Source organism: Ptychodera flava (genome assembly GCF_041260155.1).
Source record: "Ptychodera flava strain L36383 chromosome 23 unlocalized genomic scaffold, AS_Pfla_20210202 Scaffold_23__1_contigs__length_28996876_pilon, whole genome shotgun sequence".
NCBI lineage: Eukaryota > Metazoa > Hemichordata > Enteropneusta > Ptychoderidae > Ptychodera > Ptychodera flava.
Window position 1 is genome coordinate 4,294,161 of NW_027248277.1, and position 72,089 is coordinate 4,366,249.

At 37.2% G+C, this 72,089-nt stretch overlaps 3 protein-coding genes and 1 long non-coding RNA gene across 7 annotated transcripts; 1 reads left to right on the forward strand and 3 right to left on the reverse strand.

Annotated features, from left to right (window-relative positions):
* The first annotated feature begins 8,664 nt into the window (after positions 1 to 8,664).
* LOC139123989 (zinc finger protein 181-like) lies at positions 8,665 to 15,318 on the forward strand. Its single transcript, XM_070690124.1, has 2 exons — positions 8,665 to 8,807; positions 13,154 to 15,318. The coding sequence occupies exons 1-2, from the start codon at positions 8,739 to 8,741 to the stop codon at positions 15,056 to 15,058; spliced, it is 1,974 nt and encodes a 657-aa protein (XP_070546225.1). The 5' UTR covers positions 8,665 to 8,738; the 3' UTR covers positions 15,059 to 15,318.
* A 2,198-nt stretch (positions 15,319 to 17,516) lies between these two features.
* LOC139123990 (uncharacterized) lies at positions 17,517 to 18,712 on the reverse strand. The gene is made up of 2 exons (XR_011549818.1): positions 18,098 to 18,712; positions 17,517 to 17,703 (listed from the first exon to the last, which is right to left on the reverse strand). It is a non-coding gene; the product is annotated as an uncharacterized lncRNA (long non-coding RNA).
* Positions 18,713 to 23,683: 4,971 nt separating this feature from the next.
* LOC139124335 (zinc finger protein 493-like) lies at positions 23,684 to 38,928 on the reverse strand. The gene is made up of 5 exons (XM_070690474.1): positions 38,281 to 38,928; positions 34,534 to 34,750; positions 33,242 to 33,939; positions 24,642 to 25,610; positions 23,684 to 24,447 (listed from the first exon to the last, which is right to left on the reverse strand). Exons 1-5 carry the CDS (start codon positions 38,926 to 38,928, stop codon positions 23,836 to 23,838), a joined length of 3,144 nt encoding a protein of 1,047 aa, XP_070546575.1. The 3' UTR covers positions 23,684 to 23,835.
* Positions 38,929 to 43,822: 4,894 nt separating this feature from the next.
* Positions 43,823 to 63,789, reverse strand: LOC139123994 (zinc finger protein 25-like). 4 transcript variants are annotated; one of them, XR_011549820.1, is made up of 3 exons: positions 51,369 to 51,677; positions 46,468 to 48,745; positions 43,823 to 44,347 (listed from the first exon to the last, which is right to left on the reverse strand). XR_011549820.1 is itself a non-coding variant. In XM_070690129.1 (2 exons), exons 1-2 carry the CDS (start codon positions 63,699 to 63,701, stop codon positions 46,997 to 46,999), a joined length of 1,818 nt encoding a protein of 605 aa, XP_070546230.1. In that variant the 5' UTR covers positions 63,702 to 63,783; the 3' UTR covers positions 46,188 to 46,996. The 4 variants fall into 4 exon arrangements, 3 of the variants coding, with proteins under 3 accessions (XP_070546230.1, XP_070546229.1, XP_070546228.1); XM_070690129.1 differs by lacking the exons at positions 43,823 to 44,347; positions 51,369 to 51,677 and adding an exon at positions 63,633 to 63,783 and having other exon boundaries at positions 46,188 to 48,745; XM_070690128.1 differs by lacking the exon at positions 43,823 to 44,347 and having other exon boundaries at positions 46,188 to 48,745.
* Between the last annotated feature and the right edge of the window lie 8,300 nt (positions 63,790 to 72,089).

Below are 72,089 nucleotides of genomic sequence, written 5' to 3' on the forward strand. Positions count from 1 at the left end.
GTCAACAAATAAATTATCAATCGATCGATAAAAACAAAATGGAAACTAAAGATAAATGGAAACTAACTAAATATAAATCAGTGTTGTATCTTTCGTTTTTTTTCAAAATCAATCAGTTACACCTTCAAAGTTACATATATTTAGACTATACTGTTTGACACTGTGTCTTTATCGACATACTTTCTAAGTTGGGACTTGGAAAAAAGTTTTCTACATTACCGATTATAAAATTTCGTTACTTACAACGTCAGTATATCAAAATGACGATAAGCCTTTACAAAATAATCGCAATCATACCCATCTGTAATCCGATAACACCAGGTCAAAATTCGTAATACACTAGTTCTAAACAAAGACACAAAACAGCACAGAACAGACAGTAAAGCACCGGTACACACTCATGTAACTCTCATTATGGGACTGAATTACAGGTATACGTAAATCTGGACTCACAGTTCAATTGAATTCCTTACATTCAAATTTCATCAATTTTGCAAGTTACTCATGTAAACAAGCCAAGTCAAAGGAGTTGCTTTTTCTTTCCTTTTTATCATTTCTGTCGTGATTCACGTCAAGTCACATCTTATTTCAAGTAGGATTACTAAGACATCGCAAAATTATTCGGAGTAGTCGTACGTAGTATAGTACTGATATATAGAAAATACCGCTTATGCCAAGAAAATAAAAGTTTGTTTGTCCTCGCGCCGCGATTCAATTGAGACCCGCCGCGTCAACCTTTTTTCTGCTCATGAGGAAATGAAAGAAAACCAAAATATAATACGACGATAGTGCATAACACAGTGCTGTGTAAAACAGAACTGTAAACAAAATAACTGACACTATTATTTTTTTTTTTATCTTTTATTTAAAATTCGCCAGGAGTTTCACATCGAACATGCCTTACGGCAAATGTAATATACTTGAAAAGTACAAAGCAAACTACAATAATTAGCAAGATTTCATTATTTTTTCAAAAGCTTCTACAAATTTGCTATCATGTCGTAATTCTTTCTCAGTCTTATATCTTAAAACACACTCCTGTCTGAAAAGTACATCTATGGGTACTTTCCCATCCCCGAGCCAATATTTATGAATAGACCATTTTCCTAGCAAAATAAACAGTTTGATCACTTCTCCATTGAATTTGGTGCAAAGCCATTTTTCTGCATTACAATTGAAAATAATGTCAACATTCGTCAAAACTACATTTCTACTCAAAAAATTACAAATGATAATTGAAATTTTTACCCAAAGACGTTTTGCCACTCGGCATTCCAAAAATTTATGTTCAAAGAATCGGGAACCTGACATACATTACAATTCACAGAATCGATTTTTTTCCAATAATACAAATACTTATTACATGGTAATAACCTATGTAGCAATTTCCATTGAAATTCTCTTAATTTAATTTCTCTTGTACATAAATAAATATTCTTCCAAATCATCTGACTGTGAACAAGTGTTTTTAAGTTATTTACTCCTAGTGACGAATACCATTTATCGATTGCAAGTTTGTCAGTGCTAGAACATTGTTGCTTTAGGAGAATACAATAGATGGATTTACAAGTGATTTTGTCTATTGGAATAAATTGACTGCAAACTCTCTCCTGTAAGTGACTTGTAAAAAATATGATATTTCTTACTCCACCTTTGCGTTACATTTCGTTTTGCAATGACATTATCACATGCTATGTACCAGTCATTTAAAACTCTGACATAAAAATGAGGTATTAATGACGATACATTTCTTGGTAAGGAATTCCAACATCGGTTTTGTTGTAATAAATCACATGACTCATCGATAGTAAAGTAATGCCATGGTATTGCAGCCCAAATGCTGCCTTTACCAGAAACCAATCTTTTTACCCAAATGGCATTGACGGCACGAAGCTGTTTATCAACATTGATACTCTTGACACCACCCTTGTGGTAGTCTTTTTCCAGTGTCGTTTGTTTAATTGGACGTTTTCTTTTGATAAAAACATCAACAAGTTTTTGCACTTTAGCTTTCACTTCATCGGGTATACCGATTACTGAAGCTAAAAACAGAATTTGCGAAATACCTAATACTTTCACAATAACAACTCTCCCATAAAGTGTTAAATTTCTTCTGCCCCAAGTATTTAAAATATTTCCAGCTTTTTTATTTTATTTGACCAATTTAAATCTTTGCATTTTTCATCATCATACCCAAAATAAGCTCCAAGGTTTTCACAGGCTCATTTGTCCATTCAATCCCATCCACCTTATCAGTACAGTTTCTATTTTTACCCACCCACATTGCTTTCGACTTTCGACTACTCATTTTTAATCCACAGCACTTATGAAAGTCCCCCATAACATTTAAACAATCTTAATAGAACCCTTATCTTTCACAAAATTGTCGTATCATCAGCTAGTAAAGAGGTTTTCGCAGAGTTGTTATTTGGAATAGAAATACCAGAAATTTGCTTGTGTTGTCTAACTTTACATGCAAGGACTTCTATGACAAGTAAAAAACAGTAATGCAGAGAGAGGACAACCCTGACGTACTCCTCTCTGAAGCGAAAAGAAATCGGAATTCCAACCTTTATACGAAATGCTGCTAGAAATGTTGGTGTATAATACTTTCACCCATTGAATAAAATTGTGACCAAAATTAAACCGTTTCAATACGTTAACATGAAGTTCCAGTTCACACTGTCAAAAGCTTTTTACATAATCAATAAACAAAATTGCACCCTCTAAGTTGTTCTTTTTGTATAGTGCAGGTTATCAGTGATGAGACGTATATTTTCGCCAATATAACGTCCTTTCATGTAACCAGTTTGATCACGATCAATGACAAAAGGTAAAACACATTTCAGCCTGTTTGATAATACATTGGTAGCAATCTTGTAATCAATATTCAACAATGACACAGGCCTCCAATTATTTAAATCACTTTCCATGCCCTTTTTGAATAATAGAGATATCATACCTCGCTTTTGTAACGTTGAAAGTTCGCCAAAAATCAAAGCGTCATTCAAAGAAGAAATAACTAAATATTTATATCTTGCCAGAAGAAACGATAAAATTCTACTGACAATCCGTCGCAACCCGGAGAACTTGTTTCCTTGCATGGTCTTTAGCGCGTGGAGGCATTCCTCTTCTGTGAGAAGACCTTCGCATAGCTCCTGCTGTGAATCAGATAGCTGTGGTAAAACCGTGTCCGATAGAAAACTGTCCAACGTCATTCCACTTTCTCTGTGCTTATACAGCTCGCTGTAGAAGTTACGCTGTTCTCGGAGAATTCCATCTGTGTCTGTCACCTGTTTTCCATCACTTGTCACAAGCTCTTTCATTTCTTTTTTTGCAGCGTTATGTTTTCCATGTTTAAAAAGTACTTGGTGCTTCTTTCCCCCTTTTCAATCCATGTGGCGCGAGATCGTATTTGTGCCCTTCTGATAATAACGTGTATAGCTCTTCAAGCCGCTTCTTAGTTTCACCGTATCTTTGTATATTCTCATCCGATGGATTTGTGATCATTAATCTTTCATATTCTTGTAGCTTCTTTTCAAGGTTCGGTATTTTTTTGTTGTAGTTCTTTGTCGCGTTCCGCGTAAATTCTATAGCATATTCTCTAACTTCTCCTTTTAAAAGATCCCACTTCACTTGGTTGTATCAAAGCTTTTACGTTGACAGTTCTGTATAAGTTCTTTTACATTTGTAACGAATTCTTCCTTATCCAAAAGTTTATTGTTGAATTTCCACGTTCCTGGTCCCCTCTTGTCGACGCTTAACTGAATCTCCAGGGATACAGCCTATGGTCTGACAGTATGGCAGGTCTGATGTCTGTCTTCTTGACTTGACGAAGAAGATGCTTAGCAAGAAAATGTAGTCCAGGCGGCTGTGAACTGGCGATGGTGTGAGTCTGCGCCATGTGAAATGACGTTTTCCTGGGTGCAATTTTCGCCAAACGTCACATAGACTGAAACGCTGAATGAAATTCCGTAAAACGGCTGTAGAGCTGTCATTTGTACGGCGTGAATTTGCATTGGATACTCTGTCCATATTTTTGTCCAGTGCGCAGTTGAAATCACCTACCACTATTGTGTTCTCGTACAAACAATTTTCGTTGACGTAATCGTTGCATTTTTCGAAGAACTCTTTTCTTTGTTTCATACCATTTGGGCGTAAATACCACAGACTGACATTTTCAAACCATTGTGACTCCCATTTATTATGATAATTCGGCCATCATTGTCTTTCCACACAGTGTCAACGTCAAAGTGAAAATTTTGACGGACCAATATAGCTGTACCTCTGCTATAATTGTCACCTTTCGAATAGAAAATTCTGCCACACCATTCTTTTTCCCACAGATCAGTGTCTCTTCCGTCTCCGTGAAGTTCTTGTAAAATTGCCACATCTGTCTTTTGAAATTTAAGCCATCGAAAGATATGTTGTCGCTTGGTTTCTCGTTGAAACCCCTGACGTTCAGGGTAATAAATCTGATATTGTTCATCATTAGGATCGCAACTTCCGTCTTCTTTTACGATTCTTCTTGGTGTCTGTTTTCTTCACAGTTGTTGACGTTAATAATGGCGGTGATTCTGCAGATAACTCCGAGACGTCCTCTCGAGACGTATTATATCTCTCATCGTCACCGCTAACGTCAGTTACATTTTCATCGTCCACATCTGTCACGTTTTTATCATCTTGTAGACTCTCTGACGTTACAGCTATTTTCGACTTGTTTCCTTTACTTTCCCGTAAAAAAGCAATGATAGAACTTTGCTCTTTTCCGTCGGATGTGGTAGTCGCTTTACCCTTCTGAATGACAGTTGCAGTCTTTGGAGTACTTTCTCTTTGTATCGGTACTTCACGTTGTTTTGATGGAGGATCGTTGACCGTGTCTTTTCTGGTTGTTTTACAGTCTCTTGCCATGTGTCCATCTCCTGAACATTTCCTGCACTTTACCGGCTTTGCGCAAACGGAACTTGAATGTCCTTCCTCAAGACATTTACCACAGCGTTGTTGGAAATTTGCCATGGGTTGTTTGCAAATGATCTTAGCCGAAAATGTTCCGATTTTAATGAAGTCTGGTAACGGTGCTTTCGGCTGTTCAACATACACAGACCGATCTCCATTGAAGATGTTGGTCAGCTTGCCTCCGAACCTCCACTTTAGACGAGTTATGTCTGTTTTTAGCTGCAGCCCATGTTGTTAAGGGTGGTCATAATCGCACTATCATCAAGCGATAGAGGCAAGTCTTTTATGGTTACTCTGAGCCAGTTCTCATGCAGTTCTCTTCTAAAGGGGTTTCGTCCCCATAGTGGAACAGACTTACCCGTAATGCTAGCCCGTGCTGAAGTAAAATTGTTCTGTCAGCTTCATCACTTAGATAAATTCGCCACAATCCCCTTACTCGTTGTAATCCTTCAAGACTATCGATTGTAACGACTTCTGCTATTGCTGCTAAAACCTCCTCACCTCTTAGCCAGTGGCTGCTATCTCTTGGTTCCACGTCTGACTGTTTGAGAAAGAGCGGTAGAACTTGAGCGCTGTCTTGGCTGGCTGTAGCATTCCGGTTGTCGGCAACCACCTGTGCGTACAGTGCTTTGTCTTGACTCGCCGTGGCCATATTGGCTTGTTCGGTACCAAAACTAACAAAAATCCTTCTTACACGAACAAAATGTTCACTTTGTTACCTTAACACTGCTCACAAACAGTTTAAGTAACAGATGACTGAGACTTAGATGCAAAACACCACTGATTTCGCTAGAAATATACGATTTTTAGAGCGTTCCGAAAACCTGCTTCCGTAGATTGCAGAACAGAGCGCCCTAACTGACACTATTATTTTATTCAGAACTGTACACATATGTCACTGTTCTATATATAAAGCTGACAAAACTGTGCATTGCTGCATTAAAAGTCAAACCGCACAACTGTTGCTGTACAAAAATACTAAAGCAACACTGCTGTGCATTTATCTCTGCATGCATTCCTATGTCGTTTTCATGTTCTTTGCGCATTCTTGTTAGTTGACAGAGAAAAAAAATGAGGAGCAAAAAGCCCCGCATCACCACATCATTTTTGCAATATGTCTAGGATGAGAAACAATCTTATATTTGTGACAATTTATGCTAAACGGAAAAATAAATAGAATAAAAGAAAATTGAGCACGAGACAATGTGATAACAAATCGATCTTTAGATCTATTTATCAATTTATCGATCGACCAATTTATAGAATCGATCGATCGATCTATCGACTAATGATCTATCTTTTTATCGAATTGATAGATCTTTCGTTCTATCAATCGATCTGCCCATCAATTTATCTATCGATCGATCAGTCGATCGATCGACCGACCATCTATCAAACATCGACAGATAGATCGATCGACCAATCGATTGAGTGATCGATTTATCTCTCGATACATTGATCGACGTATTTATCTATCTATCTATCTATCTATCTATCTAATATTTATCGATCTATAATATAATCGATATTTCTCTCCCCATGAATCGCTTAATCGGATATTATCAGTTAATTGATACGTTATTGTTTGTTTTGATGCGGTATTGGTTGACTTTTCTATGTTATTAGTTGATTTAATCCGTTATTGGTGCATTGATTCGTTATCGGTAAATTTGTTGATATGTTATCGGCCAGGAAAAATTACTACGTTATCAGTTAGAAAAATTTGCTACATTATTGGTTCGTTACTACGTTATCGGTTGATTTACTTCGTTATCGGTAAATTTTTACTACGTTATAGGGTTTGATAAAGCCTAGATTCTATTCGTCCGCTTACCTCCGTACGTGGGTCGGAGGTACGGAGGCAAGCGGACGAATAGAATCTAGGCTAGGTTTGATACGTTAATCGGTTAGGGACGGACCATTAGATCTTGGGAGGGGGTAGTCAAAAACAGAAAAAAAAATTCAGAGCAGAAAGTTAGGGAAAAAAAAATCTTCAAACTAGTTTGCAAAATAAAAAAAAAATAAATAAGAAGACAAATGCGTAAAAAAAAATCTGCAAAAGTCTTTAAAATCTTGAATTTTTTCGATTTTACCGACAGGAAGCAACTTTCTGTATTTTTAGTACATCCTCCAGGCACATTTTTAATTTTAATTTATACATTTAGAGTGGCTGTATCCCTTATACTGGAAGATGTGATTATCTTATCTTTTCAGGACTTTTGTATTCTGATCACTTGAAAATTATAAAATTATAGAGCCTGTTTTCTACCTGTTTCCTGCGTACAAACCAAGCAGGTACACTAGGCAAAACATTGAAACTATGGTATGGTTGTCAAGACAGAAAGTTATATTTGCCTTTTAAGATCAAGGTAAACAGATGCAGGCCACATCAGATTCATTTTTTTCTCAGCATTTTATTGCAATGATGAATGCAAGAATGGGTGAACAAGAAGAAACACATCAATAATGATAAAACAACATATCAAGTCATTTTGTATTATTTTGCTTTTAAAAAGGCATTTTCAATTCTTTTTCTCAAAAAACAGCCTCAAAAAACAAGAGCAACACATTTCTTAACATTCAACAATACACTACGTAGAATGCCATCTATCCAACAAATCCCAACACAAAAACACATAAAAGGGTTGAACTTTGAAAGTTTCTCGATAGCAAATACTGAATAAATCTGCATGAATAATCGTTTGTGTGTAGCAAATGCTGAATGACAATTATCTGAAGAATTTTTCCACCACAAAAAAGAGCATGATTTTAACAAATCTTAAGGACTTATGTAGCAAATTTCAAAGAAATGGACAAGCCCTTTCAGAGAATACAGCTTTTTGACCATGAATGGCATAAATTGCCCTAAAAAGACAAATATTGAAATTTCACCACATCTATACATATCCAATCAATTTGGACATGCTGCTACAGAGAAATAGATGTTTTGATCAAAAAAGGGCAACAATTGCTCTAAAAACACAAATATGCAAATTTCACTATATTATTTAGCTTATTTTAGCTTCTCAGCTTGTCAAAATCAATTGTAAATCATGAGATATGCATGATGTTTGGTGGTGTGAATGTAGGCATTTCACCACACAGAAGAAAGGGAAGCCAGGAAACTAAAATAGTCAATTTTCAAAACTATAGGAAGCTACTGAGGAGCAAGAAGACCATGTTTCAGAGGAAGATGTGTAAGCTGAAAAAAATGCTCCCCAAGTACCACCAAATAACACCATCTCTATTTTTCAAAAGCTCGTACAGCAGGATTAGGGACACCCCCTTCCTGACCTCCCCCCGCAAAAATACTCCCCAAGTGCAACCAAATAACACTATTTTAATCTCTATATTTCAAAAGCTCCAACGGCAGGAGGAGGATATCCCCCTCCTGACCCCCCCCCCCCCCCGACCGCTTGCGCGGTCGCTTGTGGTGCTTCACACATCTTTGCCCTCTTTATCCTCAGACAGCAACGAACTAAAAAAAATTATAAATCTGAGAATTTACTCTGAAAAAAATTGCACAGCTTATCTCAATTGGAAAAAAAAATTTTTTAGAACTTTACAATAGTAAAAAAATTTTCACAATTTCATTGTGACCCCCCTCCCAAGATCTAATGGTCCATCCCTTAGTTACAGCACAGCGTTATCGGTTGTAACACGCCCCCAACGACTGCCGAAAGAGAAGTGATCCTGAGGGTTAAAGTTCACGCTGTTGGGTCTGTCACCTTGACGGTTTACCAGTCGCTCGAAGTCTTGCAGTCAACATTACGAAGACCACCATGGCAAGTAAAATCCTTGCGAATTCAAATTTGCAAAGGAAGATTATGGTAGACTCACTTTTTTATCAGGTAGGTACATGTAGACGTCCAAAGCAGTAAGGGATTTACAATTTCTCGCCGGAGTGAGCTGTAGCAGGTGGGCGGGATTCACATGGATATAAAGTGTGGGCCGGGCAGCTGCAGTACAGAAGCTCGAGGTTTTCCCAAGGACGGCAAAACCAGATCTGGTTTTACCGTTCGACCCAAATACCCAGGCAAAACCTCGAGCTACTGTACTGCAGCTTGGGGCCGGGGTAAACCTCGAGCTACTGTACTGCAACTGGGGGCAGGGGTGACTCGTTTACAGTGCTTATTATAATACTTCTAGCTAGCTGTCGAGCGGTTAGTTGTTGCATGGTTGTCGCCTGAGTGACACCACTAAACCAACCCACCCAGGCGCCCAACACCGTCGCAGCTCTGCTCTTTTGGTAGCCCATGGCTCCATGGCCTCCAGTCCGAGGGACTTCGGCCGACATTCGGCTGGAGCAGGACGACATGAATGGTAATTGATACCCACAAGACCATGGATTTTTAGAAAAGTTGTTTACATTGTATTAAAGGTTCACTTTTGGGGCTCGAAAAGGGTTTTACGAATCATGAAAGTCAGTAGATATTGTAACTGACAGGCCTTTCTCTTCCTCGAACTTGAATTTATAACAGACCATGGACTTATAGTATAATTTCCAAAATAAATATTTCAACTGTTTGCACAGTGAAAGGACCAAACTCTTTCTTCATCGATGCATATTAGATGAGCCATACGACAGATGACTCCAAAATAACCAACCAGCTTTTGTCCAGCCTTGCATCTCCAACTGGTAGATGGAACTTTACTGTGGGTCATACCGGGGGGGGGGGGGTGTCATATGATTATTATCACAATATCGCCAGTAGCTGGAGAAATAGTGGCATAGGTTTTGAAGTAACAGGTCAGGAACCAAAAACCACATCCTGTGTTGAAATGCTTTACAGCTGTCTTCAAAATTGACCATGAGACCATGAAATTGTATTATGCTTTCACTTAAATGGGAACATCTTTTGTTTGTGAGAGGAATTAGTGTTGACATATCAACTTTCAGTTGGTAGAGGGAACCCAGACTGAATCTGATCTAGACAAACTGTGCTCCAGTACAACAGTGCTCTGTTATGTTTTAACCAATTTCATTCAAAATTATAACCGTTTGCATTTTGGTGTATCAAAAAAATGATAAGAGCAAGAGTAAAATCGATGTGGTCAAGGGTTAAAATCGATGTAGTCAACAATTTTTTGAATTATATCTTATGAGGAAAGACTCCATCACATTAGGGGAGAACCATTTGATTTCTGGGGGGGGGAGGTATGGAGGATTTTGAGAAAAAAAAATTTGTCACCAGGTGAGAGAGAAGAAAAAAAAAATTGATCCTGTCATGGCCTGAGAAAAACAAAATTGTCATAACAGACAGAAGAGAAAAAAAAATTGTCACAATGCACCAGAAATAAGCAAAATTTGAAACCTTATTCTCATGTATTCTTTGCCGGCGCGCCGCCATAGGCGGCGCAAATGTTTTACCACAAGCAATTCTTATGTTTATTTCCCAGCCCTTATTATATAAGCATGCACTACATAGGTCTACTTTACACCTCAGTACACTCAATGTTTTCCTTCCATTTTCTGACCCAAGAAATCATTTTCACGATTTCTGTTGCAATATCTCAATGGCATAGGCACTATCTAAAGGGGACTATTTGCCTTCTGTAAATTGTGAAAATTTAAAACACAAGACAGGAGTCAATCAACTAGTGTTAAAGCCAATATATTATTTTCTCAATATAAATTTGTTAGAAAGATGTACCTTGACAAAGAAAAATTGAGGAAAAACAAAATATAATGAAATACAATGTGTGAGCCTTGTTTTCTGACCACAAACACCGGATCGCAAACATACCATATTCAGGCTTTTCATTAGAAGCTGGCAGCTGTAGAAATGACACAAGAAGGTCACAGATTTTCCGTTCCTGTATTTCATTTGTCTTCAGTCTCTGGCAAACAGAACTGTTTTCACAAATTGTATTGTCATTGTTTGGTTGTTGAATATTGTGACTCAAAAACTGATCATGCAAAAAATGTAAAAAATATCAGTGTTCAATGTCATTTTCAAACAGTTTTACCGAATGCAAAATAAACTGAAACTCCTCTCAGATTGCACCATTAAACACATCAATTTCTCAAAATTTCCAATACGAGAGGGGGGACCCCCTCTCGTGTCTCTCCCCTATGGGTATTCTAACAGTTTCACTTAGTAAACAAATTAAAAAACCTCTCAGATTGCACCAGACTGCACCATTGCACACATCAATATCTTAAAAATTTCCATGCAAGATAGGGGAAAGCCCCTGTGACACTTTCCCCCTAAGCCTCTCTCATGTTCTCCCCCTGTACTTTCAAATTCTGCCCGGTCAGATATCCTAGTGAAAACCCTGTCATAATATCCATCCAAATTAAACAATATACTATATGATTAGATACTGCGTGATCTTTTATATCTTTATTTTATTGTGACTTTGAATTTCATTTTGATATGTTCACCTTTTTTGAACCATCATGAGATAGCTGATGATAGTCTAGCAGGGTACATGAGGATTTGAAGAGTCTTTACTGTTGCTGTATTTTGTAAATTTTACAATTACATGTATTGGTATTTAACTTTTCTAAGTGGGGGATCGGTCAAAATTTCAGAGTTAGAGAGGAAGGTTACTCAAATTCATCATGGTTGGTGAAGGGGGGAGGGTCACTCGAAATTTCGGAGTTTCAGGCCGTCAATAATGACGGCTCCCTTATATACAACGCATTACAAACTTTATGACCGATAAAAAAAAATTTGCACTGCTACTCTATTTGGAAAAAAAAATTGATGCAGGTCTGACAGTAGAAAAAAAAAATTGCTGTCACTCTGACAGGAAAAAAAAATTTGCTCCCATACCCTCTTCCTCCATACCCCCCCCAGAAATCAAATGGTCTCCCATTACATTGTCAGGTGCAATTATCAGCTAGGTGGTAATATAAGTCAAGCATATAGGAACCAACTCTGCAAAAGTTGGAACATTGTCTGGCAGAAAGTCAGACAAAGTCAAAACAACACCACCCAATGATCCACACACACCCAGACTGGTGTCTGACCTCCTGGTGGACAATGTTTCAACTCTTGCAGACGGGAGTTGATTCCTCTATCACAGCCCAGCTGATAATTGCATGTGATAAACTCTTTCCTCATAAAATGTCATTAAGAAACAGTTGACCACATCGACATTACTGTTGTACCACATTTATAACTGTTGTTTTTATCAATTTTTCAATGTACTATAATGCAAATATAGTACAGGGAAGAGCTATAAAAGTCATTTTGGTTGTATGATATCATCAGTTGTTTTGTAAATTTGGACCCTCATGTATGTTGTAAATTCCAAATGATGTATACACACATGCCTGAACTGATTTCTTTCGAACCCAGCATTAACCCTTTCACCCCCAGTTCCCCATATACAGGTCCAACTTTACCATAAAAAACAATGGATTTGGGACAAACCACGGTGGTGAAAGGGTTAAGACAGCATATGATAGCAACATATGATATGCACATCAATTGTTATTAAAGTAACTGATCCAATGCATTTAATTGACAGTCATTAAATACAAAATCCTGTATGCTGTTACCCTGGCTCAGCGTGAATGAAGTTTACTCACATGATTGAAATGTGAACTAAAAGCTTACCATGTCAATAAACAGATCAGGAAAGAGACAACACATCAGTTTCTTTGGTACACACAGAATAAGTTCTTTAAAACCTTTTGAATGCAAATGTCAAGTTTTGTTGACTATATGAAATATAACACAGGTAATTTTCTTCTCAAATAGTATACTAACAATTTTAAAAATATTTTTCCAAAATTTTCTCCCAAAACAATATTCACTGATGGGTAATGTCAATTTAGTCAGAAAAAATAAAAATTAGGGAAACTTTTATTCTAGAATTTTAGTGGGAAAACAATATAGCACACTCGCAAAATGAATTACCCATAATTCAGTTTGATTTGCACACATGACTTTAGAATTTTTATAACATTTTAAGTTCTGCCTGAAAGCAATAATATGAAATACTTGGATACTTGGTTAATTATATCTATTAAAAGTATGTTTAGATATTTCAGTATAAATTTCAAAGAAACCATTAAATAACCGTAAAAGTCACATTCTGCAGGTACTACAAATGCCATACTTTTGGGAAGCATGTTATTACAAACTGAAGGGGTCGTTCTCTGTGAAAAGTCAGCACGTAAATTTGTTATTTCAATCAGACACAGATTCATATTAAAGTTTGTTGTTCTTACTCTTTCCAGGGTGAAGAATTAATGGAAAAGCTTGGATGTCAGGTGTTTATCCTTGTCTCAGAAGATGGAATCTGTTCCAGTTTTATGGGAAGTGAAGTCTTCCTGAAAGATGTCTGTTCCTCTGGATTGAGAGTAAAACCATACGATGTTCTCAGAATGAGGAAAATTATTCAGACACAACCAAACTTTTGGATTGCAGAAGACAATGGATGTAGTCAACAAATATTGTACAGAAGTAAACAACAAGAAACAGACAGCCATATTCAAAATAACCAATCTGTAAAATGTGAGATGGTAGAGACATCCCATTGCTTGTATGATACAATCTCCATGACAACTGTTAATGAGAGAGTTGAAATGGATGGTTACTTGGCAACCAATGACATGAACAGTGACTTGATAAATGATAGAAAAGGAGTCAACGATGATTATACAAAAGAAAAGCTGGTCTCTGAATCAGATGTTGCAACTTTGGATGAAGAGGAAAAGACAACTGGTGTTTCCATGGAAACTGATGCAAATAGGGAGAATTCTGACACAGAAACAATATCAGATGTGAATGATGAAACAATAAGTACTGTAAGTGGGCATAGCAGTGATATTGCTGCATCACCATGCAACCAAAGTGATGATGACCTAAACTGTGGGAATCCCTTAGACTATGGGGATGGAAAGGTGTCTGAAAAAGTTGACATAAAGACAAAGGAAGTAAACTTAAAAACAAAAGAGGGTGATGTTGATAAGCAAGACATGCCAAAGAAGAGCGATATGACGAGAAAGCAGAGAAAATTGACAACTAGAGAGTCGAAGAAGACTAGAAAAGAGAAAAAAGGTGATAGCAAAGAAAAAAGGAAGAAAAGCACTAGGGTGGTTTCTGGAAGAAGACATTATATCCGTCGGAAGATCAGTTCCGAAAAGGATGTTGAACATCACAGAGAAATGGTAAAGAAGATCTTCACAGAATCAAATGATAGTGCTGTATATTTATGTGAAAGATGTGGATTGTCATTTAAGAGTTCCAGCAATTTAGAAGTTCATCAACAGAGAGCAGATTGCTCTGAAAGGAAATGTCGATTTTGTGGAAAGAAGTTTCCGCACAGAGAGTGGCAAGAACATTTGCTTAATCATCATGTGACAGAATTAATTGTATATGAGTGCCATGTTTGTGAAAAACAGTACTGGCAACGTGGAACTTTTAACAATCATGTGAAAGTGCATCAAGTCAACGGAAACCCTTTCACTTGTAACGAGTGTGGAGCCACATTTTCATCAACGAAGTCATTGCGCAGTCATAAAGTGATACATAATGGTAGAGAACTCCACTGCGATTTCTGTGAATATAAGACTTATTATAAATATCAACTTAACATTCACATGAAACGACATAGCGACAGTGAAGCATTTGACTGTAAATTCTGTGGTAAGCATTTGGTCAGTTCAGGTAGTCTGAGCACCCACATACAACGATTTCACATTCAGTCTAAACATGAGTGCACAGATTGCAAGAAGGAGTTTTCTTTTCTTCATGAGTTGAACCATCACATAGCACGACATCATCAGGACAACATCAATCGTTTCATCTGTGAAAAGTGCGGTAAAGGTTTTCACACTAAAATTCTACTGAACGGACACTTGAGACAAAGACACAGTGAAAGCCCTGTACAGTGTGAGGTCTGCGGGAAACAGTTTAATCACCGCTCAAAGCTTTGGGCGCACTCACAAATTCATAACAAAACCATATATCAATCACACCAGTGTGAACTTTGCCCCAGAAAGTTCATGAGTAGGTCAAAGGTCAAAGTGCACATGATATCAGCCCACTCTGATGAAAGACCTCATCAGTGTCAGCTGTGTGGGTATTCCTGTAAACTTAAAGGTAACTTGACAAAACACATGAAAGTACACAGCAGATAGAGGGTCATGTCTGGGAGTGTAGTGAAAATTTTATGAGCAAGTGAGAGGTCAAAGTTCACATCAGGTCAACCCATCTGACGAAAGACCTATCATAGTGAGTTGTGTAGGTATAATTGAGAATGGAACATTCCACTGAACTGTATGTAAAATTTGATGGATTTCTGTGATGTCATTGGTGTTGTAAAGCATTTTTGGTTCAACATTTTACATGTACGATCATCTTATAATTAAATGAGTTCGATTAATTAAAAGTGTGATTATAAATTATCTTTAGTCTTTTTGTAGAAGAAAGTAATGTAGGCACAGGTCATTTTTAGCTCACATTTGGTACAAGTATACGGTATATACCAAAGAGAGCTTATATGGTAGGTCAGTTGCGTCTGTATGTTAGTAATTGTGCTGTATGTCCGTCCACATCCTAAACTGCAACACCTACCATCCTGGTATTTGGTGTACAGGTGCGCCCAGGGATGGAGATGTGAATTTGTTCAAATGAACATGTCAGTGTCAACAATATGCAAATGAGGTAATAAATGGGAAAATCCTGAAAATTGCTAAAACTCTGTAACCACAGGCCAGATTTAGTCGAAACTTGGTATGCAGGTTCTTTACGGTTACTTTTGTTACATTTGTTCAAATATTGTTGTAAAATTTTGGAAGTTGTATTTTTCGGGCAATTTTCCCGTTTTTGGTCAAAAAATCTTCTCTAAAAGCGCTCATCCCATTGCCTTGAAACTTTGGTATGTATGATCCTAGAATGGACCTCTGTCAGGTTTCTTTAAATTGTGGTGAAATTTTCATATTTGTATTTTTGGGGCAATTTTCCCAATTTTTGGTCAAAAAATAATTTTCTCCAAAAGTATTTTTTGGATTGCTTTGAAACTTGATACTCTTCATTCTAGGGTTGTCTTCTGTTGGATGTGTAAAAATTGTGGTGAAATTTTTGTATTTGTCTTTTTGAGGCCATTTTTGGCATTTTTGGTCAAAAATCATTTTTCTCAAAATTAACTATTCTGATTCCATTGAAACTTGGTATGCATGTACCTAGAGTCACACTTAGTAGAGAGTAGAGTGTGTTCAAATTATGGTGAAATTTTCATATTTGTATTTTTGGCGCAATTTTCCCCCTTATGTCAAAAAATCATTTTCTCTCTGAAATCGCTTGTCAAATTGCCTTGAAACTTGGTATGCATGTTCACTGGGGTAAACTTCGTAGAGTATACTCACTCTGGCCTGCCACATCAAAGCAAATGTGAGCCCAGTGTCATTGACATTATTTTTAGAAAAACTCATCTACTTCTACTGTTAAAATCTCACGTCTTTCACATTTTCTTTTCAATTTTTTTTTACCTTTCTTGAAAGTCTGTGTATCATATAAGTAGAGTGGAGGATAGATATTGAAGGGCGGCAAATGTACCCTTTAGGGTGCTGTATTTTTTTTCCCACTTTAGTGCAACATTTTGCAAATTTTTAAGAATTTTTCATAATTTCTTTGATGATTTTATTGGACATTTCATTTTTTATCAAAATTGTAGCAAAAATCTGAAAAAAATTACTTTGATGTATTTTATAAAGGCAACAAGAATTGACTTTGGCACTCAAAGTGTTAATCAGAAACTAGCATAGAAAACTCCCTGAAGAGGCCACGGGCTCACTCACTTTCAATTTGTCAAAGTTTGCATAAATATGTCAGCAGAGTTTCTTTTTTATATTGAATACTTAAAATGTCCAGGCCCTGTTTGACTTTTGGATACACAGACATACTGAAAACAGATTGGCGTATGGACTTACTGTTGCCATCTTTAATAATAGAACCACTGTTACAACTCTGTCTGTTTGTATGATAATCACAAAAACTCTCAGTCTGTCTGTTTGTATGAGAATGATGGAATTTTCTACTGAAATCTACTGAATTAGTATCTAGCCTGGGTTGATTGATAGCCTGCTGGTTGACAGAATTGTCTTTGAGGCTGTCTTCCCTTACCGAAATTTAGGCCTCCCGCAAACTGTTACTGCAAATTTGCCGCAAGCTTTGCAGTAAATTTGCAGCAAACTATTGCGGCAAATATGCGGGTGGTTCATTTTTCAGATGCAAATTAGGTTTCTTGTGAACTTGCTGCAAATATGCAGCAAACTCCCTGCCGCAACGTTGCTGCAAACTCTTTGCAGCAAATTTGCGGCACAATCCTTGCAGCAAACTTGCGGCAAATTAATTGAATGTTACTGAAAATTTGCCGCAAACTCCATACAGCAAATTATTTTATTTGCGCTGACCATTGTTTCTCGTGAAACTGGTATTTTAGAGTTTAGTTGGATAAAACACATCTTGTGCTGTCCACAGTCCGCCAATATATAAATATTATTTATCCAACTAAACTCTGAAATACCAGTTTCACAAGAAACAATGGTCAGCGCAAATAAAGTTACTATAAACAAAAAGATGACAGAGAAAAAAAGGTTAAATTCAATTGTGGTACAATTTATTTTATATGCCATGTTCATTTCATGCCACATAAGTGTCATGATGTCAAGATTTTCTTTTGACTTGAGAAGTTTCATGTAACATTTACATTACTGTCAAAGGCTGCGATTTGGCTTTCTGTTCTCTGAATTTCTTGTCCCCTTTAGTGTACCAGCAATGGATTCTGAAAAATATAAATTGTTCAGGAAAGAGTGTAAGTCTTTACCGTTTGACCAAACATTGTAAATTTCATGAAAGAAATCGATAATTATTTGAAAATGAGACAAAATCAAGTTGAAAAATTGAAGCAGAAAATGCATAAATATTCATGATCGAAATTAAATTAATAATGATTAAAATGTCCGACAGCGGACAACTCGCCGTATGTTGTTACATACACGACGGCGACAATCTGCAAAAATCTCAGCACTTACTGTAAGTAACTGTTGTGAAACGAAAGTGTATTCAGTATGAATCAGTACTCAACGAAAATTTATCTTTAGGTAAAGATTGCAATACAACGATTACAGAACATAATTATAGCGATCGATGTACAGACGAACGGTACATTGACTTACATTTCTGAACGGCTCACAGACGCTGGACGATTCCCGGTCCGGTTGCAGGTCTCACCGTGCTGTGTGTAAATACCGTACTCAGAAAATATAGTCGGCATCTTTACTGCCGCTCGCGTTCACAAATTTAGAACTCCGCCTGTCTCTGGTACTGTATACACGTTTTTGCAACTATATGATATCATTTGGCTGGCGATTCCATAGAAAGATCACGAAATTGTCCTCTAGAAAACTCCCTGCTCACAAGTACGCAGCCGACACTGGCCGATGGTACTAAATTCTAACTTCGCGCCGATCAAGCCTCATGACGATAACGGAAGTGCGATCTATAAATCATTATGCAATTGATAAAGTAGTGCCGTTTTTAAATGCTGGAATTGACTCTACATCTGCACCAATCCGTTATATTTCATACTTAATATAGCATTTAATTTATTAGTTTAATGAAAATGGTTATTTTTATCATAGAAAGACTAAAAAGAGAGTAAAAATTATTTCAGCACGAAGATCTAGAATCAATATCAATGCGCGAACTGACCTTGATGAACCGTGACCGGAGAGTGTAAACATGTCGGCTGCTCGCAGCTGATACACAGGACGTGTTGGACGTTGGTGAAGCGGCGCTTTACAGCGACTCGGGATGGAGTGTAATCCTAAACCTCAAATTTGTGCTCGGCAATATAACTCTAACGCTGAAAACATGGACAAAAGCCTTTTACCTCAATCCATGTTATCAGAAGGCGAGATTTTGTCAGCGGCATCGATGGGACAGACTGTAAGCTGCAGTGCATTGTGTACCGTATACATGTAAACTTACTATATTGATGGGATGAATGGCTTGGAGCACAGCCACTACTCTGCTTGGAGGAGGAAACATTACTGTACAGATTTGCAGTAACAAAAGTCTACGACGTGTCCTTACAGACCATCATCAAACGCACATTTCGATCGAAACTGTTTGCATTTTGGTATCATTCGCAGAAAATACAGGGTGTAACTTGCAAGACAGACAAGTCCCTGTTTCAAAAATTTGTTTCCCTAAAAATTCAGTTTTCGATCCAACCATAATTTACCCAACCAGATTGTCAAACTTTCAAAGGGCACTTTTATTACATCATGTCACTACAGTATATACTATAGATGCACTCTATATCCATGCAATGCTTTCACCAGCATAACTGAAGCTGTTCATACCAGTTATTATAATTTAAAAAGTGGATTGTCTGTTATGAAATAAATGAACATAAAATATAAATGAAAGATCAATTTTATGTTGCTTACACATGACTGGTCACGAAGTGCAACAGTACTCAGTGTGTAGTGTGTACTCCCTGGTAATGAAATAGTGGGAAATATGTCAATCATGTGTTGCTGCATATTTGCAGCAATAATCTGGTTTGCCGCAAATTTGCAGCAACTTAGTCGTTTACCGCAAATTTGCTGCAAACTGACTTAAGGGTTTGCAGGAGGGTCACATCTACCTGCAAACTTCTGCAACTCCTTCCTGCAAGCTATATGCTTGCTGCATATTTGCAGCAAACTTACGGCAAATTTGCAGTAGAAATAATTTTCGGTAAGGGTTCATAAATGTATTCCTTGGTCTGATAAAGTATGTGTTCGATGTGTGATAGAGAGTATGTGATTGCTTCATAAATTAAGTGGTGTGGATCTGGGTAGTAGTTAGAATAGTTGTAATAATGTAGCTCAGTTATTGAACGACTCCTTTTACAGGTGGGGATTTTGATGAATGGTTTCAACTTTGATGTCTTCGTAAGTGGCTGGGTGCCATATGTTGTGAGTTTGAATCCAATAAAAAATATATTGAATGTTTAACATTCACCATACAAAGATAAGTACATGAGCCTGCAAGTCACTTGGCATTTGTCTATAATTTTGCTCGTTTGTAAGTTAAATCGGGTGCAACCAAAGAAACTTCATGCAGGAAGGTGTTTATATGCAGTTTTTAGCAGCACGCAAATTTAAAAACAATCAGTTCACAGGGAGAAAACTGTCCTTTTTTACTGTAGACAGTGAAGAAATTAAGTTTTTACAGTGGGTAGGGAGAAATTCTCTTGCATTGTGACAGGAAAATTTGTAGAGGAATGGAGTGAATGTGATAGGACTTCATGGAACTTTAAACACTCAGGTGATTAATAAAGACTTGCATCAATTAATCATAAAGACTTGCATCAATTAATCATGTTTAAAGTATAATATATATAATAATACCGGTTTATATTATAATATATTATAATATATATTATGTTTAAAGTTCCGTGAAGGTCTATCACTACATTCCTCTACCTATTTTCCTGTCCCCCTCTGCCAGAAAATTTCTCCCTATCCTCTGCAAAATACTTAATTTTTTCTCTGTCTACTGTTGTGAACTGATAATTTTAAATTTGCCTGCCTGCTAAAAACTGCATACATGTGTACATATCTGGTGAGCAGATAGGAATTGTCAGTGGTAGGGAGAGGGTAACGAGGATAGAGAGTGTCAACTATTGCGAGGAGCAGGCAGAACATAGACACTGGAGGGTAGTAGGCAAAATAATTATAACAACAATGATTATGATAATAATCTTTATTTATGCCTCTTTTCACAAGGGTTGAGCACACACAGAAAAGCTCATATCCCCCTACTCAATGGAGCGATGAGGATTAGTTAAGTGCCTTGTTCAAGGGCACAACACTCTGCTTGAGTCTCAAACTCACTCTCATTCAATATAACAGGGAGTCTCAAACTCACCATCCTCTGAGACTGTTACCCTAACCACTGGTCTATGGTGCCTCCTCAAATTCAGTGAGCAGGCATGTTTTTCACATACCGGTATTATGCTGGTCAGAAGGCAGTCAATTGACTTACTGTTACATGGTGTTGCAGTTACCTCGTCATCTATGTGATAGTGCTGTAGTTTTTTCCTGCTAAGGCCTTTGTTGTGATTTGATAAGAACAAAGACTTGGTGCCAGTCTTAAAGATGAGATGATATAGATTGAAGGAATTGGTGAAAGAAAATTTTCAGTCTTATCCAAAATGTTATTTTTCTCCCATAGAATAACCACAGGGATAACGGCCATTTTGAATTTCAAATATCTGGAAATCTTAGGTAATTTGGTTTCAAAATAATGCATGGTAAACCCTGGTTTTTATTCTTGCTTTTGTAAGAGAATTGTCAAAAGTTTCATCGAGGAAAGTTTGAGCAAAAATTTAAGTCTTTCACTTATCAATGTCATTATAATACACATTTTACTCTTTTCCTTTCAATATCATCATCATACAAACCTGGTAAGTTTACGGTCCTCAGTTAAAATTATCTATGCAACCATTAATTGTGCAAGCTATACAGCTTGGCCTGAACTTTTTAAGTGCATGAAGCCAAGCCTAGCTGATGTGTGTACCAGTATGCAATGACAAACCAAAAGTAACACAGAATCCGTAAGGAGAGTTTGTGATGCAGAAGTGCATCTATGGCTAATAATCCTTCCCATTTAGGCTTCATTCACAGACACCACGAGGGGAGGGGGATTAGAATCAAAACTAGTTTCTCTGGTTTTTCAAATGCCTGAATTCAAATGCACCCCCTTCCACCTCGTGACTTCCTAAATTTTGAAATCTCCCCTCAAAATACAACCGGCCTGATTTTGGAATGTGTGTTTGTGTATCTCTGTGTTTGTCTTCAACAAAAGAAGATGCTGATGTGACACATTTTCTCCTATACAAAAACTTCATCTTGTACAATAGAAAAAGTGATCACACATAAAAAAGTTTTGAAACAGGATGATTTTCCTCATCAGTCAGTCATAATTGTACAGTATAAAAGGGACATTAGCATACCTCTTCCCCAATTTTTCAGCCTATTTTTTCTTCTATGTATCAATCAGCTTCCAAGTTGCCAATGTGTTGAAAGGGGGGCTTACAAGTTGCCAATACCGGTATATGGAAAGGGCTTACAAGTTGCCCATGTATGGAAAGGGGGATTACAAGTTGCCAATGTATGGAAAGGGGGGCATACAAGTTGCCAATGTATGGAAAGAGGGGTGCTTACAAGCTGCCAGTATGTGGAAAGGGGGCCCAACAAGTTGCCATATATGGAAAGGGGAGGGGGAGCTAACAAGCTGCCAATGTATAGAAAGGGGGGTTTACAAGTTGCCAATGTATAGAAAGGGGGGTTTACAAGTTGCCAATGTATAGAAAGGGGGGTTTACAAGTTGCCAATGTATAGAAAGGGGGGTTTACAAGTTGCCAATGTATAGAAAGGGGGTTTACAAGTTGCCAATGTATAGAAAGGGGCCGGCCCGGTTTACAAGTTGCCAATGTATGGAAAGGGGATATAACAATCAGTACTATAATCAACAGCTGCCATTTAAAGGTCAAACTTTTGGTTTTCTCTGTTAGAGAATGCTGCAAAAGTTGTACATTGTAACAACTGTCATGAGGCTCACTATAATATTTGTACTGCTCAAATTCTATTGACACAGGGAACAAAGAGACCGGTGCAGTTCCATACGATCTGGATTTTTAACATAAAGATGAGTTTCCAGACGTGAAGTGACAAAAAAATTCTAGATGTGCAGTGACACTGTACACTGTTTTATCTGCATGCTCACAAAAAGGGACAATTGTTCTTTGTTGATTGCAATAAGAGAGCAGACAAGAAATAGTAGGTGTCTGTAATTTTTAATATTTCATGGCAATCACAACTGTCATGGACGCGCTGAATATTGTTGATCTACAAGGCTAATTGTAAACACAGTCTCATCAAAAAGTAGGAAAAATATACCACAGTATGCTTGAGTTTGACTTGACTTTTAACAGACCACATACCTGTTGAGGAGGGTTGAAGTATTTTTACAAACTTGAAAGTACCAATATTTTTGGTCTCCATCCTACATTTTACAGCCACCGTATCAAGTAAAAGCATTGTATGCATCCTTAGTATTGAGGAAACCTACATGCAGGTTGAAACATGCTTCTATGAAAGACCTCCCATTTTCTACAAAGATTACAGGGATAGAAGCTAAAAGGTTGACGTCCGTCAGTTTCAACACCAGTTGCAGAATATACCACCACACTATTATCATTAAATTATGCATGGTAAAATGGTTATTATACCAGTATATTGATGGTGCAAATAAGCAATCTGATTGGTCGAGATGTGAAAACAGCTGTGGTATCTTCGCAATATGCATTACATGGCTGGCACACGCACAAGCTCTCAGCAAGAGCAAAAATCTTTTTTTTGATTTCCATGCCAGAAATTTAATATACTGTTATGATAAAATAGCAATAAATCATACCTTGCAATGGTATACCACTTTGTTTTGACAATTTAACTTCATATTGGCAGCACTCACAATTGCTCTTGTACACCGGCATATGCAAAAAAATACTCAATACACTTAAATACCGGTACACAAATTTGGTTTATTGCATTACATTCTTGTGTGCATTCTTATTTTGAGTCTTTACTCTCGAACTCATCTAAATACAAAATAGTGACATTATTACATTATGAAGTACTGCCAACCAAACTTTGTGAAATAATCCACATAAAATATTCAGCAAGATACAACTACACCAGGTCAAAGGTCACACAGGGAGCAATTTATTCTCTATCTGTTGTGTATTCTCATGTGTTTTGTCAAGTTACCTTTAAGTTTACAGGAATACCCACACAGCTCACACTGATGAGGTCTTTCATCACAGTGGGCTGACATCATGTGCACTTTGACATTTGACCTACTCATGAACTTTTGGGCAAAGTTCACACTGGTGTGATTGATATATGGCTTTGTTATGAATTTGTGAGTGCGCCCAAAGTTTTGAATGGTGGCTGAACTGTTTCCCGCAGACCTCACACTGTACAGGGTTTTCACTGTGTGTTTGTCTCAAGTGGCCGTTCAGTAGAATTTTAGTGTGAAAACCTTTACCGCACTTTTCACAGATGAAATGATTGATGTTGTCCTGATGGTGTCGAGCTATATGATGGTTTAACTCATGCAGAAAAGAAAACTCCTTCTCACAATCTGTACACTGATGTTTAGACTGAATGTGAAATCGTTGGATGTGCGTGCTCAGACTACCTGAAGTGACCAAATGCTTACCACAGAATTTACAGTTAAACGCTTCACTGTCGCTATGTCGTTTCATGTGAATGTTTAAATCATATTTAAAAAATGTCTTATATTCACAGAAATTGCATTGTAGCTCTGCACCGCTATGTCTTAATTTGTGACCTCGTAATGCACTCCTTGACGCAAACGTGGCTCCACATTCGTTGCAAATGAAAGGGTTTCCGTCAAATTGATGCGCCCTCACATGATCATAAAACTTGAACGTTGCCAGAACTGTTTTTCACAGACATGGCACTCATATACAATTAATTCTGTCACATGATGATTCAGCAAATGTTCTTGCCACTCTCTGTGCGGAAACTTCATTCCACAAAATCGACATTTCCTTTCAGAGCAAGCTGCTCTCTGTTGATGAACTTCTAATTTGCTGGAACTTTTACATGACAATCCACATCTTTCACATAAATATACCGCATTATCATTGGATTCTCTGAAGATCTTCTTTACCATTTCTCTGCGATGTTCAACATCTCCCTCTGACCTGATCTTCTGATGTATAAAATGTCCTCGGCCTTGAACTACCCCAGTATTTTTCTTCTTTTTTTCCTTGCTGTCCTCATTTTTCCTTTTTCTAGTCTTTTTCAACTTCTGAGTTGTCAAATTTCTCTGCTTCCTCATCATATTGCTCTTTTTTGACATGTCTTGCTTATCAACAGCACCCTCTTTTGTTTCTATGTTTACTTCCTTTGTCTTTATGTCAACTTTTTCAGACACATTTACATTCTCATTGTCGAAGGGTTTCCCACAGTTAAGTTCTTCATTATTCTGGTTGCATGGTGATGCAGCAATATCACTGCTATGCCCACTTACAGTACTTATTGTTTCATCATTCACATCTGATATTGTTTCTGTGTCAGAATTCTCCCAATTTGCATCAGTTTCCATGGAAACACCAGTTGTCCTTTCCTCTTCATCCAAAGTTGCAACATCTGATTCAGAGACCAGCTTCTGTTTTGTATAATCATCGTTGACTCCTTTTCTATCATTTATCAAGTCACTGTTCATGTCATTGGTTGCCAAGTAACCATCCATTTCAACTCTCTCATTAACAGTTGTCATGGAGATTGTATCATACAAGCAATGGGATGTCTCTACCATCTCACACTTTACAGATTGATTATTGTGAATGTTACTGTCTGTTTCTTGTTGTTTATTTCTGTACAATATTTGTTGACTACATCCATTGTCTTCTGCAATCCAAAAGTTTGGTTGTGTCTGAATAATTTTCCTCATTCTGAGAACATCCATTGGTTTTACTCTCAATCCAGATGAACAGAACTCTTTCAAGAAGACTTCACTTCCCATAAAACTTGAACAGATTCCATCTTCTGAGACAAGGATAAACACCTGACATCCAAGCTTTTCCATTAATTCTTCACCCTGGAAAGAGGAAAAACAACAAACTTTTAATAAGAATCTGTGTCAGATTGAAATAACTAAGAGAAGAAGCAACTGAATTTTATCACTCTTCCTTAAAGGTATACTGTCACCTGTTCCAATTTTGCCACAGTTATCCTGGAAAGAGAAAATCTAACCAATCAAAGATTTTAAGCAGAAGGCCGCTTTTGAAAGACAGCGCTCTCATATGGGCATTTTGAATGCCAAGGAACGCCCTTTGACTATATATGGGCATATTTAGATTACAGGTGACTGTATACCTTTAAAATATTAAGCACTTCTGAGTTGAGCAGGACAAGGTCATGTGACCCAGCAATTTTGCCTTGTGCATGTTTTTTCTTTTTTCTTTCTCGCTAGGTATACATACTTGTTAAGAGGCCCATAGTAGTTTTTCACCATTTTCTCTTTGTTTTGAAGTCATTGAATCTTCTACACTGTATCATAAGTATCATATGATGTAACCAAACAACAAAAGAGATTGCTTGAAGTAATCACTTTCAACAAAAGACACTGCCTTTTAATTTTCCATCACATAAAAAAATGTACACACATGCGCAAGTAATGGTTTATTTCATGTTTTAATATTTTCTAGTTCATCCATGTATGCCACAGAAATAGCACCATACAGGATATTGTTATTCAATGACTGTCAATGGAATGCATTTGATCAGTTTACTTCAACAATAATTCAGATGTGTAGCTGTCATAATGCAGGGTTTGAAAGAAATCAGACAAAGGCATGTGTGAATTGTTGTTGTTCTGAATTTTGGAGTTTGACTGATCCAAGCTTTGAATTTAAAGTACTTTCACTCAAGTCAGTTTCACTATAGCTACCCTCATAATGGTTTGAACTGACTGCACTGGCAGGTTGTGTTACTGTAGGATTATTCCTATCCAGGCATCAGATTGTCTTGCCAGAAAATCTACTTACTAGATTACAATTTCAATGGAAAACAAAAGGCTATGACACTCCATAATCCTCTTACAGACTAGAACAAAGGCGATTCTGGGATCAACTTCCTGGCCTTTAAGCATATTTGTGTGTCAGGAGTTATTAAGATGTCTATGCATGCAAGATATGGGAGATATTGGGAGGATGGTATTAAATGTAATGTCAAACATGATTCTTGTGTTTTCAGAGTTATTTTCAGAGTTATTTGATTAATAGATCAGTGCATTGATCGATAGATCCGTCGATCTATCAATTGATCAATGGATTGATCGATTGATCCAGGATAGATCTATCCCTATGAATCTATTCCCATGAATCACTCAATCCAATACATTATCAGTTGACTTGATACGTCATCGGTTGGGAAAAATTACTACGTTATCGGTAAATTTTTACTTTGTTATCGGTTAGAAAAATGTACTACGATATCGGTTTGTTACTGTGTTATCGGTTGATTTACTATGTTATCGGTAAATTTTTACCAAGTTATAGGGTTTGATATGTTAATAGTTAGTTACTATGTTATTGGTTGTAACAGGCCTCACTTGCAAGGGAAATTGTGCATTTTCATCCAGATGCATTTTTCAGAGGAAAATGTTGAATTTGGAATTCCATCATATCACCTTGGCCTGGGCTGCCATGATATCAGGACATGATCAAGGTCATGCTGGCGAGGGCCAAGGATACTATACTATCCACATTACGACTTAAAACGTGTATTTCTTCCTACATAGCTAATGAAAATACATGACGATGACCCCCCCCCCCTTTGCAGTTTTCAAATTTAAGGTGACATATCCCCCCCCCCCCTCCAATTTGCCAGCCCACATTTGGACATTTGTCATATACCGCTCAAGAAGCCTTCAAGAAAGTGTTGGGTCTTTACACCATACAGACTGTAGAAATACTCATTTGGGAAGTGATAGGCCCAGTGTGTGTTATAAATATGGTGTTATCGATTGGGTTCGAACTCAAAACATCGGTATCCATCACATCACATCACATCATATATTTTTACTTTATATAAACAAAGAAATACCTAGTTATATTTATTATTAGCTACTATTATTATACTGTAATACTTTATCTTTATTGAAGAAAATTTTAACTTATTTTTGTATCACACTTTTATTGCCACAAATGTGATGTAAATCCTATATTTTACAAGCAATAAAAATGTTATTATTATTTATTTATTATCTTTGGCGGAGAGGCAACAGGCAGAACCGCTCGGCCAAATCTAGTTCCAAAAACAGGACGAGAAAGCAAATGCAATTGTCATATTCAATTACATACTTGCAGACCCCCATGATACGTAGGGCCTCTTTCAAGCCCTAAAAGTGCACCTTACAATGTCAACAACTCCTCCTCAAAATCAATGTCTTGACTTGTATAAGTTTGAACTGTAACGTTGAACCCCTGGGAGGCCATGGAGCAGTGATTCAACGATGTCGAGTGCCAGTGGATTGATTAGTCGTGTAATTCGTGACAGCTAGTCAACAACCATGCAACAATGAACAAGACGACCAAGCCAAGCTCAATACTTGTACTTGGCCATGTACAATCCATATACCCACAGTGAGCGCTAAACTTGCGAAGCTAGCCCTGCGTACAATGCTGTGTGTTCCCGGCGTTATACGGCGGACTCCCCGCCGGGCCGCCGGGAACACAAAGCAGAAAACAGCCTCACCGGCTATGCCAAGGCATTTGAAACGTGTCTGGCCTCGGCCAGAGCTACTAAATTAAAATTCCTGACGACTCTGGACGTGTACCTACCTGATCAAAAAGCGAGTCTATCATAACCTTCCTTGGCGAAGTTGAAGTCGTAAAGATTTGCCCTGCCATGGTTGACTGTCTGGTGTTTACAACCGAGAATGCAAGACTTGACTTGCGGCTGGCAAGAAATGAAGATCGCAGACCCAGTGCAGTGACCTCTGAACCCTTTGAATCTCACATCAGTCGTTGGGGGCGCACGAGAGTGCTATGTATGCTGGATGCTTGGTAGGCTTTGTTTCTGACACATCTACATACCTTGAATAATTTTTTTTATAAGAGAGAATAATTTTGTAAAATATCAACCTTTTCCTTTTGTTATACTTAAAAGGTTATTCTGCTGAGATTCAGTGATTGAGAAAAAACTGCCTTAGAGCATCAATTGCCTTAAAAATTATCCACAAATCTTTGGGATTTCTGAAAGTTTGAATGAGACAGAAAATCAGGGGAAAAAGAAAAAATAAACAAGCTTAGCAAATATGAAGTCTTACACACTGTGGCCAAGCAATTCTGAGAATTATCAATAACTGAATACAAGGATTTAACATTTTGCCTGTTTTTAGGTTGTTGCCGACTGAAGTTAAGTAATACTGGGAAAATAACAAATACAATTTGCCCTTTTCAGTGAATTCATAAATTCTCAGTCCCATGGACTAATATGTATCTTGCTGCATGATAAAACTGCACAACTTGACGACACTATTGCCAAATCAAAACAATGTGGATGTCTAAGGGGGCCCTCTGACAGTTAATAAAACAACTCCTGGGATTAATGTTGATTGTTATTTGATGTGGACCCAGTATTTTACAGTCTTGTGGATAAAACTGCATGCAAGATTAACTTGCATGCAGTTTTATCCATATATTAACCAAATTTTTTGTTTTATCCACATATTAACACTTTGAGTGCTGTAATTTTTCCCACCAAAATTTTAGTGCAAGATTTTACCAATGTTTATGAATTTTTCTACAATTTGTTGATAATTTTGGATCAACTGGACATCACATTTTATTGGCTACAATTTTTAGTCAACATTTTGGCAAAAATCAGAAAAAAACTGACTGGGGTATATTATCATAAAGGTGACAAAAATTGACTTTGGTGTGTACAGTAGGACTTCTGATTGTACTGTGATACTGGTCTTTGAGTGACCAACAACTCTGTAGTTTCATTAGGCCTGATAAAAAATACACTTAGAAGACTTGACATATTAAAACACTGAATCAGCTCACTTAATGTTTTGTGAGTTGATTGTTTTCTGGGTAATATACTCAAGGACACAGGAAACACAGGGTTATACTTGTTGTTCACAATAAAATATGAAAAGAAAGTAATTATTTGTTGTTGTCTATTGTTTAGTGAATAAACAAATTATTTAAATTTGTTGTCTTGTTTATATTTGTCACCTCGATATCATCATACAAATATGTAAAGAAAATAACATTACATTATATATTATAGCCCAAACATGGAACTGTATGCCAAAAGGTAGGTGATCATTTGCTCAATGTAAAGAGGACAAATGGTCTCCTGTCCCAGGGGTAAATAGTCCCTTGTTTGGGCTATTATATTTTTATTTCATGCCTCTCTTACATGATTTCTCTCAAAATTTTTGGTTGTAAGTACAAATGAAAATACTATGATTTGTCGAAATATTGACAAATTTTCATCATCAAATGGATTCAATGGTAACTTGTTGGTGTCACAGGCCACATTGTCACCTTTTGACCGAAAGTGAAGTATTTTCAACTATGACAGCTTCTGGATGTAAAATGTTTAAATCACACGTTTTACATAGAAAATACTGTTATTACAAAATTGTGAGAAAAATATTGATAAGCCAAATTACAGTGATTCATATGTATCATTACGCCTTTATTTCAAATCACCTCTGCAGAGCTGACCACACTTTGACTTTTTGGATAAAACACGAAGGATGAAACTCTGATTTCCTTTCTGAGACAGTAAATAGTGCTGATTGCAAATGACATCATGTTTTTTTCTCATTAATATGCATAAATAAATATTTGTCCGCATTTTCCGCCTAAACGACGAAAATGAAATCTGCTAGTGATATAATGGAAACTAAAAGTCACACTTATTCTTATCAATTTATTGCTCAGACAACAAGCTTCAACAAAAGCCACGCATGCAACAACAAAATTTGTCTGAATTTCAGGCAGCGTTGTCCAAAAGTCGCGCAAGTGTAGCTATATTTAGTAACAAACCTGAAATCTTGATCAAGGCTATTCAAATCAATTTAACGAGCGTCAAAAACACAATATTCTTGATCATACACTGGCCGCATGGGTACTGCACCAAGAATGCATTTATAGATGCACTGGAAATGGTTACTGTAGGCTTGTCATGAAATTTACTGCTGGAAAACCATGAAATGAACCACATCACATTTGAGTTTGAATCACTTTGGACAGATCCTAAAGGTCTGAAATACTTTTTACCCAAACAGTAAGCATTATTTTTCCCTTTCTATCCTATATTTTATTCCCAAATCAAAAGTAAATGCTATGAGGTTATTACCCAATATCTCCAGTTCTGTGTTGTATCAGCATTCGTGTCATTTGTGCTGCGTCAAATATGAGATGATGTTGAGTATCTGACACAGCACAAATGACATGTGAATGACACTATCACAAGATTGAACATACTGTACCATATTTAGCTTCCCGAAATATCCTTGTTCCTCAAAGCCGTTCTGTTTTCTTATGTAAGCAACATTGCACAAAGGCTGAGAGTGGCAGCTTCCTTGTTTGTTACATTGTTTACTATACAATTGCAAATGTAGTTTGGGAACACTCCAGACATGATGATGTTTATCATGAATATCTAGACGTTCACTGTAAAATATCACCGCTGATATTTTAGGGTATAATCATCACCAGGATGTAGCGAATTTTTATGGGCATGGATATATGATGAATTGTAAGTATCCTCCATACTTTGGAAAACCTTGGCTTATATCAAAATGCTCCTGTTGAAAGGTTACAACAACCCCTAAAATGAAATGGTATGGCCCCATTGCCAAATAACATCAAAAGTGCCACAGTTGCCTGTGAGTATAGCACTGATCGCAAATGATGTCGTTTTCCTCTCATTAATATGCATAAATAAATATTTCTCTGCATTTTCCGCATAGATGATGAAAATAAAACCTGTTAGCATTACAATGGTTACTAAAAGTCATGCTAGTTTGAGGTATTTCATGGCGCAGACTACAAGCTTGAACAACAGCCACACATGCAACAACAAAGTTTGTCCAAATTTTAGGCAGCGTTGTACAAAAAGTTGAACACGTGCAGCCATATTTAGAAACAAATCTAAAATGCGATCAAGGCTATTCTGAAGGTGGCCACCAAGCAGAATTTAGTGTGAAAACCTTTTATCATTAACACCTAATATGGTTTCCACGTCACAACTATCCTGATTGGCATCAGTTTCCATGGAAACACTACCTCTCCTTTCATGTGTATCTAATGTTTCAACATTTGTTTCTGAGACAAACTCCTGTTTTGTGTGTTTGTTGTCAGATACTTATACAACCTTTTCCTTTTGTTTTATACTTTAAGGTTATTTCAACTTGGATTCAGTGAACAACGAAAAACAGTGAAAATGGCTTTAAAAGCATGATTAGGTTTAAATATTATCCATAAATCTTTGGGATTAGTGCGACAGAAAGAGGGGAGTTGCATTATAACATGTAGATAAGTAAGTAAATAAATAAATACGTAAATAAGCATTGCAAATAAACTTTACAGTCTTACACTTTGTAGCCTAGCGATGCTGAAAATAGTCTATGATTTAAAGGATTTAACATTTTGCCTTTTTTGAGGTTGTCAATAACTCATAAGTTAAATTCCGCAGGACAAAAACTCAAACATTTTTGTTTTGAATGACTTGTAAGGCACAAACTCTTATTTGGTGAAATGCAGCTGAAAGATTTAAAACTCCCACAAACGTATAATATGGTCATACAACAATTAATATAGTTTGACATGTGTCTTTGATATGAGATGCAAGATACTTGCGCACTAATTTTCAAGGCAATCAAAACAGCAGTTCTTGAGTTATTTTTTTTTTTACCATTTTCACATTTTTGAGCTCATTTGCATAATTTTGGGAATACAAACTTCATTTGAACAAATCCCATCAACAGCCCAGCATGCATCCACACACCAATACCAAGCTAAAAAGTGCATTGTTTCATGAGTCTTTAATGTTGACAGACATACTGTACGTACATACACACATGTATACAAACACCACTGACTTCAGTTTATACGATAATCAAGAATCAAGTAATACTATTTATATGCTAAATGTTGGCAATTTTGACCATTTCTGTTGATAAATAAATATGGGAGTGAAAAATGTCCGTGGCTTGATGAAAAGACCATTGTCAGGACCACATCCATTTTTGTGATGTCATCATTGGTGCCATGAGTGTAGACCAGAGAAGCTATACAGTAACATACACAAGTGAACTACAAAATGGCATCAATCTCCGTCTATCATTTGGGAAAGTGACAATCACTCCTTCCCTGAGTTGGTACCGAGTGTGTTAACTATTGCTCCATAGGGCATTGCTCACAGTTGTTTACCACACTTGACATCATGCCACGTGACCAATACGAGGTTTAATGTGAACTAAGACAGGGTGAATTTATCACTACTTTAACAGTGAAATACAACACTATGGAAATAGCTACTCCTATAACATTATGGATTTTGGAAAGAATAAGTACAGTTTTATATGATTCAATTAAGTTCAGACATACAAAAATGGGTGACATAGACACTTTAAATATTCAGTCGACCAAATATGACTAGACCAGGTCAAAGGTCACACAGGAAGAAATTTATCCTCTATCTGTTGTGTACTTTCATGTGTTTTGTCAAATTACTTTTAATCTTACAGGAATACCCACACAGCTGACACTGATGAGGTCTTTCATCAGAGTGGGCTGACATCATGTGCACTTTGACCTTTGACCTACTCATGAACTTTCTCGGGCAAAGTTCACACTGGTGTGATTGATAAATAGCTTTGTTATGAATTTGTGAGTGCACCCTAAGTGTGGAATGGTGGCTGAACTGTTTTCCACAGACCTCACACTGTACAGGGCTTTCACTGTGTGTACACCGGAGGTGACGAGTTAGCATGACTTTAGTTTGAAAACCTTTACCACACTTTTCACAGATGAATTGATTGATGTTGTCCTGATGGTGTAGTGCTATGTGACGATTCAAGTCATACAGAACAGAAAACTCCTTCTCACAATCTGTACACTGATATTTGGACTGAATGTGAAATCGTTGGATGTGGTTGTTTAGGCTACCTAAAGTGACCAAATGCTTACCACAGAATTTACAGTTAAACGCTTCACTATCGCTATGTCGTTTCATGTGAATGTTTAGTTGATATTTACAATAAGTCTTATATTCACAGTAGTCGCAGTGAAGTTCTGTACGCCTGTGTTTCACTTTATGACGTCGCAATGAGCTACGAGCTCCAAATGTTGCTCCACAGACATCGCAAGAGAAAGCATTTCCATCCACTTCATGACCTTTTACATGATCAATTAATCATAAAGACTTGCATCAATTAATCATGTTTAAAGTATAATATATATAATAATACCGGTTTATATTATAATATATATTATAATATATTATGTTTAAAGTTCCGTGAAGGTCTATCACTACATTCCTCTACCTATTTTCCTGTCCCCCTCTGCCAGAAAATTTCTCCCTATCCTCTGCAAAATACTTAATTTTTTCTCTGTCTACTGTTGTGAACTGATAATTTTAAATTTGCCTGCCTGCTAAAAACTGCATACATGTGTACATATCTGGTGAGCAGATAGGAATTGTCAGTGGTAGGGAGAGGGTAACGAGGATAGAGAGTGTCAACTATTGCGAGGAGCAGGCAGAACATAGACACTGGAGGGTAGTAGGCAAAATAATTATAACAATAATGATTATGATAATAATCTTTATTTATGCCTCTTTTCACAAGGGTTGAGCACACAAAGAAAAGCTCATATCCCACTGCTCAATGGAGCGATGAGGATTAGTTAAGTGCCTTGTTCAAGGGCACAACACTGTGTTTGAGTCTCAAACTCACTATCATTCAACATAACAGGGAGTCTCAAACTCACCATCCTCTGAGACTGGTACCCTAACTACTGGTCTATAGTGCCTCCTCAAATTCAGTGAGCAGGCATGTTTTTCACATATTATGCTGGTTGGAAGGCAGTCAATTGACTTGCTGCTACATGGTGTTGCAGGTACCTCGTCATCTATGTGATAGTGCTGGAGTTTATTCCTGCAAAGGCCTTTGTTGTGATTTGATAAGAACAAAGACTTGGTGCCAGTCTTAAAGATGAGATGATGTAGATTGAAGGAATTGGTGAAAGAAAATTTTCAGTCTAATCAAAAATGTTATTTTTCTCCCATAGAATAACCACAGGGATAACGGCCATTTTGAATTTCAAATATCTGGAAATCTTAGGTAATTTGGTTTCAAAATAATGCATGGTAAACCCTGGTTTTTATTCTTGCTTTTGTAAGAGAATTGTCAAAAGTTTCATCGAGGAAAGTTTGAGCAAAAATTTAAGTCTTTCACTTATCAATGTCATTATAATACACATTTTACTCTTTTCCTTTCAATATCATCATCATACAAACCTGGTAAGTTTACGGTCCTCAGTTAAAATTATCTATGCAACCATTAATTGTGCAAGCTATACAGCTTGGCCTGAACTTTTTAAGTGCATGAAGCCAAGCCTAGCTGATGTGTGTACCAGTATGCAATGACAAACCAAAAGTAACACAGAATCCGTAAGGAGAGTTGTGATGCAGAAGTGCATCTATGTCTTAAATGCTAATAATCCTTCCCATTTAGGCTTCATTCACAGACACCACGAGGGGAGGGGGATTAGAATCAAAACTAGTTTCTCTGGTTTTTCAAATGCCTGAATTCAAATGCACCCCCTTCCACCTCGTGACTTCCTAAATTTTGAAATCCCCCCTCAAAATACAACCGGCCTGATTTTGGAATGTGTGTTTGTGTATCTCTGTGTTTGTCTTCAACAAAAGAAGATGCTGATGTGACAGATTTTCTCCTATACAAAAACTTCATCTTGTACAATAGAAAAAGTGATCACACATAAAAAAGTTTTGAAACAGGATGATTTTCCTCATCAGTCAGTCATAATTGTACAGTATAAAAGGGACATTAGCATACCTCTTCCCCAATTTTTCAGCCTATTTTTTCTTCTATGTATCAATCGGCTTCCAAGTTGCCAATGTGTTGAAAGGGGGGCTTACAAGTTGCCAATACCGGTATATGGAAAGGGGCTTACAAGTTGCCCATGTATGGAAAGGGGGATTACAAGTTGCCAATGTATGGAAAGGGGGGCATACAAGTTGCCAATGTATGGAAAGAGGGGTGCTTACAAACTGCCAGTATGTGGAAAGGGGGCCCAACAAGTTGCCAATATATGGAAAGGGGAGGGGGAGCTAACAAGCTGCCAATGTATAGAAAGGGGGGTTTACAAGTTGCCAATGTATAGAAAGGGGGGTTTACAAGTTGCCAATGTATAGAAAGGGGGGTTTACAAGTTGCCAATGTATAGAAAGGGGGGTTTACAAGTTGCCAATGTACGGAAAGGGGGGTTTACAAGTTGCCAATGTATGGAAAGGGGATATAACAATCAGTACTATAATCAACAGCTGCCATTTAAAGGTCAAACTTTTGGTTTTCTCTGTTAGAGAATGCTGCAAAAGTTGTACATTGTAACAACTGTCATGAGGCTCACTATAATATTTGTACTGCTCAAATTCTATTGACACAGGGAACAAAGAGGCCGGTGCAGTTCCATACGATCTGGATTTTTAACATAAAGATGAGTTTCCAGACGTGAAGTGACAAAAATATTCTAGATGTGCAGTGACACTGTACATTGTTTCTCTGCATGCTCACAAAAAGGGACAATTGTTCTTTGTTGATTGCAATAAGAGAGCAGACAAGAAATAGTAGGTGTCTGTAGATTTTAATATTTCATGGCAATCACAACTGTCATGGACGCGCTGAATATTGTTGATCTACAAGGCTAATTGTAAACACAGTCTCATCAAAAAGTAGGAAAAATATACCACAGTATGCTTGAGTTTGACTTGACTTTTAACAGACCACATACCTGTTGAGGAGGGTTGAAGTATTTTTACAAACTTGAAAGTACCAATATTTTTGGTCTCCATCCTACATTTTACAGCCACCGTATCAAGTAAAAGCATTGTATGCATCCTTAGTATTGAGGAAACCTACATGCAGGTTGAAACATGCTTCTATGAAAGACCTCCCATTTTCTACAAAGATTACAGGGATAGAAGCTAAAAGGTTGACGTCCGTCAGTTTCAACACCAGTTGCAGAATATACCATCACACTATTATCATTAAATTATGCATGGTAAAATATTGATGGTGCAAATACAGCGATCTGATTGGTCGAGATGTGAAAACAGCTGTGGTATCTTCGCAATATGCATTACATGGCTGGCACACGCACAAGCTCTCAGCAAGAGCAAAAATCTTTTTTTGACTTCCATGCCAGAAATTTAATATACTGTTATGATAAAATAGCGATAAATCATACCTTGCAATGGTATACCACTTTGTTTTGACAATTTAACTTCATATTGGCAGCACTCACAATTGCTCTTGTACACCGGCATATGCAAAAAAATACTCAATACACTTAAATACCGGTACACAAATTTGGTTTATTGCATTACATTCTTGTTGTGCATTCTTATTTTGAGTCTTTACTCTCGAACTCATCTAAATACAAAATAGTGACATTATTACATTATGAAGTATTGCCAACCAAACTTTGTGAAATCCACATAAAATATTCAGCAAGATACAACTACACCAGGTCAAAGGTCACACACGGAGCAATTTATTCTCTATCTGTTGTGTATTCTCATGTGTTTTGTCAAGTTACCTTTAAGTTTACAGGAATACCCACACAGCTCACACTGATGAGGTCTTTCATCACAGTGGGCTGACATCATGTGCACTTTGACATTTGACCTACTCATGAACTTTCTTGGGCAAAGTTCACACTGGTGTGATTGATATATGGCTTTGTTATGAATTTGTGAGTGCGCCCAAAGTTTTGAATGGTGGCTGAACTGTTTCCCGCAGACCTCACACTGTACAGGGTTTTCACTGTGTGTTTGTCTCAAGTGGCCGTTCAGTAGAATTTTAGTGTGAAAACCTTTACCGCACTTTTCACAGATGAAATGATTGATGTTGTCCTGATGGTGTCGAGCTATATGATGGTTTAACTCATGCAGAAAAGAAAACTCCTTCTCACAATCTGTACACTGATGTTTAGACTGAATGTGAAATCGTTGGATGTGCGTGCTCAGACTACCTGAAGTGACCAAATGCTTACCACAGAATTTACAGTTAAACGCTTCACTGTCGCTATGTCGTTTCATGTGAATGTTTAAATCATATTTAAAAAATGTCTTATATTCACAGAAATTGCATTGTAGCTCTGCACCGCTATGTCTTAATTTGTGACCTCGTAATGCACTCCTTGACGCAAACGTGGCTCCACATTCGTTGCAAATGAAAGGGTTTCCGTCAAATTGATGCGCCCTCACATGATCATAAAAACTTGAACGTTGCCAGAACTGTTTTTCACAGACATGGCACTCATATACAATTAATTCTGTCACATGATGATTCAGCAAATGTTCTTGCCACTCTCTGTGCGGAAACTTCTTTCCACAAAATCGACATTTTCGTTCAGAGCAAGCTGCTCTCTGTTGATGAACTTCTAATTTGCTGGAACTTTTACATGACAATCCACATCTTTCACATAAATATACCGCATTATCATTGGATTCTCTGAAGATCTTCTTTACCATTTCTCTGCGATGTTCAACATCTCCCTCTGACCTGATCTTCTGATGTATATAATGTCCTCGGCCTTGAACTACCCCAGTATTTTTCTTCTTTTTTTCCTTGCTGTCCTCATTTTTCCTTTTTCTAGTCTTTTTCAACTTCTGAGTTGTCAAATTTCTCTGCTTCCTCATCGTATTGCTCTTTTTTGACATGTCTTGCTTATCAACAGCACCCTCTTTTGTTTCTAAGTTTACTTCCTTTGTCTTTATGTCAACTTTTTCAGACACCTTTCCATCCCCATTGTCAAAGGGATTCCCACAGTTAAATTCTTCATTATTCTGGTTGCATGGTGATGCAGCAATATCACTGCTATGCCCACTTACAGTACTTATTGTTTCATCATTCACATCTGATATTGTTTCTGTGTCAGAATTCTCCCTATTTGCATCAGTTTCCATGGAAACACCAGTTGTCTTTTCCTCTTCATCCAAAGTTGCAACATCTGATTCAGAGACCAGCTTCTGTTTTGTATAATCATCGTTGACTCCTTTTCTATCATTTATCAAGTCACTGTTCATGTCATTGGTTGCCAAGTAACCATCCATTTCAACTCTCTCATTAACAGTTGTCATGGTGATTGTATCATACAAGCAATGGGATGTCTCTACCATCTCACACTTACAGATGATTATTGTGAATGTTACTGTCTGTTTCTTGTTGTTTACTTCTGTACAATATTTGTTGACTACGTCCATTGTCTTCTGCAATCCAATAGTTTGGTTGTGTCTGAATAATTTTCCTCATTCTGAGAACATCCATTGGTTTTACTCTCAATCCAGATGAACAGAACTCTTTCAAGAAGACTTCACTTCCCATAAAACTGGAACAGATTCCATCTTCTGAGACAAGGATAAACACCTGACATTCAAGCTTTTCCATTAATTCTTCACCCTGGAAAGAGGAAAAACAACAAACTTTTAATAAGAATCTGTGTCAGATTGAAATAACTAAGAGATGAAGCAATTGAATTTTATCACTCTTCCTTAAAGGTATACTGTCACCTGTTCCAATTTTGCCACAGTTACCATGGAAAGAGAAAATCTAACCTATCACAGATTTTAAGCGGGTGGCCGCTTTTTAAAAACAGCGCCCTCATATGGGCATTTTGAATGCCAAGGAATGCCCCTTTGACTATATATGGGCATATATAGATTACAGGTGACTGTATACCTTTAAAATATTACTTCTGAGTTGAGCAGGACAAGGTCATGTGACCCAGCAATTTTGCCTTGTGCATATTTTTCCTTTTTTCTTTCTCGCTAGGTATACATACTTGTTAAGAGGCCCATAGTAGTTTTTCACCATTTTCTCTTTGTTTTGAAGTCATTGAATCTCTTACACTGTATCATAAGTATCATATGACGTAACCAAACAAGGTTGCTTGAAGTAATCACTTTCAACAAGCGACACTGCCTTTTAATTTTCCATCACATAAAAAAATGTACACACATGTGCAAGTAATGGTTTATTTCATGTTTTAATATTTTCTAGTTCATCCATGTATGCCACAGAAATAGCACCATACAGGATATTGTTATTCAATGACTGTCAATGGAATGCATTTGATCAGTTTACTTCAACAATAATTCAGATGTGTAGCTGTCATAATGCAGGGTTTGAAAGAAATCAGACAAAGGCATGTGTGAATTGTTGTTGTTCTGAATTTTGGAGTTTGACTGATCCAAGCTTTGAATTTAAAGTACTTTCACTCAAGTCAGTTTCACTATAGCTACCCTCATAATGGTTTGAACTGACTGCACTGGCAGGTTGTGTTACTGTAGGATTATTCCTATCCAGGCATCAGATTGTCTTGCCAGAAAATCTACTTACTAGATTACAATTTCAATGGAAAACAAAAGGCTATGACACTCCATAATCCTCTTACAGACTAGAACAAAGGCGATTCTGGGATCAACTTCCTGGCCTTTAAGCATATTTGTGTGTCAGGAGTTATTAAGATGTCTATGCATGCAAGATATGGGAGATATTGGGAGGATGGTATTAATGTAATGTCAAACATGATTCTTGTGTTTTCAGAGTTATTTTCAGAGTTATTTGATTAATAGATCAGTGCATTGATCGATAGATCCGTCGATCTATCAATTGATCAATGGATTGATCGATTGATCCAGGATAGATCTATCCCTATGAATCTATTCCCATGAATCACTCAATCCAATACATTATCAGTTGACTTGATACGTCATCGGTTGGGAAAAATTACTACGTTATCGGTAAATTTTTACTTTGTTATCGGTTAGAAAAATGTACTACGATATCGGTTTGTTACTGTGTTATCGGTTGATTTACTATGTTATCGGTAAATTTTTACCAAGTTATAGGGTTTGATATGTTAATAGTTAGTTACTATGTTATTGGTTGTAACAGGCCTCACTTGCAAGGGAAATTGTGCATTTTCATCCAGATGCATTTTTCAGAGGAAAATGTTGAATTTGGAATTCCATCATATCACCTTGGCCTGGGCTGCCATGATATCAGGACATGATCAAGGTCATGCTGGCGAGGGCCAAGGATACTATACTATCCACATTACAACTTAAAAGGTGTATTTCTTCCTACATAGCTAATAAAAATACATGACGATGATCTCCCCCCTTTTGCAGTTTTCAAATTTAAGGTGACATATCCCCCCCCCCCTCCAAATTTGCCAGCCCACATTTTGGACATTTGTCATACCGCTCAAGAAGCCTTCAAGAAAAGTGTTGGGTCTTTACACCATACAGACTGTAGAAATACTCATTTGGGAAGTGATAGGCCCAGTGTGTGTTATAAATATGGTGTTATCGATTGGGTTCGAACTCAAAACATCGGTATCCATCACATCACATCACATCATATATTTTTACTTTATATAAACAAAGAAATACCTAGTTATATTTATTATTAGCTACTATTATTATACTGTAATACTTTATCTTTATTGAAGAAAATTTTAACTTATTTTTGTATCACACTTTTATTGCCACAAATGTGATGTAAATCCTATATTTTACAAGCAATAAAAATGTTATTATTATTTATTTATTATCTTTGGCGGAGAGGCAACAGGCAGAACCGCTCGGCCAAATCTAGTTCCAAAAACAGGACGAGAAAGCAAATGCCTTTGGCATATTCAATTACATACTTGTAGACCCCCCATGATACGTAGGGCCTCTTTCAAGCCCTAAAAGTGCACCTCACAATGTCAACAACTCTTCCTCAAAATCAATGTCTTGACTTGTGTAAGTTTGAACTGTAACGTTGAACCCCTGGGAGGCCATGGAGCAGTGATTCAACGATGTCGAGTGCCAGTGGATTGATTAGTCGTGTAATTCGTGACAGCTAGTCAACAACCATGCAACAATGAACAAGACGACCAAGCCAAGCTCAATACTTGTACTTGGCCATGTACAATCCATATACCCACAGTGAGCGCTAAACTTGCGAAGCTAGCCCTGCGTACAATGCTGTGTGTTCCCGGCGTTATACGGCGGCTCCCCGCCGGGCCGCCGGCAACAAAGCAGATAAACAGCCGAGTCACAGGCTATGCCAAGGCATTTGAAACCCGTCTATCCTCGGCCAGAGCTACTAAAATTAAAATTCCTGACGACTCTGGACGTGAACCTACCTGATCAAAAAGCGAGTCTATCATAACCTTCCTTGGCGAAGTTGAAGTCGTAAAGATTTGCCCTGCCATGGTTGACTGTCTGGTGTTTACAGCCGAGAATGCAGGACTTGACTTGCGGCTGGCAAGAAATGAAGATCGCAGACCCAGTACAGTGACCTCTGAACCCTTTGAATCTCACATCAGTCGTTGGGGGCGCACGAGAGTGCTATACTTGTACAAGTATGCTGGATGCTTGGTATGCTTTGTTTCTGACACATCTACATAACTTGAATATTTTTTTTATAAGAGAGAATAATTTTGTAAAATATCAACCTTTTCTTTTGTTTTATACTTAAAAGGTTATTCTGCTGAGATTCAGTGATTGAGAAAAACTGCCTTAGAGCATCAATTGGCTTAAAAATTATCCACAAATCTTTGGGATTTCTGCAAGTTTGAATGAGACAGAAAATCAGGGGAAAAAGAAAGAAATAAACAAGCTTAGCAAATATGAAGTCTTACACACTGTGGCCAAGCAATTCTGAGAATTATCAATAACTGAATACAAGGATTTAACATTTTGCCTGTTTTTAGGTTGTTGCCGACTGAAGTTAAGTAATACTGGGAAAATAACAAATACAATTTGCCCTTTTCAGTGAATTCATAAATTCTCAGTCCCATGGACTAATATGTATCTTGCTGCATGATAAAACTGCACAACTTGACGACACTATTGCCAAATCAAAACAATGTGGATGTCTTAGGGGGCCCTCTGACAGTTCATAAAACAACCCCTAGGATTATGTTGATTATTATTTGAGTGGGTGGACCCAGTATTTTACAGTCTTGTTGATAAAACTGCATGCAAGATTAACTTGCATGCAGTTTTATCCACATATTAACACTTTGAGTGCTGTAATTTTTCCCACCAAAATTTTAGTGCAACATTTTACCAATGTTTATGAATTTTTCTACTATTTGTTGATAATTTTGGATCAACTGGACATCACATTTCATTGGCTACAATTTTTAGTCAACATTTTGGCAAAAATCAGAAAAAAAATGACTGGGGTATATTATCATAAAGGTGACAAAAATTGACTTTGGTGTGTACAGTAGGACTTCTGATTGTACTCTGATACTGGTCTTTGAGTGACCAACATCTCTGTGATTTGATTAGACCTGATAAAAAATACACTAAGTTAGAAGACTTGACATATTGAAACACTGAATCAGCTCACCTACTGGTTTGTGAGTTGATTGTTTTCTGGGTAATATACTCAAGGACACAGGAAACACAGGGTTATACTTGTTGTTCACAATAAAATATGAAAAGAAAGTAATTATTTGTTGTTGTCTATTGTTCAGTGAATAAACAAATTATTTAAATTTGTTGTATTGTTTATATTTGTCACCTCGATATCATCATACAAATATGTAAAGAAAATAACATTACATTATATATTATAGCCCAAACATGGAACTGTATGCCAAAAGGTAGGTGATCATTTGCTCAATGTAAAGAGGACAAATGGTCTCCTGTCCCAGGGGTAAATAGTCCCTTGTTTGGGCTATTATATTTTTATTTCATGCCTCTCATACATGATTTCTCTCAAAATTTTTGGTTGTAAGTACAAATGAAAATACTATGATTTGTCGAAGTATTGACAAATTTTCATCATCGAATAGATTCAATGGTAAATTGTTGGTGTCATAGGCCACATTGTCACCTTTTGACCGAAAGTGAAGTATTTTCAACTTGACAGCTTCACGATGTAAAATGTTTAAATCACATGTTTTACATAGAAAATACTGTTATTACAAAATTGTGAGAAAAATATTGATAAGCCAAATTACAGTGATTCATATGTATCCTTACACCTTTATTTCAAATCACCTCTGCAGAGCTGACCACACTTTGACTATTTGGATAAAACACGAAGGATGAAACTCTGATTTCCTTTCTGAGACAGTAAATAGCACTGATTGCAAATGACATCATGTTTTTCTCTCATTAATATGCATAAATAAATATTTGTCCGCATTTTCCGCCTAAACGACGAAAATGAAATCTGCTAGTGATATAATGGAAACTAAAAGTCACACTTATTCTTATCAATTTATTGCTCAGACAACAAGCTTCAACAAAAGCCACGCATGCAACAACAAAATTTGTCTGAATTTCAGGCAGCGTTGTCAAAAGTCGTGCGCATGTAGCTATATTTAGTAACAAACCTGAAATCTTGATCAAGGCTATTCAAATCAATTTAACGAGCGTCAAAAACACAATATTCTTGATCATACACTGGCCGCATGGGTACTGCACCAAGAATGCATTTATAGATGCACTGGAAATGGTTACTGTAGGCTTGTCATGAAATTTACTGCTGGAAAACCATGAATGAACCACATCACATTTGAGTTTGAATCACTTTGGACAGATCCTAAAGGTCTGAAATACTTTTTACCCAAACAGTAAGCATTATTTTTCCCTTTCTATCCTATATTTTATTCCCAAATCAAAAAGTAAATGCTATGAGGTTATTACCCAATATCTCCAGTTCTGTGTTGTATCAGCATTCGTGTCATTTGTGCTGCGTCAAATATGAGATGATGTTGAGTATCTGACACAGCACAAATGACATGTGAATGACACTATCACAAGATTGAACATACTGTACCATATTTAGCTTCCCGAAATATCCTTGTTCCTCAAAACCGTTCAATTTTTTATGTTAGCAACATTGCACAAAGGCGGAGAGTGGCAGCTTCCTTGTTTGTTTACATTGTTTACTATACAATTGCAAATGTAGTTTGGGAACACTCCAGACATGATGATGTTTATCATGAATATCTAGACGTTCACTGTAAAATATCACCGCTGATATTTTAGGGTATAATCATCACCAGGATGTAGCGAATTTTTATGGGCATGGATATATGATGAATTGTAAGTATCCTCCATACTTTGGAAAACCTTGGCTTATATCAAAATGCTCCTGTTGAAAGGTTACAACAACCCCTAAAATGAAATGGTATGGCCCCATTGCCAAATAACATCAAAAGTGCCACAGTTGCCTGTGAGTATAGCACTGATCGCAAATGATGTCGTTTTCCTCTCATTAATATGCATAAATAAATATTTCTCTGCATTTTCCGCATAGATGATGAAAATAAAACCTGTTAGCATTACAATGGTTACTAAAAGTCATGCTAGTTTGAGGTATTTCATGGCGCAGACTACAAGCTTGAACAACAGCCACACATGCAACAACAAAGTTTGTCCAAATTTTAGGCAGCGTTGTACAAAAAGGTGAACACGTGCAGCCATATTTAGAAACAAATCTAAAATGCGATCAAGGCTATTCTGAAGGTGGCCACCAAGCAGAATTTAGTGTGAAAACCTTTTATCATTAACACCTAATATGGTTTCCACGTCACAACTATCCTGATTGGCATCAGTTTCCATGGAAACACTACCTCTCCTTTCATGTGTATCTAATGTTTCAACATTTGTTTCTGAGACAAACTCCTGTTTTGTGTGTTTGTTGTCAGATACTTATACAACCTTTTCCTTTTGTTTTATACTTTTAAGGTTATTTCAACTTGGATTCAGTGAACAACGAAAAACAGTGAAAATGGCTTTAAAAGCATGATTAGGTTTAAATATTATCCATAAATCTTTGGGATTTAGTGTGACAGAAAGAGGGGAGTTGCATTAAAACATATAGATAAGTAAGTTAATAAATAAATACGTAAATAAGCATTGCAAATAAACTTTACAGTCTTACACTTTGTAGCCTAGCGATGCTGAAAATAGTCTATGATTTAAAGGATTTTACATTTTGCCTTTTTTGAGGTTGTCAATAACTCATAAGTTAAATTCCGCAGGACAAAAACTCAAACATTTTTGTTTTGAATGACTTGTAAAACACAAACTCTAATCTGGTGAAATTCGGCTGAAAGATTTAAAACTCCCACAAATATATTATATGGTCATACAACAATAATATAGTTTGACATGTGTCTTTGATATGAGATGCAAGATACTTGCGCACTAATTTCAAGGCAATCAAAACAGCAGTTCTTGAGTTATTTTTTTTTTTTACCATTTTCACATTTTTGAGCTCATTTGCATAATTTTGGGAATACAAACTTCATTTGAACAAAATCCCATCAACAGCCCAGCATGCATCTCACACACCAAATACCAAGCTAAAAAGTGCATTGTTTCATGAGTCTTTAATGTTGACAGACATACTGTACGTACATACACACATGTATACAAACACCACTGACTTCAGTTTATACGATAATCAAGAATCAAGTAATACTATTTATATGCTAAATGTTGGCAATTTTGACCATTTCCTGTTGATAAATAAATATGGGAGTGAAAAATGTCCGTGGCTTGATGAAAAGACCATTGTCAGGACCACATCCATTTTTGTGATGTCATCATTGGTGCCATGAGTGTAGACCAGAGAAGCTATACAGTAACATACACAAGTGAACTACAAAATGGCATCAATCTCCGTCTATCAATTGGAAAGTGACAATCACTCCTTCCCTGAGTTGGTACCGAGTGTGTTAACTATTGCTCCATAGGGCATTGCTCACAGTTGTTTACCACACTTGATATCATGCCACCTGACCAATACGAGGTTTAATGTGAACTAAGACGTTTCCAGACAGGGTGAATTTATCACTACTTTAACAGTGAAATACAACACTATGGAAATAGCTACTCCTATAACATTATGGATTTTGGAAAGAATAAGTACAGTTTTATATGATTCAATTAAGTTCAGACATACAAAAATGGGTGACATAGACACTTTAAATATTCAGTCGACCAAATATGACTAGACCAGGTCAAAGGTCACACAGGAAGAAATTTATCCTCTATCTGTTGTGTACTTTCATGTGTTTTGTCAAATTACTTTTAATCTTACAGGAATACCCACACAGCTGACACTGATGAGGTCTTTCATCAGAGTGGGCTGACATCATGTGCACTTTGACCTTTGACCTACTCATGAACTTTCTCGGGCAAAGTTCACACTGGTGTGATTGATAAATAGCTTTGTTATGAATTTGTGAGTGCACCCTAAGTGTGGAATGGTGGCTGAACTGTTTTCCACAGACCTCACACTGTACAGGGCTTTCACTGTGTGTACACGGAGGTGACGAGTTAGCATGACTTTAGTTTGAAAACCTTTACCGCACTTTTCACAGATGAAGTGTTTGATGTTGTCCTGATGGTGTCGTGCTATGTGATGGTTCAACTCATCCAGAAATGCAAACTCCTTCTCACAATCTGTACACTGATATTTGGACTGAATGTGAAATCGTTGGATGTGGTTGTTTAGGCTACCTAAAGTGACCAAATGCTTACCACAGAATTTACAGTTAAACGCTTCACTATCGCTATGTCGTTTCATGTGAATGTTTAGTTGATATTTACAATAAGTCTTATATTCACAGTAGTCGCAGTGAAGTTCTGTACGCCTGTGTTTCACTTTATGACGTCGCAATGAGCTACGAGCGCCAAATGTTGCTCCACAGACATCGCAAGAGAGAGCATTTCCATCCACTTCATGACCTTTTACATGATCATAAAAACTTGTCCGTTGCCAGAACTGTTTTTCACAGACATGGCACCCATAGACAATTAATTCTGTCACATGATGATTCAGCAAATGTTCTTGCCACTCTCTGTATGGAAACTTTATTCCACAAAATCGACATTTCCTTTCAGAGCAAGCTGCTCTCTGTTTGTGAACCTCTAACAATTTGGAACTTTTACATGACAATCCACATCTTTCACATAAATATACGGCATTATCATTGGATTCTCTGAAGATCTTCTTTACAGTTTCTCTGTGATGTTCAACATCTCCCTCTGAACCTATCTTCCGACGGACACGACGTTTACGCCCAACAACTACACTAGTATTTTGCCCATGTTCTTCCTTGTTACTAAAATTCTTCTTCTTTCTGGTCTTTGTTCTTTGCTTTGATGTCACGTTCCTCTTGTTTGGCATGTCTGGTTTGTGAATAGCACCCTCTTGAGTTGCAAAGTTTACTTCCTTTGTCTTTATTTCAACCTTTTCAAAGCCTTTTCCATGGCCATTGTCCAAGGCATTCTCAGACTTTCTTTCTTCATTATTCTGGTGGCATGGTGACACAGTAATATCATGTGTAATACAGAAAGTTTTATCGTTAACATCTAATATGGTTTCCACGTCACAACTCTCCTGATTGGCATCAGTTTCCATGGAAACACTACCTCTCCTTTCATGTGTGTCTAATGTTTCAACATTTGTTTCTGAGACAAACTCCTGTTTTGTGTGTTTGTTGTCAGATACTTTCCTACAATTTGTCAAGTCAGCTGCCATTGCACTGTAAATATCATTGCTTGCAGAGCATTTGTCTGTTTGAATTTCCTCCTGAACAGTTTTCACCGAAACTGTATCGTATGAGCAATTGGACCACTGTGTCACCTCACACTTTATAGATTGATTATTTTGAATTGTACTGTCTGTTTCTTGTTTACTTCTGTATAAAATTTGTTGACCAAATCCATTGTCTTCTGCAATCCAAAAGTTTGGTTGTGTCTGAATATTTTTCCTTGTTCTGAGAACATCACATGGTTTTATTTTCAGTCCAGAGGAACAGAAATCTTTCAGGAAGACTTCACTTCCCATGTAACTTGAACAGATTCCATCTTCTGAGACAAGGATAAACACCTGACATCCAAGCTTTTCCATTAATTCTTCACCCTGGAAAGAAATAAAACAACAAACTTTACTAAGAATTGTGTCAGATAAAAATACTGTACACGTATATCAAGCAATGAACCCATTGAATTTTGTCACATCTTTCTTAAACCATATTACTTCTAAGTTGGTTAAAGTCATGTGACCCAGCAATTTGCCTTGTCGTATATATGTACTTTCCTTTTTATATTCTCTCTACATATACGTACTTGATTAGATTACTATATTAATAACAACAGCAATAATGGCCTATAATAGTTTTTTTTACTTTTTTCTCTTTGTTTGAAATTATGAAATCCTGTACACTGTATCATATGTACCATACTGTGTAAAAACAAGCAATTTGAAAGAAAATGATTTTTTGACCATAAGTAGGAAAATTGCAAATATCATCACTTGTTTTGCAAATTTAGCCCATAATGTTTGCTTTTTGAGTATTCTGTGTACCGGCCATGCATTTGTGAACATTTGGGTTACACACTGTAGAAATACTCATTTCATATAGAGCCATCGTTTATTATAAATTCCAGTTCAAAAAGCAGGATGAGGCAAATGTCTTTGTAACATTCAGTTACATAGTCCTACTTGTAGACCCTCATGTCTCGTAGGGTCTCTTTGAAGCCCTAAAAGTGCACCTCACGGAGTGTAAACAACATTTCTCCAAATCCATGTCTTGTTGGCTATACATTGTGTTGCTCCAGGAGGCAAAGGTGCAGTGCTGCAAGTGTGATGGTGTCGAGTGCCAGTGGGTTAGTTAGTAGCTGCAAAATTGTAGTGGTACAGTGAGGCGGTCGGTGATTTTTGGTTTTTGCGACCTCGCTTACCAGTAGCGCTACAATGCTGAAGGCCCTGTAGCGTTCAAAATGAGTCATAGTGTGGCATTTTGATGTGAAATATTCCCTCATATTACTGCATTTGGTCGTACCGATTTATCACTACTGATGACTAAACACTATATACATACTAACTCTTTCATTTATGGGGTTTGGTATTTGTTCAAACAAGTCGATGGTGTTCCAAAAACATTTAGCATGTTTCTGGGAGCTGCCATTACTGAAAGATGGTAATGGCAGCTCCAAGAATTGTTTTTGGAACGCGATCGACGTGTTTGAACAAATAGCAAACTTCATAAACATCAAGGAGAGTGAAGTATAGTGTTTAGTCTTCAGTAGTGATAAATCGGTATGACCAAATGCAGTAATATGTGGGATTTCACATCAAAATGCCGCACCATGCGGGGTGCGTTTAACTTGAATGCTACAGGGCCTTCGGCATTGTAGCGCTACTCCTGAGCAAGGTAGTAAAACCCAAAATACCGCAATTATTCGGTGTCGCTCAAATTTGATCAGAATTGGTATACATGTATACCAGTATGGGTACCAAAGATCAACAATACATATTGTTTCTATCTGTTCAGTGCAGGAAAATTCTACGCTGATGTTATGACAATGATTTCTGGACAGTACAACCAGAAAAACAACAAGAAATATTTAAACCAGCAAAAAAAGAATGGCAAAAGTAAATAAGGTCTGAAACTTTAGGTACTGGAGTTCAACTTTAGCAACATGCATAGCAGAAACAGTTAGTCCCTCTTAGTTGGACCATAGACAGTCTTCCCCCTCTACTGTCTATGGTTTGAGCTGGTCTGTTAATATGTAACAGTTCATAAACAATGACAGGAAATGACTCAAGCCTGTTTCAGACACTGGCCATCACTCCTGCACATTTGCAGGATTTCGCTTTTTCTTACCTCATATGCACATTTTTGACACTGATGTGTTCATTTGAACAAATTCACATCTCAACCCCTACATCTACCTGTACACCAAATACTGAGATGGTAGCTTTGGCGGTATGGGAGCCTTTGTGTGTGACGGACATACATCCGCACATACCCACAAATATACAGACATACAGACGCCACTCAGACTCATCACATAAGCTCTTTTTGGTATTTATATATAAAACCAAAACCAAATATGAGCTAAAAATCACCGACCGCCTCAATTTTGCAGCCAGGTAAGTTAGTAGTGACTCATTCGTGACAGTCAACAGCAATGCAACTATTAGCCAGGCTGGACAGCCATAGTACTTGTACTAAGCAAGATACTACCCACAGTGAGCTCAGACTTTTCAGGCTGACTGGCCAGAGCTATACACAGCCAACACGACACAAAAGGTCGGCGTAAGGCCCTTGGGAGGTACAAAAAGACGTACCTCCATGGGCAGAACAATTAATTTGATAAACGTATGTGAATCCCACGGGCGCCCGTGGGCTACGTAGTCTGCTAAATCGATCGATTGATCTTTTGCTCCCCTATTTAGGTTACAGTAGCGAGCAGATCAAGAACGGCATCGAAAAATCGAGCAGAAAACAAATCGATATGGCAGACAACCTAGCCCACAGCCCACGGGCACCTGCGGTAAAAATCCCGTCTCGCTCCAGCCACAGATTGTTCTGACCACAGTTACGAGTGGCTAGTGGAGTGATACGTACCGGCCGCTGCGTACTATACTGTAAGAATATGTATCTTCTTTATGTATAGTACGCAGCGGCCGGTACGTATCACTCCACTCGTAACTGATTGTTCTGACAATCAACGGCGACTTTTGACGTGTAACCTACCTGATCAAAGAGCGGGTCTATCATAACCTTCCTTGGTAAATTTGTAGTTGTAAATATTTGTCCTGCCATGGTTGACCGTCTGGTCTTTATACTAAGCGTGAGTGCAAGACTTGCAGCTGGCAATTAATGAAGGTCTGCCTGGGAAGGTCACAGACCCAGCGTGAACTCTTACCCTTTGGATCCCTACTTCCGTCAGTCGTTGGGGGCGCACGAGTGTTTAAATAGCACAAAAAAAGCTGGAGGTTCACTTATATTTCACTTATAAGATGATGAACAAAACTGAGGATTTTATCACAAAGTTTTCAAGCCTTGTAAGACTTGAAGGAGAAAAATGCATCAAGATTGCATTCATATGATGATCTTTGTAATTAAACAGCTAATTATTTGGGGTTTTTTCCAGACAAGATGCATTGTAATTTTAATGCATTCACAGTTATCTAGATTTGTTTTATTTGTGACTATGTTGAAATAAGTTTATCTTTTTCAAAAAAAAAAGCTGGAGGTTTTTGTGCGTAGTCTCTGATATATCTGAAATAATTGGGTACAATATCAACTTTTTTTGTTTGTTTTATACTTTATGGGTTTTTTCAACTGGGATCACGGTGAACAACGAAAAACAGTGAAAACTGCTTTAAAAGCATGATTAGGTTTAAATATTATCCATAAATCTTTGGGATTAGTGCGACAGAAAGAGGGGAGTTGCATTATAACATGTAGATAAGTAAGTAAATAAATAAATACGTAAATAAGCATTGCAAATAAACTTTACAGTCTTACACTTTGTGGCCTAGCGATGCTGAAAATAGTCTATGATTTAAAGGATTTAACATTTTGCCTTTTTTGAGGTTGTTGATAACTCAGAATTTAATTTTGAAGGAAAAAATTCAAACATTTGTTTTTTGAATGACTTGTAAGGCACAAACTCTTATTTGGTGAAATGCAGCTGAAAGATTTAAAACTCCCACATATAATATGGTCATACAACAATTAATAGTCGCGCCAGCGGCTTACTGACTACGCATGCGCTTATTCATAATATACTATGCGAGTAACCGGAAGTGTACCCTTCTTTCATGGGCGCCGCCATGTTTTTTTTTTTGAGTACTCGTAAATAAACAAATACAAAACAAATTACTATGATATAACATGCCTTTTATAACATATACCTCTTTTATTAGCCAGTAAATGTTATTATACACCTTGTCGCTGATACAAAGTATCGTTGATATAGATAAACGGAGAAAACTGTCGTGCATATGAACGGGGGCATACGCAAAGAATGCTGGGATTGAATTATAGAAGAGCGCCCCCTGTGTCAATAATTAGATTCTTGCAAGTTTTTAAACGGAACGCTATAGTTTTCAGCTTGCAAGTGGAAGGTGGGCAGTGCGGTTACCATTGCAATGATAATTATTGCATAATACGTCCCTTGTTTAACGCAATAGGCTGTTATCATTGTAAAAATTGCCAACTTTTGTCCAAAATTTTTACACGCTACAGAAAATCTATACCTGCCCTGCTGCAGGGTTTGACGTCGTGTAAGTACGTGAACTGCTTTCATCAGAGGGAAACTGGGCATAGTTGTCATATAAACGTTTATGAAGTAACAATTACAGTTTATCATGAATCAATACAAATAACATTGCCAATCTTAACCCCTGGCGCGACACCAAGGGCTGAGCCCTATATAATATTATAATTTTGACATGTGTCTTTGGTATGAGATGATTGAGTACAACTGGCAGTCAGAGGTCTGGATCTAGGAACAATAAAATACAATTTGCCTTTTCAGTGAATTGTTAGTTCTGTGGACTAATGTGTATATTGCTGCATGGTAAAACTGCACACTTTGACAACACTTCCGCGAACTCAAAGACACGCCAACGTCTTAGAGGGCCCTCCAACAGTTCATAAAAGAACCCCTAAGATTGTGTTATTATTTGATGTGGCCCCAGTATTTTACAGTCTTGCAAATAAAACTGATTGCAAGACATTAAATAAGTGTTTGTACAGTAGGCCCACCAAATGTGCTAAGATGCTTGGCCTCAGCAAATTCTACGTGGTTTGAAGACAAGATGTTCTGAAATGCTGACTCAAAGCTTTCCATCCTTCTTGATTGTGTAGTTTGGTCAGCTGATCAACTGTTTTTCAATTTCATTGTTTTGTGTATGGTATACTCCAGGACTGCGGAAATACAGCATTCAAATCATATTTATGGAGATGGATAGTATGACTTCCTCACACTTGACTACATTTTGACTATTTTGATAAAACACATAGGATAAAACTCTCACTGATCTGATGGTAAATTCAAATTAAGTGTAGCGAACGTCAAAGTACTATATTTTGATCATACACTGATTTAATCATTACATTTCCACTACATCCTGAATGATTTTGTAGATGCACTGGAAATGGTCACTGTACAAGGCTAGCAAAGCCCTCTCTTGCTGAATACCCATGAAATGGACCAAAGCCATTTTGCATTTGCATAATTTTTTGACAGACCATATACCTTTTGTGAAGGGTTAAAATATTCTTTACAAGATAAAAAGCACAAGTTTTTTCTTTTCCAACCTTTATTTTACTCCCACTGCTGAAAATAAATACATGGAGTATCCTTCATATTGTAATTCTGTCAAAACTTAAAATCTGCAACACAAGTCCTTTGCATTGAACCAGTCAGTCAGTCAATCATGCAGCAGTCAAGCAGATCTGTTGTGAAAATACTCTGAAGATTTTCCAGTGGGTTTACTGGGCATCCAACATAAACCAACTTAACATGTGTAGCAACGTAGCAGAATGGTTCAAGAACAAGATGTCAGCCCACTATTCACCCCTATAGACCCTGACCTCCACAAGAATTACACTCTAATAATGACTAAATTTTTTTTTACCACCAAAATTTTGCAATTGACCACCAGAATTTAAATCTGGTGGTCAAACTTGACCACCAAACAAATAAATAAATTTGGAACCCTGTACACACTGACGCTGGACAACAGATGGATAACCATCCCAAAAGCTATAGTAGCTAAAAAAATGGTGAAATAGACAGTTTAAATATTCATTCAACAAAATATGACCGCATCAGGTCAAAGTTTACATGGGAAGAAATTTATCCTCTATCTGTTGTGTACTTTCATGTGTTTTGTCAAGTTACCTTTAAGTTTACAGGAATACCCACACAGCTCACACTGATGAGGTCTTTCATCAGAATGGGCTGATATCATGTGCACTTTGACCTTTGCCCTACTCATGAACTTTCTAGGGCAAAGTTCACACTGATGTGATTGATACATGGCTTTGTTATGGATTTGTGAGTGCGCCCAAAGCTTTGAGTAGTAATTAAACTGTTTCCCACAGACCTCACACTGTACAGGGCTTTCACTGTGTGTTTGTCTCAAGTGGCCGTTCAGTAGAATTTTAGTGTGAAAACCTTTACCGCACTTTTCACAGATGAAATGATTGATGTTGTCCTGATGATGTCGTGCTATGTGATGGTTCAACTCATCCAGAAATGCAAACTCCTTCTTGCAATCTGTACACTGATGTTTAGACTGAATGTGAAATCGTTGGATGTGGTTGTTTAGGCTACTTAAACTGACCAAATGCTTACCACAGAATTTACAGTCAAAGGCTTCACTATTGCTATGTCGTTTCATGTGAATGTTAAGTTGATATTTGTAATGAGTCTTATATTCACAGTAGTCACATTGAAGTTCTGTACCCGTATGTTTCAATTTATGCTTTTGCAATGAGCCTACTGCTCCAAATGTGGCACCACAGACATCACAATTGAAAGCATTCCCATCCACTTCATGACCCTTCAAATGATGATAAAATCTTCCACGATGCACGAACTGTTTTTCACAGACATGGCACTCATAAATTATTAATTCTGTCACATGATCATTAAGCAAATGTTCTTGCCACTCTCTGTATGGAAACTTCTTTCCACAAAATCGACATTTCCTTTCAGAGCAATCTGCTCTCTGTTGATGAACTTCTAAATTGCTGGAACTCTTAAATGACAATCCACATCTTTCGCATAAATTTTCAGCATTGTCTTTGGAATTTGTGAAGATTTTATTTACTTTTTCTCTGTGATGTTCAAGATCTTCTTCTGATGTTATCTTTGGACGGGTATGACGTTTCCGCCCAGGAACTACTCCAGTATTTTTGCTATGTTTTTCCTTGCTACTAAAATTCTTCTTCTTTCTGGTCTTTTTCGCCTTCGTCCTCTGTTTAGGTGTCATGTTGTGAACAGCGCCCTCTTGAGCTGAAAAGTTTGCTTCCTTTGTCTTTATTTCAACCTTTTCAAAGCCTTTTCCATGACTATTGTCCAAGGCATTCTCAGACTTTCTTTCTTCATCACTCTGGTGGCATGGTGATGCAGCAATATCACTGCTATGCCCACTTACAGTACTTATTGTTTCATCATTCACATCTGATATTGTTTCTGTGTCAGAATTCTCCCAATTTGCATCAGTTTCCATGGAAACACCAGTTGTCCTTTCCTCTTCATCCAAAGTTGCAACATCTGATTCATAGACCAGCTTCTGTTTTGTATAATCATCGTTGACTCCTTTTCTATCATTTATCAAGTCAGTGTACATATCATTGGTTGCCAAGTAACCATCCATTTCAACTCTCTCATTAACAGTTGTCATGGAGATTGTATCATATGAGCATTGGGACGTCTGTACCATTTCACACTTTATAGATTGATTATTGTGAATGTTACTGTCCGTTTCTTGTTGTTTATTTCTGTGCAATATTTGTTGACTACACCCATTGTCTTCTGCGATCCACAAGTTTGGTTGTGTCTGAATATTTTTCCTAATTCTGAGAACATCCCATGGTTTTATTTTCAGTCCAGATGAACAGAACTCTTTCAAGAAGACTTCACTTCCCATAAAACTTGAACAGATTCCATCTTCTGAGACAAGGATAAACAGCTGACATCCAAGCTTTTCCATTAATTCTTCACCCTGGAAAGAAATAAAACAACAAACTTTACTAAGAATTGTTTCAGATTAAAATACTGTACACATATATCAAGCAATGAACCCGTTGAATTTGTCACATCTTTCTTAAACCATATTACTTCTAAGTTGGTTAAGGTCATGTGACCCAGCAATTTGCCATGTTTATATGTAATTTCCTTTTGACACACTCTCTTCTTATACATACGTAATAAAATTACCTTATCATAACAGACAGCAATGTAGAATGCCAATGGTAGTTTTTCATGGTTTTCTCTCCAGTTGGAAGTCGTTGTAAAACAAAACCAAGCAATTTCAAAGGAAATTACTTTTTTACCAAAACAGGGGAAAATTGCCAATATCATGATTTTTGTTGTAAATTTGACACAAAATGTTTGCTTTTCAGTATTTTTGAGTAATCCAAATTATGCTACTCACAAATGCCTGGCATTTGTGAACAGCATTTGGGTTACACACTGGAGAAATATTCATTTCAGATTGGGTCATAGTTTATTATAAATTCTAGTTCCAAAAAAAGGTCAAGAAGGCAAATGACTTTGTCATATTCAGTTGCATACTAGTACTTATAGACCCCATGATACGTAGGGTCTCTTTCAAGCCCTAAAAGTGCGCCAAACAATTGTGTAAACAACATTTCTCAAAATCCATGTCTTGTTAGTTAACATACATGTGTTGCTCCACCCGAACTTGTGAGAATCCCCAGGCGGCGAAGTGCAGTGCTGTGAGTGTGACGGTGTCGAGCCCCAGTGGGTTGGTTAGTAGCGTGGAGCCTGGAGGTACCAGAAGAGTAGTACCTCCATGGTAAGTAGTGACTAGTGTCATTCATGACAGTCAACAGCCATGTAACTAGCCAGGCTGGACAGCTACACTCAGTGTGACAGTTTTCAGACGACCTCAGTTTTCAGACATTTAATGACATGCTGTTCATCGAACTTAACTTTGCTCTGTATTGATAGTGTTTTACAAGTCATGTGACTGCATATTAAGTCAGGTGATGCTGCTGTCCAGTTTTTGATAGTTTTTTTGGTGGAAGTTATTTCGGGCTACAAACTTGGCAAAGTTAGCCAGACTGTACGATATAAGGTGCTGAAAGCAACACACAGAGACAGCCCATATGTACGATAGGTAAGCAACAAACATGATGAAATATTGTTGAGTCATCCATGGATTAAACGTAACTAATTATCACAAAATATTTACATACTGTTTTCTAAACAAATCAAAATTGAAAATCAAGGGTTTGAAGTTTCAAATTATCAATATTTAGTCCCTAATCACATTCCAAATACGACGTCCGATTACTGCAATAGCAGTCCGATTACTATGCCCTCAGCATGGGGTAAAAAATTTGGCAACTTTGACCCCAAAATACCACTTTCTTCCTGTTAACAGTTTGAGGATAAACACAGTAAAGTTTCGAAAGGTATGGTAATAAGATTTCGTAGTGCTTGTCATTTATGAAACGGCTTTGGGCGAAATTCACTACCCTGTCCAAAAACTGTCACACTGAGTGTACTACTAAGCCAGTGTTCTCCACAAATGAAAATTAAAGGCGGGCGGCTAATTAGCATATGTATTTGCATAATATTTGCATATAATTTACATATCACCAGGGCTATTCACAAGGCACTCCAGTGATGAGATATACTTCTGACATTCTCAATATTTTTCTCCATTCAGCAGTGATTAATGGCAAGCTATACAATTTATTTTTACATTTAAATCCTGTCTATTTACTTTAAATAAATAATAAAACATCAAAAGTGAAAAAAAACACATTGAACTAATACAAACAATACACAATTTAGTAAATATATTGCACAATACCAACATGAAAATTCAAAAGTAGGCCTACATGAGAAGTAATCAGTGTTCGAAATAATCGGTGGCAAATGGTGGCACGTTTTCATGTGACCCTCTGTTACTATTAAGTTTGTCTGTAGCCGGATTGGTAAAACCATGAACGTCTTTTTTTTACGTCCATGACAAGTTGACACGGGACTGAATAATGCACTAAGTTACAATGCGGAGTCGCGGAGCATGCCTGCAGAGAAACATACGTTGACTTTAAAACTCAATTCATAATAAAGGGAGGCCCGAAAAAAATGATACCAAGTATTTCCAAGAGAAAGATTTGAAATTTCATCGACTCTTAGTTCGGCAAACGTACAAAACTTCGACAACTGCGCGGCGTAGGCTGCCATGCATGTTTGTGTGGAGCACGCTGGCGCACTAGATCTCGATCACACGCGACCTTTGAACTATACAGTAGGCCTACAGAACCGTATGTACGGTACATAGCTGCTGTATTCTGATGATCACACGAATGATGATTTTAGCTCGTGCAGTTTCTTTTTACTTCATTTCATTGTGCCTTTGATATTTTAAAACGGTCACGGATTTCGAAACTTGATCAAACGCAACTGCTTCTCAAAGTCAATCGAATGAATCCATGCAAGTTACGAATGCGTGACAGGAAATGACACACATGGCTTCAACGTCATGTGTACGTACACGGATCTCAAAATGGCTAACTTGGCTCGGATACGCAACGACCTGAGCACGCGAAGTACCATACTTTTTTGCATCTGATATTTGTCTCAACCAATCGTACGATTTTAGCCAGATCTGATCGAAATCACTTTTCCTGACCTTCGGATCCTTACAAGTACGAGACATTGGCGGCAATGGCAGTGACAATAGCATAGATGCTTTGACTGAGTGTCCGCTGGCAAAATGCAACACCGAGCCTTCGAGTGTACCGTGTCCGTTGTATGAAATGGACGGTGTCTGTACGGTACGGTCGGCAGCTTAACACATTTCAAGCTTTTTGAATTGAAGTCTTAGCCAGTGTTCATCGGCACTACGGCCGTTTCACACTTGAAAAGCTTGCTGAAATAAGAGCGTGACAAAATCGCCGCTGAGAAACATAGGTCTTCAACCACATTTACTAAAGAGTATCGGCGCCGGCGGATATGAAACAGGATCGGGCGAAAAAAATAAAGGATCGGGGCCGTCGGGGCCTGGGGAGAACATGAGGATGCATGCAGTCGCAAAACAAACCGACAGATGTGTGAACGGTCCCTCATTATTACACGACGTTGTCAGTTGCTGTCATTTTTATTCATAGGCTTTCAGATATTGTTGGGGCAACTGACTGTGAAAACAGTTTAGGCGACAGAAAACAAAGGTGGGCGGGCGAGATTAAAGGCGGGCGGGCGAGATTAAAGGTGGGCGGCGACAAAAGAAGCCGGGCGCACCGCCCGTCAAAAACCCTTGTGGAGAACACTGTAAGCTATACCATAGTACGCACAGTGAGCAAAGACTTATAGCCATGGAGCTACCAAAAGAGTAGCTCTATTATATAGCTGACCGCCAACAGGACAGAAAAGGTCAGCGCAAGGCCATTGGGCAAAACGTGGAGCAATTATAGCTGCAATAATTGTAGCCCACAGGCCATGTTGTTTTGCTGTGTTGGCTATTCAGCCCCGACCCACAGGGCTACAATTAGTTCCCATAGAAAAAGTGACAATTTTACACAACGCATTTGCTGTACACAGAAGCAGCCGCACAGGCGGGCATGGTTTGATTTTGATTTGATTTGATTTATTAAGCACTTTAAATCAATACAATACAAACAAGAAAAAAGTCAAACACGAGAGTGCTGGGATAACATAGAAAAGTTAAAAACTTATTTCCACTGACGTTCCACGAAAAACAAGTTCATAAGCAAATCAGCAAGACATTAATTACTGTTCAGGGCTCGAAATTAGCGGTGGTCTTGCGTCAAATGACCACCATTTTTCCACGCTTGACCTCCAAATTCTGTAACTGGAGGTCATTTTGACCACCATGAAAAGAATGTAGTATTTCAGCGGTTGCCTGTTTGTCTGATGGCTCGCCTATCACTCGCGCAAATCAAATTCCGCGAGAGCGATTAGCCGCTCGCGCCACGGCTGGGACCCAAGTTTTTGAGACCAAAGGCACACGTCACGTTGTATCCAAAATGTAACATACTCTAATCACCTCCGATTGATGCCCGAGGCACAGTGTAGGGAATAAAATTATGCTTTCAATATTCAGTTCATTTAACATGAATTACGTTCTCGGCAAGCAATGGAATGGATTGATTTAGGTGCAATAATGTGATACAGTATTACAATAGCACTATACTTGTCTAGCGATAGCGTATCGGCATCGGGCCTGTACACTTCAATAGCACCACTACGGTTCGGAATTTACACGTATACAAACAAATGTACAAAGTACAGCCCTTCATTCTTACAAATTCAAACCAACTCCGTTTTCTTGGCTGCTATATTCTTTCTTAGTGTTCAAAACATAAACGGTTATCCTGCCGCAGCAAGATTTCATAGGAAAAATATTACGCTATCGAGATCGAACGTGGAGAAAATGTCTATGACATGATGAATGGCTTATGCCGCAACTCGCAGAAACAAACGCGTAATCTCTGATTAAACAGTTTAGCCTGAGCGACTGCTAGGTCTCTTGGTCCTTTGAAAGCTTAAAATTAATAAATTGACTCTGAAAAGTTGGACAGATACCCGATAATTCTGAAAAAATGATCGCGAAACGATCATGAGTTCATTCTACTGTAAAACTTTGAAAGACGTAAATTTTTGCGACATTTTGGCGCAGAGAACATAGAAGTTCTGTGTGACTGTCGTAAACTGGTACCTATTGAAACAATTGGCAGCCCTCGGCCCTCTTCGCCTTCGAGTGTACACACCGCGACGTGCCTATTATGATAAATTCATCTTGTTTTGTGGAATGTAAACTTGTGATCACTTCGATATATCGCGGTAACAATCGGCCAAGTTAACTTTGGTTGAAGACCAACGTCGAGCATGCAGGATGTTTCAGCGGGTCGCAAACGTAATCAAATGAAATATAACTTGACTGTGGACTGCTGGTAGCACGATTCAGTGTAAAGTCTAGTTCTGTACGCGTACTCGGCGTAGTTCAAACATAGAGGGACTGTGTTCAAACTATGGAGGTAAAAAAATACCTCCATGTTCAAAACCAAACATGTTTAATGACAGCACTGTTGTTTTGGTAGGTTTTTGTCTTAATGCCAGTGTATCTCATGTGCATACCATAAGTCTTATAGTAGTTTTTAAAAGGCTTGTAAGCTTATGAAAAAAATCATGAAAAAGTTACATGTCCTTTTAAAAAGTAGGACTTCATCTATTTGTCCGTGAATGCAACAGAGGCCACATTTCTGCATATTTATTGTTCGAAAAATGTTCAAAGTTAGCCAATATGCTATGAACATTTGGGTGGGAGAACACTGCTTATCCTGTTTAATAGGTATTATTTTTTTTTATCCACTGTACAGACATGTACATTTTGGGTACAGCTATGTTCAAAGACTCCCACCATAACATTGACCTCTCTTTTCATGAATATAAAAAGCCTGATAATATGATTCAGTTAAAAAAAAATATTGACTACCAGTTGCCTTAAAATGACCACCAAATTTAAAATGTGGTGGTCAAAATGACTACCAGGATAAAATGTTAATTTTGATCCCTGCTATTAGTAATAAAAAACAAAATTATTTTTCTCACGTTGATTCATTGCTTCATAAAAACACTTCTTTAACTTTCTTTTACACAGAGAATTTGACGTTACAGTCTGTATATTTCCTGGAACTTTGTTCCATTCAACCACTAGATATACACGGAAACAGCCGCATGGGCGGCAAATTTTTCCTTGTCCCATGGAATTTTGCTATAGTCTTCTTCCTGATCATTAAGCAATGCCGTATACGCTCAGGAAATGGTCGACAGTGGATATTTTCGACTGGAAAACGACGGTTAATAATAGACTGTAGTATCGCTGCTACTCAGTGTCTGTGGCACAGGCGCTCCTTAGCTGGGTAGTCTGTTAAATAGATTGATTTTCGGCTCGGTCTATCGATCGATCCTGTAGTCGATATGCCCGCCACTGCAACCTAAATAATTTAGTAATAATAATTATAATAATTATAACAATAGTTTTAATAATTTAGGTTGCAGTGCAAGCATATCGATGACGGGATCGATAGATCGAGCTACCCAGCTAAGGAGTGGCTGTGGTCTGTGGCGAGATCGAGGCAACCTACAAAAAAACAGGATGGTTGGACAGTCTCATATACATTACGTTTACTTTTTTGTACGTCCCACACAAGTTTGTAGATACATTGTAGATAAAAAGAACCGACTCATTTGAGTGAAATACTAATCATGTAACTCTCCACTCCACTGTTTATCCTTGTGTGTCTAGACAGATTGGCACCAGTACGTATATACGTTGTATTATGGTTTGTTTAGCCAGAGTGCTGTCCTAATTAACTTCGGTCTCTACTATCAACTCAATAACTAATTTAGCTATTCCTTGTGTGTTCTATCCAGACACTCAAATGAGTCGGCTCTTCTTATCTACAATGTTATCTACGATAGATCGAGCTACCCAGCTAAGGAGTGGCTGTGGTCTGTGGCGAGATCGAGGCAACCTACAAAAAACAGGATGGTTGGACAGTCTCATATACATTACGTTACTTTTTTGTACGTCCCACACAAGTTTGTAGATACATTGTAGATAAAAAGAACCGACTCATTTGAGTGAAATACTAATCATGTAACTCTCCACTCCACTGTTTATCCTTGTGTGTCTAGACAGATTGGCACCAGTACGTATACGTTGTATTATGGTTTGTTTAGCCAGAGTGCTGTCCTAATTAACTTCGGTCTCTACTATCAACTCAATAACTAATTTAGCTATTCCCTTGTGTGTTCTATCCAGACACTCAAATGAGTCGGCTCTTCTTATCTACAATGTTATCTCCAAAACTTGTGTGCCACGTATAAAAAAGTAAACGTAACGTATATGAGACTGTTCAACCATCCTTTTTTGCTGTACAACAAGATGGTGTTGGATTTGAACTTGGAAAATTTCGTTCAAGACCGTTGTTTTTCAGTCTACAATATACACTGTCGACCATTTCGTTACCATAGATGACATCGCTGATGACCAGGAAGCTAGAAGATGTTAAAATTTCCATGAGGGGAGATTTGCGGCCAGTTGGGCTGTTTCTGTGCGCAGTAGGGGGCCGGGTTAGGCCTGCGTACAGGTCTGTGTGTTCCCGGCGTTATACTAATTACTAGGACCTCCAGGCTCCATCACAGCCCACATCTAGTCTCGCTCCAGTCACATATTATAAAATCCCTGGCGACTTATGACGTGTACCTACCTGATCAAAAAGCGAGTCTATCATAACCTTCCTTGGCGAAGTTGAAGTCATAAAGATATGCCCTGCCATGGTCGATTGTCCAGTCTTTCCGAGCAGTGCAGTGCTGTGTGTGTGCAAGACGGCAAGCTTGAAGGTCACTGACGCAGCATGACCTCTAACCCTAGATCCTTTTCCCAGATCCCTACTCTTCCATCAGTCGTTGGGGGCGCACGAGAGTACCACAAGAGTACGAAAAATCTGGATTTAAAGATATTTTATAGAGGCCTAGTCACAGAAAGCTTGGCCAAAACTTTTAATTACAGTGATGGGAAATGCCATATTTTTGGCCACGAAGAAACGCTGGAACACATCTCATCTGGCTGTCAATATATAAAAGAAAATCAGTCGCAAAAATGTATTTCTTTCTTTGTCATATAACACAACTTTGATAAAAATACCAATATCAAAGGCTTAGCAATTTAAGGAACTGAAAATAATAATAATACAACATTTGACATTTTATACTCTGTTATTTTCTTTGTAAAATACACAGCTTGAATTATTCAAAATTCAGTTATTCTTGATGGGATTAAAATTTTCTTCAATCCTATGCACATCAGGTCGACTGGTAATGAATAGTCTAAAATATGATATTATTTTCATAATTTTTAAAAATAATAAATCGCAATTATGAAATATTGATATCACATAACCATATTAGTATTTCATCAGGGTTGAGCATCCTTTCTGCGGAGCAGCACTCTATAAAATGGCTGTATTTGTATGAGTTATGTTTGAAATGAGTGGCCGGCCTGGGTATATCCACTATGCTAGGAGTAATATACCCTTTTTATATACTCCTAGTTATAGATAGTACACCCCAGCCGACCTAGCGGCTGATATAGCTCCACTGTGTTATGTAGAGAATAGGTAACTTTGACACATGTGTTGATAAAGAAGGTAGAAATCTTTGATAGTTCATTTCAGTGGCAAGAAAACAGAAGCAAAAATAGCTCCAAAAATACACAATTAAAGAGTTCATCATAATTTGAACATGTCACATTAAGACCATCCCTAAGAATATGTCAACTAAAGATATCTGACGAGTAGTTTTTTGAGAATCAAATGTTCTGAACATCACCCCACGAAAATACAAAATTGCAGATTTCATCATTATTTCAATATATCACATTTAGCTCATCTGTAGGAACCTGTATACCAAATATCAAAGACGAGTACTTTTGGAGAGACACATTTTTTGACCAAAAATGGCAAAAATTGACCCATGAATATAACAATGGTAAATTTCATCATTATTTGAATATAAAACATTTAGCTCATCCCTATAAACCTGTATACCAATATCAAAGCTGTCAAACAAGCAATTTTGATGAAACAATTTTTTTACCAAAAATGACAAAAATTGCCTTAATATACAAATTGGCATATTTCTGCACAATTTGAACAAATCTGAAACAGATCATGCCTAGGGACCCAGTGTCAAATATCAAAGCTATCTGACCTGTACTTTTGAAAAAGAATATTTTTAAAGATATTTGACCAAAAATGACAAAAATTGCCTTAAAAATACAAATATGCAAATTTCACCACGATTTGAACAAATCTAATTGAAGTCACCCTAAGTAAATCATATATCAAATTTCAAAGCAATCGGACATGAGGTTTCAGAGAAGATGATTGTTTTAACAAAAACAGCAAAAATGCCTCACAAATACAAATATATAATATATATGATATAATATACAAATTTCAGTACGATTTGAACAAACTTAATGAGTCACCCCAAGTGAGCTGCATATGAAATTTCAAAGCAATCAGACTTGCAGTTTGAGAGGAGAAGGCAATTGTCGACGGACAGACAGACGGACAATGACAACAGAAAATCAGCCTATTTGATAAGCTCCATGTTGCTGACAGCAGAGCTAAAAAAGCTGGAGGCTTTTATGCTTTGTTCCTGACATAACATTTTCTGACATTGGGTTACAATATCAACTTTTCCTTTTGTTTTACACTCTGAAGATTATTTCAACTGGGATTCAGTGAACAAAAACTATCCATGAAATCCATAAAAAACTATCCATAAATCTTCAGGTATGTGCAAGTTTTAATGTTAGGGCGACATCTTTTAATTTTGTGTTTCTCATCTCCCGATCGACCGTAAATTTTAGCTCCGACATGAAAATAAAAAAAAACTGTTTTATTCGTGCTGCCTCGGAGGCGATCATCCCAGCTTGTACAATTTACCTAGATTGCGCAATTCCCTCTATAGTGTACTGTGTGCTACTGCGTGCACGCGCGCACGTAACTGCACTTTAATAGCTGGCTGGAATGGCATATCAAATATCATGGGTGTCAGACTTCGATGCATTTGACCCGTTATCGGCACCTGTTAACAGTGCACTGTGGCAACAGGCATTGTATAGTGTAGCAAGAACATATACATGAAAGGAACTAATTTTAGTTCAATTTTGATACTTTTTGAACTGCTTCATTAAATACTGTTGAAACAATACAACGCTTTAATTTCCGTACGTTGATTTTGCATATGAAAGCCAGTCAGCCAGTTGAGAGTTACGTTCACAAAAGTTCATTGCCCTAGCTAGATTAGGTTTCTGTGTCACATTTATCTCTTTACGATTGAAAAAAGGAGACAACTGAAGTTTTTGTGCATGTTATGTCAATGTCCACAACACTATGAAAATAATTCTGGTAGCAAAAATTGACACGAAAAATTGGACTTTACTGTTACAGAAACGTACGTGTTCAGTTCAGTCCCGGAGTGAATGACATTGGCACTGTGACCGGACTTCGTGCAGTGAGAGTCACAAGAAGGCTGTGATGTCAATGGAATGGGTCCAGTTTTTGAATTAAATGAACAAACACTGACTTGTTTTTCCGGCAAATAAACCCTAAAGTTAATTGTCGGTGCAACCAGCTTTTCTGTTTGTTATTTTTCCATTCTAAAATGACTTACAAAAAGCAATTGGAGCAAATCTGACATCGAGAAACTCCGCGCATTCAGAACATGACTGAGACCAGTCCCATCTCCTAAGTTGTCCGTTTCAACTCTACTGAGTTTGAGCGCAAGACTACAAGACCAGCTCCAGCTTGGTCACCAGAAAAAGACAGCTAAACTCGTAAATTTGCATTGGGCAATGTTGATCCAAACTTTACAGTGGTTAGCATTAGGAATGATATAAGCACAGTAAAAACATGACAAACAAGAAAATTATTTTCTTCAGAAGCTACAAAACATTCCTTTATAACTACTAAAGTTTTTTATTGCTTTGTGTAAGTGCACACAGTTCAGTTAAAAATGAAAAAAAAACCCTTCCAGGTACAGTAGAAATGGCTAGCTGTTGTTATTAAGCTTGAATGTATTTCAAGCCTTAAAATAGTAAACATACAGAATATGTACAAACAAACATACAGAATACTGTAGCGTACAAACTATGCTACAATTTTTTTCAAAAATATTAATGCTTATGAATATTAATGAGTTTTAATGAGCCATCCGCCACTCTTGGAAGCCCTATAAATTCACAACAGTGATACTCAAATTTGTTGACTTTTAAAAAAATCTTATAGAGGATGGTGTTTGTAGCCAGCAGCTTGGATTGTGTAAGCAAGTGATTTATGGCTTGTAGTATGTGTATCACAAGTGACATCGCTGCAACATTAAAACTTACGTGTAAAGTATGTGTTTCAATTAAATCCCCCCCAAAAAAATTTAAAATCCCCCTCAAAATTCCTGTAGCGGAGGACTTGTCCTTGTATGGCATCCTAGATGAAACACTGCAATGTACTTCAAAATTGTAGAGACTAAAATGAGAGAACACTGAAGAGAATGCAAGAAATTGCAGCGACTGAATGTACAGAATGTTGAACTGAAACAAATACACATTGTTTGTACTTAAAAATTGTACAGACTAAACTGAGAGAACAATGAACTGAAAGATATAAGAAATTGCAGACTGAACGGACAGAACATTGAACTAAAACAAATACGCATTTTTTGTACTTAAAAAATTGTACAGACTGAATGGACAAAACATTGAACTGAAACAAGTAGAGTTTTTTTGGTACTTGTTTTTTTTATTTCGCCAGCCCGCCCTGCTTGAGTATTCCTCTGGAGATGAGAAACAAAAAAAATAAAAGGGTCACCCTTACAGAAAGAGAGCAGTTACATGTCATTAAAAAAAATAAATAAATAATAAATAAGCATAGCTAATAAACTTTAGTCTCACACTTTGTGGCCAAGCAATGATGAAAAGATGAAAATTGTCCATGATTAAATGAAACATATTTAACACTTTGCCCTTGAGCTTGATGACTGAAGTTACTTGGGGAGAGGGGGGGGGGACGTCAGACATTTGTTTTTTGAATAACTTGTAAAACACAAACTCTCAGTTGGTGATATTCAGTTGAAATATTTGAAACTCTAACAAACTTTTTAAAAGCCCAGTATATGGTCATAAAATAATTAATATATTTTGACATGTTTCTTTGGTATAGGATGGTGGAGTACAACTGGCATTCAGAGGGATCTAGGAACCATAAAATATAATTTGCCCTTTTCAGTGAAGTCTTAGTCCCATGGTCTAATGAGTATCTTGTTGCATGGCAAAACTGCTAACCTTGAAAACACTTTTGCAAAGTCAAAGACAACGTCAACGTTCTAGAGGGCCCTCCAACAGTATATAAAAGAACCCCTAGGATTGTGTTTTTATTTGATGTGGACCCAGTATTTTATGGTCTTGATGGGTGGGCTAGGGGAATTCCACGCATACCTGTACTGTAAAATGTGACCCTCCTCTATCCTCCTGTCTAAAATGTGACCCTCCTTGTCAACATTCTAAAACGTGACCCTCCCCAAACCACTGCATAAGTCTCCAAGGAATAACTAAAACAGTATTAGCTAATTTATAATACCATTGGTTAAATTGTTATGTAAGTTATGTGAGATAAATTACAAAGGGAAGGGCTGGTGTACGTGTTTTTGGAGAGACAGTCGCAATTTGTCATGCAAGCATTTTTGAAGAGATATGGTATTTCATACATTGGAGGGAGGGTCACCTTATTTTGCAACTATAAGAAGGCAAGATGTGGCTGATTTAGTGCTTTGTCCAAAAATATCAAATCATAATACATGGAGTCTATCAGGCAAATAATTGACAATTTTCCCCCACAAAACATGTTATACCGGGGCATCTGTATATTTATGTCTGATAATATATTTTTAAAATGTACTTTGCTTGAAATGGGAAGTAACATGTGCATATGTGTACAAGAAATTGATTTTGGAATTTTATCTAAAGTGATGATTCACTATACATGGCCGTCTATGATGAAACTATGAATAATTTTTTCCAAATACAAAAAAGGTAAATCTGTGCATTTTTGTATGCTTGATTATTGATATTAATGTTTTTGTATAGACTAGAGCGGTTACAAGCCCATGGTTGTGCAAGAAATGTGATTTTGGAATTTCAATGAAACGTTGATTAAATATACATGGCAGTCTATGAGAGAACTAGGCACAATTTTTTTCCAATATAAAATTAACAATATCTTTGCATTTATGTACACTTGATAATTTGATATACACTTTCCCACCTGTTGCATATGTTTTTGTATCTTGTCTTTCATCAGTTTTAACTGTTCAAGGCGTTAAATGTAGGATACCGCTGCATCTTCTTTGCTTAATTGTGAAACTTGTGGATAATGTATATGTATTTGAAAGAATTGGTGTATTCCGTTGGTGATTTCCTATTCAGGAAATATCACACAGACAATCAAAGGTTTGGCCATAAAATCAGCTTCTGTCAAAAGTGACCCTCCCCCAAGATAGGTTTATAAAAAGTGACCCTCCCCCTTGAAGAGTTTTCTAAAAAGTGACCCCCCCTTAAGTACCGAAGGCTCCCTAAGTGACCAAAATCTCACTGGTTTGATAAGCCCTGATAAATACACTGAGAAGACCAGATGTTCTGAAATGCTGACTAAAAGCTTTTCATCCTTCTTGATTGTGTAGTTTGGTCAGCTGACCAACTGTTTTTCGAGTTCATGGTTTTGTGGATGATATACTCAAGGACACAGGAAACATAGCATTTTGTGTTGTTAATGATAAAATATGAAACCTCTTTTGTTGTTTTGTTGTTTAGTAAATACACTTAAATTATTTGATGTTATGTTGTGTTGTTTATATTTGCCAAATCAGTATAATGATATAAATAGGTGAAAAAAATTACATAACAAATTTTGTTTATTTCAATTCATCTTTATACAGATAGTATGACTTCCTCACACTTCTAAATTCCCAAACAATATATCCATGGTTGACTGCAGTTTGACTATTTTGATAAAAGACAAAGGATGAAACTCTCACTGATCTGATAGCAAATTCAAATTACATACAGCGAGCATCAAAGAACACGATTTTCTTCATCATACACTGACTGCATTGCTACTACATCCTGAATGCTTGCATAGACGCAATGCAAATGGTTACTGTACGAGGCTAGTCAAGCACAATCCTGCTGAAAACACATGAAATGAACATAATTGAGTTTTTGACAGACCACATACTTGTTGTGAAGGGTTGAGGTATTATTTTAAAAAACATAAAGCACCATTTTTCTTTTCCGTCCTTTATTTCATTTCCACTGCTGAAAGTAAATACATTGAGTACCCTTCATATTTTAGAAACCTCTCTTGATATATTAACATTGAAATACTCTCATTGAAAGGTTACAATCCCTAAAATGAAATGGTATGGCCCTATTGCCAGATAATATCAATAAGTTACACAGTTGTGTTTTGCTACAATGATTGTATGGATACAAGAAATGAACAAGGTAAACTTCAATCAAGTTAACCATTCACTACAGATACCTACCAATTATTGCCATGAAAATAGGCATGTATGATAAAAGGTCTTATTACACGAAGGTTGGTCAAATATCATGTAATACACTCATGTGTCTATATTATGACTCATTGATGTGACATTTGTGAGAGAAGAACCCTGTCACTCAACAGGATGTGTGGATTGGGTGAAGTAACTTTGTGTAAGATTCTCTACGGTATTTCTAACATTGAAGACAAGTTTTTTTTAATTTTTTGACAGTAATAATAACAATAATAATAATAATATTAATATGCTAAATGTTGGCAATTTTGACCTTTTCCTGTTGATAAATAAATATGGGAGTGAAAAATGTTCATGGCTTGATGAAAAGACCATTGTCAGGACCACATCCATTTTTGTGATGTCATCATTGGTGCCATGAATGTAGACCAGAGAAGCTATACAGTAACACACACAAGTGAACTACAAAATGGCATCAATCTCAAGTTTCGTAACTTATGTTTCATACAAAAAATAGGTGGCATAGACACTTTGAATATTCAGCCAACAAAATATGACTAGACCAGGTCAAAGTTCACGCAGGAAGAAATTTATTCTCTATCTGCTGTGTACTTTCATGTGTCTTGTCAAGTTACCTTTAAGTTTACAGGAATACCCACACAGCTGACACTGATGAGGTCTTTCATCAGAATGGGCTGATATCATGTGCACTTTGACCTTTGACCTACTCATGAACTTTCTAGGGCAAAGTTCACACTGGTGTGATGATACATGGCTTTGTTATGGATTTGTGAGTGCGCCCAAAGCTTTGAGTTGTAATTAAACTGTTTCCCACAGACCTCACACTGTACAGGGCTTTCACTGTGTGTTTGTCTCAAGTGGCCGTTCAGTAGAATTTTAGTGTGAAAACCTTTACCGCACTTTTCACAGATGAAACGATTGATGTTGTCCTGATGATGTCGTGCTCTGTGATGGTTCAACTCATCCAGAAATGCAAACTCCTTCTTGCAATCTGTACACTGATGTTTAGACTGAATGTGAAATCGTTGGATGTGGTTGTTTAGGCTACTTAAACTGACCAAATGCTTACCACAGAATTTACAGTCAAAGGCTTCACTATTGCTATGTCGTTTCATGTGAATGTTAAGTTGATATTTGTAATGAGTCTTATATTCACAGTAGTCACATTGAAGTTCTGTACCCGTATGTTTCAATTTATGCTTTTGCAATGAGCCTACTGCTCCAAATGTGGCACCACAGACATCACAATTGAAAACATTCCCATCCACTTCATGACCCTTCAAATGATGATAAAATCTTCCACGATGCACGAACTGTTTTTCACAGACATGGCACTCATAAATTATTAATTCTGTCACATGATCATTAAGCAAATGTTCTTGCCACTCTCTGTATGGAAACTTCTTTCCACAAAATCGACATTTTCGTTCGGAGCAATCTGCTCTCTGTTGATGCACTTCTAATAATCCGGAACTCTTAAATGACAATCCACATCTTCGCATAAATTTCCAGCATTGTCTATGGAATTTGTGAAGATTTTATTTACTTTTTCTCTGTGATGTTCAAGA

Excerpts from the sequence above, each read along its gene's own strand:
- LOC139123989 (XM_070690124.1), top strand. The coding sequence starts at position 8,739 with ATGGCAAGTAAAATCCTTGCGAATTCAAATTTGCAAAGGAAGATTATG. Across the intron at positions 8,808-13,153 it reads TAGACTCACTTTTTTATCAG|GGTGAAGAATTAATGGAAAA; the intron begins GTAGGTACATGT and ends TACTCTTTCCAG.
- LOC139124335 (XM_070690474.1), bottom strand. The coding sequence starts at position 38,928 with ATGACAACTGTTAATGAGAGAGTTGAAATGGATGGTTACTTGGCAACC. Across the intron at positions 34,751-38,280 it reads GAGAATCCAATGATAATGCG|ACTGGCACCAAGTCTTTGTT; the intron begins GTATATTTATGT and ends CTCATCTTTAAG. Across the intron at positions 24,448-24,641 it reads GAGAATCCAATGATAATGCG|ACAGTTCTGGCAACGTTCAA; the intron begins GTATATTTATGT and ends TGTCTGTGAAAA.
- LOC139123994 (XM_070690127.1), bottom strand. The coding sequence starts at position 63,701 with ATGGCAGGGCATATCTTTATGACTTCAACTTCGCCAAGGAAGGTTATG. Across the intron at positions 56,363-63,632 it reads TAGACTCGCTTTTTGATCAG|GGTGAAGAATTAATGGAAAA; the intron begins GTAGGTACACGT and ends ATTTCTTTCCAG.